This window comes from Puma concolor, chromosome E1 (genome assembly GCF_028749965.1).
Source record: "Puma concolor isolate L17-30 chromosome E1, mPumCon1.1.hap2, whole genome shotgun sequence".
NCBI lineage: Eukaryota > Metazoa > Chordata > Mammalia > Carnivora > Felidae > Puma > Puma concolor.
The window spans coordinates 9,133,008-9,195,072 of record NC_141680.1 but is presented as its reverse complement, the minus strand read 5'-3'; the positions used below and the strand labels follow the sequence as shown (position 1 = coordinate 9,195,072).

General features: G+C 45.4%; 1 protein-coding gene and 1 long non-coding RNA gene across 4 annotated transcripts; one reads left to right on the top strand and one right to left on the bottom strand.

Moving 5' to 3' along the window:
- Positions 1 to 1,368: 1,368 nt before the first annotated feature.
- LOC147574053 (uncharacterized) lies at positions 1,369 to 8,823 on the bottom strand. Its single transcript, XR_015243692.1, has 3 exons — positions 8,753 to 8,823; positions 7,506 to 7,646; positions 1,369 to 1,795 (listed from the first exon to the last, which is right to left on the bottom strand). It is a non-coding gene; the product is annotated as an uncharacterized LOC147574053 (long non-coding RNA).
- Positions 8,824 to 8,958: 135 nt separating this feature from the next.
- On the top strand, positions 8,959 to 44,588 carry TEKT3 (tektin 3). Of its 3 annotated transcripts, none has more exons than XM_086686075.1 (8): positions 8,959 to 9,041; positions 18,343 to 18,948; positions 22,064 to 22,147; positions 27,966 to 28,036; positions 32,841 to 32,984; positions 34,503 to 34,725; positions 37,265 to 37,419; positions 44,254 to 44,588. In XM_086686075.1, exons 2-8 carry the CDS (start codon positions 18,370 to 18,372, stop codon positions 44,468 to 44,470), a joined length of 1,473 nt encoding a protein of 490 aa, XP_086542201.1. In that variant the 5' UTR covers positions 8,959 to 9,041; positions 18,343 to 18,369; the 3' UTR covers positions 44,471 to 44,588. The 3 variants fall into 3 exon arrangements, with proteins under 3 accessions (XP_086542201.1, XP_025776193.2, XP_086542202.1); XM_025920408.2 differs by lacking the exon at positions 8,959 to 9,041 and adding an exon at positions 9,289 to 9,501; XM_086686076.1 differs by lacking the exon at positions 8,959 to 9,041 and adding an exon at positions 16,749 to 16,918.
- The last annotated feature ends 17,477 nt before the right edge of the window (positions 44,589 to 62,065 follow it).

Sequence of the window (62,065 nt, the reverse complement as noted above, 5' to 3'; positions counted from 1 at the left end):
TTTCTGCTGCAAGATGATGCGAGGCTTCCCTTCCTGCTACGCTGCCGTGGGAGGAGGACGCCGGGAGAAAATACCGCCGTGTGTGGCTCACAAACCTTCCACCGTCAGCCCTGTCTTGTTCTGTAAGAAGGCCCATGCGCTCTTCTGCGGGGCAAGGCGGGGGCTGTCCCTTCCCCTGTGCTCCTACTCAATTTGCCTAACAACCTGTAAAGGCAGTAGCATCATCCCCCCTTCATGGATAAGGAAATCGAGTCTCAGAGAGGTTATGACTCGGTCATTGTCTTGCACCGGTGGAGGGCAAACCCAAGACTACCAGCTCGGTCTGTCTTGTTACTGAGGCTGTGTGTCCTCACCCACGCGCCCGGGGCCACCTTAGACAGAAAACACCTCCTTAGCTGCGGCGGGTACCCCGGGTGGGGGTGTGGGAAGCTGTGTTGGCAGATGACTGTGGTCTTCAGAAACGCCTAGCAGATGTGAGCCTAGAGCGGCGCTCCCCAAGGCCGGACGCGAAAGGCCCAAAGCCGTCCCAGCCGCTGAAGTTCAGCAGCGCGCTTGCGCCCCAGGTAGAGCGTGGGGAGTGGGCGGTGGGACCCACAGCGCCCATCACACTGTTCCTGGGGGAACAGCCGCTGCGGCGGTGGGGCGTTTGCAGAATTGCAGCGATGACAGACGGAGTGTCCTCGGAACACTGGGGACTTTGAAAGGTAGGGGGGACGAGGGGGAGAGGACCCTGTTTCGTGGGCAGCTATGAGTCAGACCTCTTGTCCCTGGGGGTGGGGAGGTGGCCTGAGGTTGCCTGCAGGTGATAACACAGGTCATTGTCTTTTCTCTTTGTCTTTTAATTGACAAGCCACAGGTTGTTCTGAATGAAGTAGGAAGTAATACAGTGTGGAGTTTATGGTTTTCACTTTGGACTCAAATGATTTCTAAGGAAGGAGAGACTATATAGGTTTATGTGTATATATATACACCTATACATATACATATATATACACATACATACACACCTGTATATACAGGTGTGTATGTATGTGTATATATATGTATATGTATATGTATATATATACATAGGTGCATATGTACATATATGTACATATATGTGTATATGTATATAGGTGTATACATATACATATACATACATACAGGTATGTACATATAGGTGTATACGTATATATATGTACATATATATACACACATACGTATGTGTACTTATACACACAGAGACAGAGACAGAGAGAGATAGAGAGACAAGGGAGAACATATAGGCATATATTCCCAGCAGATACGTGTAAGCAGGCTCCAGGTATTTATGTAAATGAGAAGACATTAGAATATCTTGGGGCATGGTGAAATTTGCTTTTTTTTTTTAATGTTTATTTTTGAGAAAGAGAGAGAGAGAGACAGCATGTACGTGGGGGAGGGGCAGAGAGAGAGGGAGACACAGAACCGAAGCAGGCTCCAGGCTCCGAGCTGTCCGCACCGAGCCCGACGCGGGGCTGGAGCCCACGGACCCGCGAGATCATGACCCGAGCCGAAGTCGGACGCTTAACCGACTGAACCAGCCAGGCGCCTCTGCTTTTGTGTTTTTGTTTTTAATCTCGAAGACTCTTCCGCAGAGAAACTTGGAGCTGTGCTGGGCTCACCCAGAAGTACTGTGTGTGGAAGCAGAAATGAAGCTCCGAGGTGAATGCTCACAGGCCTCCGGGGTGTGGGGGAGTCATCGAGGGATGCTGGCGATGCGTCTCCCAGGCCCGGGGAGGGAGATACAAGAGAGATACAAAAATTCCTCCTGGTCCTAAAAACAACGACAACAACAACAACAACAAGTTAATTTAAATTCGAAATATAAGTAACTATTTTAAAAATCTCACTCACAGGCAGGAGAAAGGACACCTTGTTTATAATGTCGATTATGTCAGTTTAGAAATACCCATCGCAAGCAAAAGAAATCAGGAGGCAGAGTATCTCCTTTGCCTGTAGACGCCCCCTGATTGTATTTTACACCTGAAACTAAGATAACCCTGTATGTTCATTATACGTCAATAAAAAAAAAAATCCCTAAGATTAAAGTAAGGTATTACTGCTCAGATCCAAGTAGACTCCTTTGCAATAAAGTTTGTAGGGATTCCCAGGCCCCACCCTAGACTTACTGAATCCGATCCCCTTGGGATGAGAGCCTGAAGGCTGCCTTTTAAAAGCTCTCTGGGCAATTCTGATGTGTCATGCTCTGTACTTGGGAATGTTCTAGCAGAGCAAAGATGGCTGTGCATTGTGACTCAGATGAGCTAATTATTGGCCTATGAAGAGCACTTGGTATTTTTATGAGCATTCTAGAGAAGTGTGGGGTGGGGAGGGGGACGATGTTGATTCCCGGCAAGCTTGAATTCTGTTTGCATTTGCTCGTGTCTGTAACATTCTGGCTTTCCATTCCAACATCTCCACACCCTACCTGGCCTGATCCCTCAAAGATCACTCAACGTCCACTTGTGAACAAAGATGTCTGCTCTGTGCTCCTGTCTCTTTTTTGGGGCCGTGGTGAGCCAGGCTAGGTCAGAAGGCTCTTTTTATTTTATTTATTTATTCAAAAAAAATTTTTTTTTAACATTTATTTATTTTTGAGACAGAGAGAGACAGAGCATGAATGGGGGAGGAGCAGAGAGGGAGACACAGAATCGGAAGCAGGCTCCAGCCTATGGGCCATCAGCCCAGAGCCCGACACGGGGCTCGAACTCACGGACCGTGAGATCGTGACCTGAGCTGAAGTCGGACGCTCAACCGACTGAGCCACCCAGGCGCCCCCAGAAGGCCCTTTTTAATCTAGTTATAGAGCAAACATGGAGCAAGTCCCAGACGATGTGCCTCAGTTTCCATTCTAGTCTGGTCCTGTCATCACTGAAGGCATCCAAAGGCATCCAAAGCCCCCAGAGTCACCTCTAAGCCAAAAGGGCTCCACATTTATGGTTTATATATAGTTCCCTCCACCCTCCTGGTTGGTAGACTTTCCACTCTCTGTCTCCTCCTTAGTTTGGGAGTCTCATCTTGGTTGCTGCAAGTGACAGAGGGGCTATGGAAGTCGGAAGACGATTCCGATGCTTTTTCTACCCAAGCACGGACACTAGTCGGAGTCTTTTCAGCTTTTCAATATCTCAAACAGATTGCCTCCCATCTCCATTATTCAACTTATTTGGACACTGATTTGTCTTCCAGTCGCTCCTATTTAAAATCATCATGGCCTTCTGGATAATTCTCAGGAAACTCTCCCTGAAGGATTTGGCAATGAGTGGCCAGAACATCGGGGCCACCGATGAGGTGGTTCCCAGCTTGGGTTGTAGGCTCTTTGGGAAACAGAGATATCTAACTACCTTGAATAATGAGGGCGGCAGGAAGGAGAGGCAGGTAGAAATAAGAAATCTCACGGAAATGGGAAAATGTTTGCAAACTGGAGAGTCGCTGAGGATACGGTAGGGCCTCAATGACAGGACTGTGTTGTTCCTCCCTGGCAGTCCAAATGTATGAACCTCAGCCAGAATTTCGCAACATCAAACATGCCGACTCAAATACTCTCTGCGTGACTCAAAACCAAACTTTCCAAGAGAGAGGCTCTGCCTTGACTGGGTTTGGTGCTAGGCTACCTCAGTCTTCTGGCCAGACTACAGATGGGCTACCTTTGAGCTAGGTGCCCACTTGTGGTCCAATCAGCTGTGGCCAGGGAGAGTGCTGGATGGGAGTAGAGAGCCCATCATAGGAACCATGGCCACTGTCATAGGTTGGGTTCCGTAGAAGCCGACCCTGAGGATTAGTGTGAAAGTGACTTATTCAGAAAGTGTTCCCCTGGAAAAGTAGTAGAGAAATGAGGAAGTGAGATCTAGACATCTAGACGGGAAGTCAGGAGAGGAGGGGTACAATATCTAGCCAAGTCCCCAGGAAGGGGAGTTTGGTTCAGTGCCTCAGGGGGAGCTCTGGAGATAGGGTATGTCCCACCTCAGAGTCGTCCCAGTCAGGGCAAGGCAACTGGGACATTCATCCCCGTGAACTCATTAGTCTTGGGTAACGGTTGGCCTGAGGCACAAACTCCTAGACATTTCTAGTGTTTCTTCTGCAGGGAAGGTAGCTGCTGGCAGCCAGAAGGCAGTCCTTCTTCAGGGAGATGTAAAGCCCAGTGTTGCGAGTGACAGCACTCTGACAGGCTGTGCTCACGAAACGGTCAAAGCATCTGACGGACTGTGGACTGTAGCACTGACATCATCTGCTACAGCCAGCTGAAGAATGTGCTAGAGAGGCTCTCTTCACCAGAGTGCTGTGGTCGTGGCTGACGCCATAAGCTGACTAAAGTCTTCCCCACATTGCCTGACTGTGACGACGACCCAACGAGCCGGGAGCTTAGGTTCGGGTCATAAAACGTGCAGTCATGTGTCTAGGGCCTGTGTCTACCGTATGGCACCTGCAGAAATGGCCAACCGAGGCCAACATACATCAAAGGCCGACACACAGCAGACAAGGTCACGTTCACCAGACTCTGGCTCTTTTCAGTGTAGGAAGAAGGGAGGAACTCTTTTCAACCAAGTCAACAAAGAGAAATTAACTTCCTTATTAATCACCGAGAAATACCACTTCAAATACCTGATACAAACACAGCACGTCTGTCTATAGAGCCGGCTCCATTTTTATTTCCGCAAACTCTCCTCAGTTTGAGGAGCGGCAGTATTCTGTATCACCTAGAAGCTAAGCTTTCGGGATTCCCTGGCTGACTGTGCGTTCCCTCTTTTGGGGACTCTCTCCACACTGGAGCCCGCACCATCCGGGCTTTCCCGTGTCCCATCGGATGGTAATCTCTTTAGAGATACGAACAGGGACCCACTCACGGGGATACAAATATTCAACCGTTGGCTCTCAGGGTAAAGTGTATTCTTATACACACATACACACAACTTTATTGTATCCTTGAATGATATAAAGGATGTATAGCTCACAATTTACAAATGATAGTGATATACGATACTCTGTGTTGTAAGTTCCATAGCGCCAACTGATTTTCACAGAGTGCTTTCCACTGATTTTTCGCTAAACTCTTCTGTCTCTGGGCAGCCTACGGCTGCGGTTGATGAACGAGGAAGCTCCAACCTGAATGTCGGTCGGCATCTTCATTTATGTGAACAGGTAAGACAAACACGGGGATGTGTGTTGGAACTTCACTCAACGACAAGAGTGACGTCAAAAATGGTTCTGGGGACCACGGCTGGAAGAACATCAGCCCCGTCCCCAAAGGGCTCACAGTCTCACGGGAGAGACGATATGTAAAAGCATGTGACAAGGCGACAATGACTCTGATGGAAACACAAGGAAAGAGAGCCCTGTGGGAGCCCTGTGGGAGCCTGTCCCACTGGATCAGGAGGCCACCCCAAAATGGGACACTCGGTGCGGCATGTAGCTTCTAGAATCACAGCTCGTCACCTGCTACACAAGGGAGTAGAAGATGGTGTTTCAACTTGGCAGGGTCTATGTGTCTTCGGCTCTCCCCAGGTACTCCACTCCCCACAGGGCGTGCCCTGCAAATTTCACGCTATGACAACGTCTATTCGGTTGAAAAAGCTTAGGGTGATACACACCCCTACCTACAAATAGCTTGGTAACGTAAGCAAAACACAACAGCGGCCGCTGATATCGCCTTCCTGCGGTTGTAAACGATGAAATTCTCAAGGAATGCGTCCCACACTCACGTGGCCCGACCAGTGCCTTGTGAAGCCCTTTTCTGTAAGTGTGAGTGCTATGTTCTGCGCCTCGAGTCAACGTGGATCTCCTATCCAGTTCACAGGTTGACGGTGCACCTTCCACAAGTACCCATAGTCAGCCCAGCGCTCAAGGAAAATAAAGGCAAGCCGTTGACAGGGGCGGTGCGAGTTTGAAAAAAATGTTGCAAATCTGTGTCTCCGTCCTTCCTGAGAACGAATGGCGGGGGACGCAGGTCAAGATTTACACTGCTCTGTAATTTTAGACTGCACTTCAGGACTTACCTTATCCTAGGACTTCGGCTCTCACGTTTTTTACAACGCGATACTTCCGATTTCCCCACATAAATAGCCATTAGATGGACTAATGGAATGAAAAGAATTTAGAAAGAGCAGGCGGGTTAAAGAGACAGCCGGATATAAAGGTAATATATATTCTCTTTTATTTTCCTGAGTGCAAATGTTGTTTTTACGTTTTTCACATTTAAATTCAGGTTAGTTAACATACCGTGTAGGATGGGTTTCAGGAGTAGAACCAGGGATTTATCACTCACATGTAACACCCAGTACTCATCCAACAGGTGCCCGCCTAATGCCCATCCCCCATTTAGCCCCTCCCCCACCCAACACCCCTCCAGCGGCCCTCAGTTTGTTCTCCGTACTTAAGAGTCTCTTCCGGTTTGCCTCCTCCTGTGTTTTGATTTTTCCTTCCCTTCCCCTGCGTTCATCTGTTTTGTTTCTTAAATTCCACAAATGAGTGGAATCATATATTTGTCTATTTAATTTTCCTAAATATTCTCACTCCCACACACTCACACCCCCATACACCTCTTTCACTTCCTTACTCTCTCTCTCCCTCTCTGTGGGTCCTTCTTCCATCTTTTTTTCCATGTGCCACCCTTTGGCTTCTCTTCCCCACCCCCACCCCCCCACCCCTGCACTCCTAGACAGTATACTCAGATGGGGAACTGCCTTCAAGCCTCAACTGACTTAGAACCTTTCACTGAATACACAGATAAACCAGGTATTTTTCAACTGCTTTGGAGAAGGTCTGCAATTAGCTAGACATGGGCATGGATTTTTCTTTCTCTCACTGAAGCGTATTTTGGGGACACATTTAATGTTAAGCCAGTGTTGCCCAAACTGTGTTCCGTGGAACAGTTAGTGTTCTTGGAGATGATAACAAGCGTTCTGAGTTGACCAATCGCCTCTTTAATGGTCCGGGGAACACACTTTGGGAAACACCCATCTCATGCAGTAAGACTTTTCTTTTTTCTGTGCTAAAGGGCTGAGGAAAGGAGCCCTCAGATTCCATCCCAGCCTCCAAGGGCTGCCCCTCTGGGGACGGAAGCGGCGGTCTGTGATGGGGGTCCCTGCTTACTTTCTCACTCCCGCTCATGTTTGACAAGCTTCCCACCCCGTCTCCTGCTCTGCCCTCCAGGATGAACAGAAGCTTGTCCACGGCCCCCTCGTGATCTTCGACTTTGAAAGGGTCTCATAAAGCAGCCGTGGCCCGGCACTAGCTTTCTAAGCCTGTTCTCTTGTGGTTCCGTTGGCCTTTGTGCTGACAAGCAAGCATCTTCCGCAAAGACTCTGATCCCAGAACCTTGAGGAGGTTGTGTTTAAGCTCTCTTGGACCAGCCATTGAATCCTGATCTGTGGGCCACTCGCCCTCCCTTCTAGATGGTGTCAAAATTATTTAGACTGCCTTATTAAAGGTGTTATCCTATAAAAGATGGCTTTAAAGCCTCCGAACAGGGGACCCCGTGCCTGCCTTACCTGTTGTTACAGAAAGCGACTCCCCAGGTCTTCAGCAGGTATGGATGTGTGCTGGGCTGCAGTACCTTCCTCACAGGGGTGTGTTGATGAGTTGAAGGTCAATGTAGCATCTACCGAGTCTACGGCCTGCAGGCCAGAATTCTGAGAATTAATACAAAATGCACACTATTCGTGAGACAAGGTAATTTCAAAAAAGGTAGCTCGGGGTAAAATGTGTGTTAGGCAAGAAATAGAAAGAGTCGCTGGTAAGGAACATAGGAGGACAGGAGAGGGTTGGGGAGCCCTGGTGCCCTGGTGGGGTCTGGGGGCCCAGACTCGTCCTGTTTAGTTCTGTGGCTGGGCTGATGAGCAGCTTTTGATCATTGGATGCCGTCTGTGGTTTTCCTACTCGGGGATAATATTCTGGGTTTGTATCCATGGTCAGACCTGCTGTGTTGCCTTAGTGGAGACACTGGTGGAGGAACAGATTTTCTAGTTCAGTTCACGTGAGTTGGCCTCTAATCAACCTGGAAAACAGACTCACATCTCTGAAGGGGCAGAGCTGAGGTCCCTAACCTTTAGTCACCTCACTAAGGTCTGCCAAGGGCCAGCCTGATGATGCCTTACCCTGGCAGCAAGTCCCCTGGTGTCACCCTTTGGTGGGATGTCACTCGGGGATTCCCAGACCAACCAAGAATGTTTAACCGGGGCTTTTTTTTTTTTTTTTTTCCTGTAGCGCTAACAGTAACTCTCTGGCCTCACTGTTCACCCATTAAGACGGTTGCCTTGTAGAAAAGAGCTCCTTGAAGTCTGACAGATCTGAGTTTTAGTGGGACTTCTGCCACTTACTGTTTGGGGGGCCTTGCCTATGTCAGATAACTTCTCCAGGCCTGAAGTTTTTGTGTGTGTGTAAAACGTAAATTCCTACCGCATGGTTGTAAGGAAGTTGCACGGGTGAATAGTGATATATGGAAGACAGGTGACCCAGTGCCTGGGTGAAATAGGGCAGGCTACTGTCTACGGAAATATTTGCGAGAGAGAGAGAGAGAGAGAGAGAGAAAGAGAGAGAGGGCGCCCAAATCTTTTCCTTAGAGTGAGGAAGGAGGGGAGGATCACTAGATAACGCCACCAAGGGAGAAGGCTCTGCTAGACAGAGGACAGGTGCGAATGTGGAGTCCTGCCCGTATCCTGCAGGTAGAACGGGCCACCAAGTCCCCTGCAGCTGAAGAGTTCCGATTCAGGTGCCGCAGGAAAGGCGGGGGAATCACCTTGGCCTCTCCGTTGAGTGGCGCTTCACCCGGTCACCCCCGGGACCCAGCAGGTCTCCCAGGGAGCCGTGGTTACTAGGCGCGAGAGCGTCCATGGCAACCGCCAGCCACAGGGTTCCTCCCGCGCCCGCCGCCCGCCCCTCCTCCTACGGGCCAATCATCTCCCGAAGAGCTGGCAGGGGCGGCCGTTGAGTGGTCCGCGGGCGCTGACGTCACAGGTGGGAAAGGCGGGGCCAGGGCCGGACCGGTAGGGGTCCCAGCCCTCAAGGGCGGGACTGCGCGCCGACAGGTGAGTGGTCTCACCGGCTCCTGAGTGCCGCTGGGACGACCCCTCCAGGGTCCCCTTCCCCAGTGAGGCCCCAACGTCTGACCTCAGAATTGGGGGTGAAGTGGAAACCCTGGAATTCCCAAGGATTAAGGAGTTATTTCTAAATACGGAACCAGCAAAGGGGGCGTCCGACCCCCCCCCCCCCCCGCCCCTGTGCTCCCTCGTGTGATTTCTCAGTGCTGTGCTGTTCCACTGTCGCGCTGTGTCCTGCTTCATTAGCCGGGTTTCTAAGTGCCACCAAGGGGAGGGCCCTACAAACACTTGGCCGCTCAGAGAGGGTTCCTGAGGTTCCCATCAAGGCAGGTGTTCTCCCGCGGCCTGTGGCCATTTGTGTTCCTGCTCTGACCATGAAGCTCTTGTATTTTGACCGTTTAGACCAAGTCCCTTTATGTTTCCCCCCTGGATGCTTATAATGATGCAGGTAAGCATTTTAGAAATGGGTTAAAATTAGTTGTCTGGTCACTGTGAAAAAAGGCAAGCAAATTGTTTCACTACTAGGCAAAGTGTTTTGGGGTTTCTGATAAAATATTCTGCTGTTTCTTTTTTCTTTTTATTTATTTATGTTTAAATGTTTATTTTGAGAGAGAGCGAGCATGAGCAGGGGAGGGGCAGAGAAAGAGAGAGGGAGAGAGAGAGAGAATCCCAAGCAGGCTCTGTGCTGTCACTGCAGAGCCTGATGTGGGACTCGATCCCAAGAACAGTGAAATCATGACCTGAGCCGAAAGCAAGAGTCGGCCTCTTAACCGACCCAAACACTCAGGCGCCCCAACTCTTTTCTTTTTAAAATGAAATATTTTCCGCAGTAGAGCATTCAAGCATCCATGCATCCATCATGAGGCCTCCCTCCTATGTACCCCCTTGGGAATCGCGTCCCGTCTTTTCCTTTCCTGTCTGGTTTCCACGGCTCCCAAACGCTGAGGTCAGAGGTTGGGGCCTCACTGGGGAAGGGGACCCTGGAGGGGTCGTCCCAGCAGACTACCTACCAGAATTTAGTGTTTACTTCTACTCTGTGTATTTTTATACCTTTACTACTTATGTATTTGTCCAAAAATGAACGTATAGTGTTGTTTTTCAAGTTTATATAATGGTGTCATGCTTTACGTGCTCTAGGTCATGCATTTTAACTGCCCTGTGATAATGCTTTATGAACTTCCTACTGATGATGTGTGCATACTCCTGTTGATAGACTTTTTGACCGTTTGCTTTTAAAAATTGTTAGAAACATATTCTGGTACGTTCTAATTGCATACACACTCAACTTTCTCTAGGTATATATCAAAAAGTTGAATTGCTGAATAGGGAAGGTGCCTTTTCTTTTCTTTTTTCTTTTTGTTAAAGTATGTTTTTATTTATGTTGAGAGAGAGAGAGAGACAGGGAGTGAGTGGGGGAAGGGCAGAGAGAGAGAGAGGGAGACAGAATCCCAAGCAGGCTCCAGGCTGACAGTGCAGAGCCTGATGTGGGGCTTGAACTCACCAACTGTGAGATCATGACCTGAGCTGAAATCAAAAGTTGGACCCTTTAACTGGCTGAGCCACCCAGGCCCCAGGGGAAAGCACTTTTTCAACTTTACTAGAGACTGCCCCATAGCTCTCCAGTGTATGCTCACGTATATTTCCACTCTCGGTGACGGGAGTGCCTTATTCAACATTTTTTTTTTTTTTTTTGGAAGAAAGAGATTATTTCGCTTTTCCTGCCTTCTTGTTTAACATCTGCTTAAAAAGAAACTGCTTTAATGCTGAAATCTGATACATTTTTTAAAAATTCTGCTGCTCATTAATGTATTGGGGGCAGTGTTTTCTTTGTGTTCCAGTTTGAAAGTGGCAGTCATGAGATGGCTATGACCAAGGGGGCTAAGGGGGACTGTATGTGATTATTTCAAGCCTATCTTGGTCACTGATCTGAGGCAGAGTGTGAAGCAAGTCATGTACACCCACTCTACTTGTCATATCTTCTGCAGAAGATGATCTACAGGTTTTTATACCTTAAAATATTTATGAGTTTAAAGTCTTCCCTAAATATGCTAATAAAATATGTTTATCCAACCAAAGGTCATCTTTTGGATTGTCAGTGGAGCCTCCCAGTACTTAACAATCTTTGTGTGATTGATTGTATTTTTGGCATGTTAATATTTATAGAAGACAATTATAGCATTTTTTCCCCAGTAGGTAAATAACTATTGCCTCCACATTAAATAAATATAGTCAAACACTGTATTTGACTTCATTTCTTAAAATGTTTTTCTGTCATGCCTAAAAGTATAATAAAAAAAAAACAATCGCATAATTTAGGGTCTGAATTTTTCCACAGCTATTTTTGGTCATTTTTCCAAAGAATTTGCTCGGTTTACTTGCAAATAGGAGACATTTATAGCATCAGCTGATTATCTTAGTATGTGCTGCACGAGCCCTGTTAAGATGTGCCTGAGTTAGAATTTAGAGATTTAAATGTTGTCAAAGGCACATCATCAAAGTAAGCTATAGGCTTTTTAAAAACTGAGGTATTATTCCCTCCTTAAAAGTTTGGTAGAATCCATCAACAAATCCATCTAGGTATGAGGTTTTCTTTGAGGAAAGATTTTAAACTATAGATGGAGTTCCTTTAACTACCAGAGGGCTATTCAGGTGATCAGTTTCCTCTTTAGTCAGTTTTGGTTGTTTGTATGTTTAAAGAATTTTGTCCATTTCATATCTGTTGCCAAATTCCTTGGCATAAAGTTGTTAGTAACGTTGCTTTATTAATGGTCTAATGTGGGCAGGGTGTATGGCAATACCTCTTTTTCATTCTTGATATTGGTAAGTTTTCATCTCTTTTTATCCTGATCAGTCTGGTGAGAGGTTTATCCATTTTATTGTTAGAATTTCACTGCTTTTGTTTTTCTGTTTGTCTGTTTTCTAGTTCATTGATTGTTCTCTTCTTATTATTTCTTTCCTTCTACTTTGGCTTTACTTTGCTTCCATCCTCCCCACCCCACTATTAAGAATAAAGTGGAGAGCACTGATTTTAGCTAATTCTTATTTTCTAGAATAATCACTGAAAAATCATTAAACACTGTTTAAGCTGAATCTCACAATTTTGACGTGCTCTGTTTTTATTCTCATTCAGTTCAAAATATTTTCTAGTTCCCCATGTGATTTCTTCGCTGACCTAGAGGATAAGTAGAAGTGTGTTAATTTCCTACGATTTGAGAAATTTCCAAATATCTTTCTATTCTGGATTTCTAATTTAGTTTGATATGGTCAGAGAACATATTCTGTATCATTTCAGTATTTTATGTTTATTGAGAACTTGTTCAATGGTCAGTATATGGTCTACCTTGGCGAATATTCTGTGCAGTTGGATATAGTATGTAATCTGCTGTTTAAAGATATTTTTTCTTTCAGTTTTACTGAGCCAAATTGAAATAAATATAGCACTATATAAGTTTAAGGTATACAGCATAATGTCTTAACTTACATGTGTTGTGAAATGATTACCACAATATTTGGTTAATATCTATCATCTCATATAGAAACAAAGAATCTGCTGCTTTGAATGGTGTGTTCTATAGAGGCAAATTATGTCCAGTTAGTTATACGGTCCAAATAACTTATTTATCAACCAATTTTCTATTTTTTCTAACAATTACTAACAGTTGAGTGTTGAAATATCTGACCATAGCTGTGGATCTATTTCTCATTTTAGTTCTGCCAGTTTTTGCTTTATGTGTTTAAAATTTTATTGATGGTTGCATAGACATTGAAGATCGTTACATCTCTTTGATTAATCCTTTTCTCCTTATTTCTCTCTTTATTTGTGATAATATCTACTGTTCTGAAGTCTTCTTGGTTTGTTATTAATATAGCCACTTCAGAATTCTTTTGATTTGTGTTTACATTGCATCTTTTTCTATACTTTTATTTTTAACTTATCTGTGTTTTATATTTAAAGTGGTTTTTTTTTTTGAGAAAGCATATAGTTCAATATTGCTTGATAAAAACCAGCTTAAGAATCTGTGCCTTTTAATTTGATTGTTTAAACTATTTATTGTGAATATAATTATCAGTGTGGTGGGGTTTTTTGCTTACCATCTTGCTATTTGTTTTCTCTTTGTCTTATTTTTGTCTCTTTTCTCTTGGATTAATTATGCATCTTTTTAAGTCTTCCATTTCCCCCCATCCTATTAGCTGATTAGTTTTAACTCTGTTCTATTTCTTTCTTAGAGAGTGTTCCAGGTCAGGACCCCTTTATACTCAAATAACCTCATGGTGAGGACCTCAAAGAGCTTTAGTTTATGTGTATCGCACCTATTTATATTTACTATATTAGAAATTAAATTGAAAAGTTAAAAATATTATTTTTTAAAAAATAAGTATACAACTCATTATAGAGTAACGTAAATAATATGTTTTATTAAAAAGCTATGTTTCTGGAACAAAGATCATCTGGTGAGAAGAGTAACATTGTTTTACATTTTTGGCAAAGTTCTTTGATCTCTGTCTTAGAAGCTGGGTTCTCCTGTCTACTGTATTCGGTCTGTTGTGATATCACATATCACATCACTTCTGGAAAACTCCATTGTAAATCTTGTGAGAGAATGAGAGTGAAAAAAGAAAATAACACCTGAGTATTTACTATGAAAACAATTTTGACCTTGTCATCCCTGAGAAAGTTTCAAGCAAATCTGTGGGTTCTTGGGTCATATCTTGGGAACTGATGCTCTAAATTTTACAATCTGTATCTTAAACTTATTGAAGTACATGTTTAAAGAACATTATTCCATTTTAGTTATGACCCTTGCAATAAGACATTTCCATTTCAGCTCTCCATCATTTGTGCTATTATGACCATATAATTTGCTTCTATTTTTGTTATAAACCCCACAGTAATTTTTTGTTATTTCACTTTACACAACCATCTTTTAAAGAAATTTAAAAGTTACAAAAGGATATCTTTTATATTAGCACACATACTTACCATTTCCAATACTTTATTTCTTTGTGTAGATCCAAGTCTCTATCTGGTATCATTTCCTTTTGCCTGAGGAATTTCTTTTAACAGTTCTTTTGGTGCAGTTCTGCTGATGATCAATGCCCTTGGCTTTTGTTTTCATGGAAAAATTTTATTCCAACTTCATCTTTGAAGGGTGCTTTCACTGGATATACAGTTGTAGGCCTACACTTTCTCCCAGCCACTTAAAGATGTTGTTCGATTGTCTTCTGGCTTGCATAATTTTTGACAAGAATTTTGCACTAATGCTTACCTTTGTTCATGTCTTTGTAGTGTGTCTTTTTGCTCTGATTCGAGTTTTTCTCTTTATTGCTGATTTTCAGCAATTTGATTATGATGATCTTTGAGGTGATGGTGGGTGTGGCAATTATGATGGTAGTGTTGTGTGTGCATCTGTGTGCATGTGTATAGGGTGTGTTTACCCTCTTGGAGTGTTTAGAGCTTCTTGGACCTGGGAATTTATAGTTTTCATCAAATTTGGAAAATATACAGCCATTATTTCTTCAAATATTTTTTCTGTCTCCCCTTTCTATATGGCATTCCCAAGTACATGATTTAGTCTAACACTTGATGATATGCCTATGTTCCCGAAGATTCTCTCTCTCTCTCTCTCTCTCTTTTAAGTTAAAAAAGCCTGTATTTTGGTTTGATTAGATTTGAACTCACTAACTAGACTATGTCTAATTTGCTGGTAATCCCATCTAGTGGAATTTTTCAAGTATATACTGTATAAGAACGTATTTTATGTTTTATTCCTAAAGTTACATTTGGTTCTTTTAAAAATCCTCCAAGTCTCTCTTCATTATGTTCTTGTTTTCCTTTAACTACTTCCATGTTGTTTGCTTGTTCTACCACATCTTTCCTGTTGACTGATTTTTTTTTCCTAATCATATGTCACATTTTTCTGCTACTTGCCATGTTTGGTAATTTTGATTCAATGCTGGACATTGTTATGTTACATACATGAATGTCTTGATGTCATCAGGCAATCAATTACTTGCAGATTAATTCGATCCCTTTGAGGCCTCTTTTTAAGCTTTGCTAGAATGACTCGTCAGTACTTTCATTCCAGAGATGGGTCAGCCTCATCTCTAATGTGTGACTCCTCGGAGTCTCCATGGAATGCTCCAGATTATCATCAACAACTCTCCACTCTGATTGGTCTGAGTTCAAAATGTCTCTCCACCCTCTGTGATCTCTAGAAATTGTTCAGTAACAACCCTGGCATCCTTCTTTGCCAAAGTTTGTGGAGCGTCCCTTGATGTATGTACAGCCTGTTGCTCAGCAAAAACTCAAGCAGATGCCTACATAGACTTAGGGAGCTTGACTTATTCTGGAATCCTGCTTCACAACTTCCAGCTGTGTCAGCTTCTCAAAGTTCTGATCTCCTCCTCGACTCACACATGTTGACAGGCTCTGATCCGTTTTCATCTGTTTTTCCCATAATCTGGAAGCTGCCTCCAGGCAGAATGCCAGGACAATCAGAAGGCTTGCCTTATTTGTTTCTCTTCTCTCAGGAATCAGAGTCTCGTGCTGCTTATTGTCCAGTATCTGAAAACAGGTGTTTCATATATTTGCTCTAGTTTTTTAGATGTAAGAGCCTAAGTCTAGTCTTCATTACTCTATCATGGTTGGAGGCGAAAGTCTATTTTGAATTTTTAAATATTGCTTAGGCCATGACACTCTCAGTTTCTTTGACAAATAATGACTCGAAATAGAAGATGTTGCCATGCTGTCATCTTTTGGTTGGTCCTCCTGAATGACTTTTGAGATGGCTGACTGGAGCTAGAACTTCTGTTGTGTGACTGTATAGAACATTGTGTATCATGTAGAATATTGTGTCTCTGTGTGAAACTTACTGCCACCCACGAGGAGCTCTACATCTGTGAACATTAAACAACTGAGCTTTATGCATCAGATTCCAGATTTTTAAATTACGTCCCATCCCTAATTTAAAAATATAGCACTGGAAACTTTTGTAAACTGTATTGAATTTCTTCATCCGTACGTCTCCTCTGGGTTATGAACCGCAGCATTTCAAAAATCACCACTCAGAGTAGATGACTCATGGTTTGACAAACATGGGTTTAGATGCCTCAGGACCTCAATGTAATAGGTGCTGGGCAAACATATGTGGTAATTCTACTCTTGGAATTCCTCGGTTGAAGGACCAAGGGAGTCGCTAGCTTTTCTTGTCAAGAATTAAGAAAATCCAAGTAAGAGGGGTCCAGTGCCTGCTTGAAGCTTCTTGCTGAAGGAAAGATGACAAGATTATTTCTAGATTTGACTAGAGAAGAGTTTAGAACTGAAAGTAGCCATGGGGACCCGAAGGGCTCGAGTTGCTCTCAATTTGCTCTTCCGAAAAACAGCGTTTAGCTTTCAAATGGAGGTGAAGAGATGTGACTGATTATTAAGGTTTCTTTTTCACCATCATGCTTCTAGGTTTGGCCAGTACAAGGTGTTTGGGCACTGAGGGAGGGAAGAATTGGGAAAAAGTCAGGAAGGTAGGGTTGTGTGGGCCACCACCACTGGCAGTGGGCAGCTGTTTCACCACATGTGGAACAAGTACATTTTGATTTGACCACAATTCTACAAATAGATAATTTTGTGGTTTGGGGGCCAAAGGCCTCAAGACATAGCTATTGAAATAATCATCAAATATTTTTTTTTCCCAAGACAGGTATGGAATTGGATCTGATTTATTTTTCCTTTTTAGTAAATGGGTCCATAGACACTGACCCCCAAGTAGAATGACATTTAGATGCTGGAAAGTATGTCACAGACTACGGCATCTTGCCTTTCTGGACTAATAACGATCAAAAGTTCCAAACAATAGAATACTTTTCAAGGGGTAAGCAGGAGGAAGTGGAGCTCTATGTTCTAAGAGGGAGAGAAGTCAGAAACATATATTTTTAAACATGTGTGCTCTAAATGATACATAAAATGATTAAGGTAATTCAATATTTGTATTTAAAAAGCTGTGTTCAGCATCGGGCTCTGGGCTGATGGCTCAGAGCCTGGAACCTGCTTCCGATTCTGTGTCTCCCTCTCTCTCTGCCCCTCACCCGTTCATGCTCTGTCTGTCTCTGTCTCAAAAATAAATAAACGTTAAAAAAAATTTTGAAAAGCTCTGTTCGTATGTACAAATGGGATATAAGTAGATGCAGCTTTAAAGTAGCTTTAAAAACGATGCAGATGGTGGGGCGCCTGGGTGGCTCGGTCAGTTAAGCATCCGACTTCGGCTCAGGTCATGATCTCGCCGTCCGTGAGTTCGAGCCCCGCGTCGGGCTCTGTGCTGACAGCTCGGAGCCTGGAGCCTGCTTCTGATTCGCTGTTTCCTTCTCTCTCTCTGCCCCTCCCCTGCTCACGCGTGCGTTCTCTCTCTCTCAAAAATAAACATTAAAAGAAAATGATACATATGTTGGCATAGGAATAGGAAAAATCTGGAAAGAAACAACTATTAATGAACCATTCGATGTCCACTTGGGGGGATGGATGGATATTTATCTTTTACTTTATATACTCTTTTGTATTGGTAGGTGAAAAAGCTAACATTTATCGAACATTGAATTTGTGCCCAGAGCTGTGCTAAGCAATCCAAATACTTACCATTGTCTTGCTTGGTCTTCACAATTGCCCTAGAATGTCTATACTGGAGGTGCCTTGAGGTGGCATGTTGCCAGCAAGAGGGAGCTAGGCGCCTGCCTTGAGCTGTGTTTGCAAAGCAAGCACACGGTTGTTACCCAAACAACCAAGGATCGCTTGGTGTGGGGGATTCTGCCAGGCAACCCCTTTTTATTAACACCTCTCCTAACAGTCCAGAGAATGAAGCGCTATTATTATTCCCAATTTAGAGATGAGGAAATTGAGGCACCGAGAGTTTAAGTAACTTGCCCAGTGCCTCACAGCTAGCAAATAGCAGAGCCAAGATTTGAATCCCTGTCTGTCAAAATGCGTATTTCAGGCTCTTCATGTAGATTTGTTACGAGATAATAACAAATTTAAATCATAATTAAAACAAAAATTCAGCAACTCAGATGGCTCATCTAAAAACTGTGATGTTAGTGTATTCTAGAAACAGAGATGGGAAAAAAATCCTTTTGGAGCATATTATCGCCAGTAAAGGTGGCTGTCGAATTAGAACAGACACCTAATATGTTAGGGAGCACTGCTACTAAAACTAAGTCAAATGTGGCTTTTAATTTTTAAATTTTCACCAAAGATGAATTTATGTGACTGCCTATTTTTATGTTACCCCCCCCCCCCCTTAAACAGGAGAGATTTACAAACTGTCTGAGCATCATGGAGCCTCTAGGTTCTACGTTAACGGCAACTTACGCCCACCCTAAACCAACACCAACCAATTTTCTACCAGCCGTCGGTACTCTGGCATCCAGCTACAGGGACCGCTTCCCCCACAACAATGTGACCCATCCCTTGAGCCTTCCTTGGAGGCCAAGCACGTACTGCAAAGTAGCCTCCAACTCACCAACCTTGGGCCCGTACTGCACCAGATCTCAGAAGGTGTGCGACAATACCATGCTTCCCTTTGTTTCCAACCGAACCACTCTCTTCACAAGGTATACTCTCGATGACTGGTATAGGTCCAATCTAACCAACTATCTCGAATCCGATACTTCCCGACATAATTCCGAGAGGCTAAGGGTAGATACGTCTCGCCTGATTCAAGACAAGTATCAACACACAAGAAAAACTCAGGCAGACTCCACGCAAAATTTGGGAGAACGAGTCAATGACATAGGATTTTGGAAATCTGAGATCACTCATGAGTTGGACGCAATGATTGGAGAGACAAATGCACTCACTGATGTTAAGAAAAAATTGGAGAGGGCCTTGATGGAGACAGAAGCCCCTCTTCAGGTAAATATAAGACCTTTTGATGAAAAAACACTATGTATTTATATGATTGTAACCCACTGGTTGAATTACTGAGGTTATTACCTATTATGTTTTCCTTCACCTGTAGAAGCCAACCTCCTATCAATGCATCTGTAATTAATTTCACCATTGGTAAAACCGTTATGAGTTTCATACAGAACAGCCATTTAAATGGAAAGAATTCTGAATGCAAAGCAAAGGAGGCTAACTAGAGACATATTCTTTTTTTTTTTTTTAATTTTTGAGGGAGAGAGAGTGAACGTGAGCAGGGGAGGGGCAGACAGAGGGAGACAGAGAATCCCAAGCAGGCTCTACACCATCAGTGCAGAGCCCTACTCAAGACTCAAACTCACGAACCATGAGATCATGACCTGAGCCGAAATCAAGAGTCGGCGCGTAACCGACTGAGCCACCCAGGCACCCTGAGGGACATTCTTAAGACACACAACGTTTTATGGTGAGAATGCCATCTTCCCATCTATTAAATAAGCTGCTTGGTCATTGCTGTCCCATTATTTGAGGAAAAAAAGTACCATTCTTTCAATCTGTCTCGTGAAAGGCCTCCCGTGCGTATGCTGATTCCTTTTGAGGGTACAGTGGAAAATGTTCAAGGAGACCATCTTAGGAGATAGAATGAGTTTGACTGAATAGAGAAATGGGCCTGAGGTCAAGCCAGTTCTGGTGATCGTGGGGGCAGCATTTTAATTTGTTGCTGGCCTCTGGTTACCTCTCACCCCCGAATGTGTGATGGGGGGGCCCCTTCCAAGCTCATTCTATGCCCCCCCCCAACCATTGAAAGAAGACATTCTGTATTTGAAGATGCATAAGTTACAGAAATTATTTCTGGAGGTGTATATATACTGATGAAGCTAACATCATTTTTCTTCACGCTTGTATGACTCATTTCCCACGTGATGAGCATTTGCAGGAGGTCTTTGTTATGACATCTGTGGCAGAAGGGTTTAGAGAATTAAGGAGCCAGAAGTCTAGTGGGTTGAAGAATTTGTTGGAGACCTCTTCACATAGTTACTTCTTATCTTGCCCCCCCCTCCCCGGTACCCCCACCAAACACAAGTACGCACAAACACGCACCACCACCAGAAATCCCAAGAAAGAGTGACGGTGCACGAACGGTGTCCTTTTAAATTCACTTGTCATGAAATGTTTTTTGAAGATCGGAAGCCCTTCCATACTTTCTTCACACTCTGGCTCATTGTGAGGATTCCTGGTCTGTTCTGCATCCCACCTGACCTTCAGAGTATCCTTGAAGTGACAGCCACTTATGCTCTGAATTTCCAGAGGACATTCAGTTTCTTCCTTTCAGTAGTAATCCTTTCAGTGAGATGGGCCTAATTTGAATATTTTTTTTTATACAATTTTTGTCCGGATGTTCCTGTGTGCTAGAACGTTTACTATCAGCACAGTGTGAGAAGGTCTTGATTAAGATTAGTGTTTGCTGGGCGTCCGACTTGGGCTCACGTCATGATCTCACAGTTCGTGGGTTCGAGCCCCATGTCGGGCTCTGTGTTGACAGCTCAGAGCCTGGAGCCTGCCTCAGATTCTGGGTCTCCCTCTCTCTCTGCCCCTCCCCTGCTCGTGCTCTCTGTCCCTCTCTCAAAAATAAAAAACATTAAGAAAAATTTAAGATTAGAGTTAGTCACATGAACAGGTACATCTCAGAAGGGAAAACACAGATGATCAACTAATATGAGCAAAAAAGTTGGGGCGCCTGGGTGGCTCAGTCGGTTGGGTGTCCGACTTCGGCTCAGGTCATGATCTCACAGTCTGTGAGTTCGAGCCCTGCGTCAGGCTCTGTGCTGACAGCTCCCTAATAGACTGTGAGTTAGTAGAAACTTACGAAAAGCAGGTTAGTGATACACATTAGAGTCATCAGCATTCCTCTCAACCCCTTAATCCATCTTCTAGTAAATGTGACTTTTCCTATTAAAAAATATACATTCACTGAAAGATTTTGTTCAGTAACACTGAACAAAGTGACACTTTGTCCAGATTACAGTATACATGCTATTATATTTTATGCTTAAAAGATTAAGATTATACAGTTGTTCCATGTCAAGAAATAGTCTTTGGAAAAGAGTATTTTAACATTTACATAATGTTCTTTCATACATAATTTATTGTTAGCAATCCAAGCTGTTTTCCACTGGAGTCATTAACCTACTTTGTCTCGAAGAATATTTTATGACCGGAGCCTACCATTTAATGTCAATCCTAAAAAGCATACTCTAAAATTGTAAGGACATTATAACCTTTTTTAAAAAATTGTTTTTAAACTTTTATTCAGTTTTCAGAGACAGAGAGAGACAGACTGTGTACGGGGGAGGGGCAGAAAGAGAGGGAGACAGAATCCGAAGCAGGCTCCAGGCTCCGAGCTGTCAGCTCAGAGCCCGATGCGGGGCTTGAACTCACAAGTGATGAGATTGTGACCTGAGCCGAAGTCAGACGCTTAACTGACGAAGCCACCTAGGTGCCCCATAACCTTTCTTTTTTTAAATTAAAAACAACAAACGAAACAGTGATAGGAATATAGCTAGACCATTTTCTACTTTTCTATATTTTTTCTCTTTAATGGACAAGGCACGTTATTTTCGTAATTAGGAAACAATAAATGGAACTTGAAAAATAATCATTAAGATTTTTGGCTACACAAATATTTTGGCATCTTTAAAGGTACTAATTTGTTTCTTCCTCACCCTCCGTCGAAAATATGTGGAAATAATATCTTGAAAACTATGTTTCAGGTTGTCGAACTATTTCTGTAGAAGACTTAATGCTAAGTAGTTTTCTCAGATGCTACTTTGTGGGAATCACGTAAATGTCATGTGCTTTATTTTGTCAGCTTTCCAAATTAGAGTTTTTTTCACACTGATGTGAAGAGCTACCTCTATCTCTTAACTAGCAGTAGGGAGTTTCTTAGTTGTCATGGTGGGTCTCATACTAGATTTCCAAGAAAATGGCTTGAAAAATTGGTGTTGGGAGTATCCACTGACTTGTTTTAGAAATAGGTCCTTAGAGCTGCTGGTCACTGATTTTAGTCAGTTTGGATTAGTGCTTTCTGTTCTTCGTGTATCTGTAGGTAGCCCGAGAATGTCTATTTCATCGAGAGAAGAGAATGAGAATTGATCTGGTTCATGACGATGTGGAAACCCAGCTACTGACGGTAAATATGGGGGAAATGCACCAGTGAGGAGAAATGTGGTTGTAAACATGTCCTCAATGTATAGAAACAAACAAAAAATGATATTACATGAAGCCATTTATAAGAAGTCATGGTATCCAAATGTTTATAGCATTTACAAAAGACACCTTTTTTTCTTTGGTTATACATGTAATAGATGTTCATTATATGTTCATTAGATGTTCAACAGATGTAAGAGAGTTTGAAAGATACAGTATAGGATAAAGAAAGACAAAAAAATCATCTGAAGTTCAGCCGGACAGAAATCACCTTTAATTTTGGAGAATTTCAGTTCATCCAGAGAATTTCAGAGAATTTCTTTTTATTAGTCGTACTTAGCACCCAACTTAAGGACACACAAACAGGTCTTCAAGATTCGAATGATACTGTGTACACAATTTGAATTGTGGTGGGTTGTTTTTCTGGATAAATGCTCAATTGATGTTTATTCTTAGATATGGTTGTAGGGAAGACACCACCGTTCTTTTTAAAGACTTAATTTTTTAAGAGCAGTTTGAGGTTCACAGCAAAATTGAGGGCAAGGCATAGAGATATCTCAATTAGCTCCTGTCCCCATCCGGGCACAGCCTCCGCCCATTACTAACACCCCCCCACCAGAGTGGTACCTTTGTTACCACTGGTCCATCATTAACTGGTCCATCATTGGTCCATACACTGGTCCATCATTAACATCCAAAGTCCAGTTTTACCCTTAGGGTTCACTCTTGGTGGTGTAGATTCCGTGGGTTTGGACAAAGGTATCATAACATATCCATCATTGATGTATATGGTATTTTCACTTCCCTAAGACTCCTGTGTGCTCTGCCTAGTTATCCTTCCCTTCCCAAAGTGCTTTATTTAATTAAGAATTCTATTGGGGTCATTTTCCCATAGCATTAGATACACATGAAGGTGTGATTTTAAGGGTTGCATTGGGTTCCACAATGTCAAGGTGCTATCATTAAAAAAAAAAAAATCAATCCTCTCTTTTTGAATAGTGAAGTTGTCACCCTTTCTCACTCCCCCCCATTTTTTTGCTATTTTAATAACACTGCAGTGTACAAAAATACTATTATTGATAACTGTATTTTTTCTGATTATTTCCTTAGAACACATTTCAAGAGACGTAATCGATATGTTAAAAGGCATATGCATTTGGGAAGTTTTGATATATAGCCAAATTGCCATCTAGAAGCTGAGATATATATATATATATATACACACACACACATATATATATATATAGTCCAAACCTTATATATATATTTCAATATATATATTCATATATATAATATATATATATTCCAAACCTTATATATATATTTCAATATATGTATTCATATATACATATATATATTCCAAACCTTATATATATTTCAATATATATATTCATATATATATATTCCAAACCTTATATATATATTTCAATATATATATATATTATATATATATATATATAATATATATATATTCCAAACCGTCCACTAATTAAATGTGATTTAGTTCTGAGTTCTTCAGCCTTCACTTCCCAGACTTACCCCCAGAAGATCTCTGCTATTCCTTTAAATTTTTTTTTCCAACGTTTTTATTTATTTTTGGGACAGAGAGAGACAGAGCATGAACGGGGGAGGGGCAGAGAGAGAGGGAGACACAGAATCGGAAACAGGCTCCAGGCTCCGAGCCATCAGCCCAGAGCCTGACGCGGGGCTCGAACTCACGGACCACGAGATCGTGACCTGGCTGAAGTCGGACGCTTAACCGACTGCGCCACCCAGGCGCCCCTCTGCTATTTCTTTAGATGTCAGCCACGATGTGCCTCAAGCCCTTCCTCGTCTTTTTTTTTTTTTTTTTGGCCAGATTCTCTATTATGTCTTAGTCCTGTGTCCCTAAGTCCCAGAAATGTATTTCTGTTGGGGTTATAACCCTGTTACCCGTCCCCCACCTCTTTTTTGGTTCCTATTTATGAAGCTTAAAAGTGTACTTTTCTTCTACCCTGATGCCGCCAGCCTTTCCCTTCCTAGTTTCGGCGCCACAGTTCTCCAGGTTCTCATCACTTGACCGTCTTCACCCTTTGCAGTCAGTCTGTAGCTCCTGTAAATTATTCCTCTGATTTAATTCCCAGCCCCCTCCTTCCCATTCCGTTCTCCCTACTGGTCCTCCTTCCTAGCTGGTTTATGCAGAATCCCCAAATATCTTCCCTTCGCTTGGATCCATACTACCCATGATCACCAGAGGTTCTGTCCGCTAAAAATCTCTTCCCAGACTCCCGAATCTCTAGGACCTTCCGTTGTCTGGCTCTTACACTTTCTCCCTCTCATTTCCTACTCTGACCTGCTGAATTTCGGCCGCAGGCAATCGGTTCACTATCCCTGAACCAGCTTGGCTGGCCTTTCCGTGACTGGTCCTTGGTAAAAGATGAATCCTTGGTAAGAAGGGCAATTGGACCAGCTAACAGCCTGGCCATCAGTAACTGTATCCTCGCAAGTTATCAGGGTTCCTTTTAACATTGTATTAAATTATTTTTAGTGATCTCTTGCCATGAAGGGTCATAAGCAGAAGACTGTCCCTGGTTCTTCTGCTTTTCTTCACTGCCTGATTCTCTGAAAGAAATATGAGTGGAAATAAGAAACTCAGGGAAATTTGGCCACTACAGAGAGGCCACACAATCTACTTTGTAAAAGCCACAGACCCCAACTGCTGCACACGAGTGATCAGGAACAGAGTATCCTGAATATATAGTAGAGTCACAAGTCCCTTCCCAGTTCGAGAACGATAATGTTGTCTAGACCAGTAGCAGAGGCTGCTTTATATCCAGATAACGAAATCTGCAGCTAGAACAATGGTTCATCCGTTGAAGGGTACCTTGGTCATTGCCATTCAAGTAACGAGGGCACCCATATCTTACTCCAAGTGGCAATATTAGCATATCTTCTCTTTTTTTTGTTAAATTTTTTTTTTTTCAACGTTTATTTATTTTTGGGACAGAGAGAGACAGAGCATGAACGCGGGAGGGGCAGAGAGAGAGGGAGACACAGAATCGGAAACAGGCTCCAGGCTCCGAGCCATCAGCCCAGAGCCCGACGCGGGGCTCGAACTCACGGACCGCGAGATCGTGACCTGGCTGAAGTCGGACGCCCAACTGACTGCGCCACCCAGGCGCCCCAGCATATCTTCTCTTTTTACCAGCACGACTCTACCTTTTTAGAATAATTAAATAAGCCCTGGCAAAGACAAGAAGTAGTCTTAAAAGGCCTGCTTTTCGCGAAGGCGGGCGCCTCGACATATTTTCTCGTGAATTCTGTTGACTCTGACTCACATTCAATCAGTGACAGCCATCAAATTCTTCCAGAATGGCTTCTCTTGGGGAACCGATCAGGGTACCATCTTTTTGGTCCTCCCAGGCCAGGCTAACTCCTTGACCTAGTTAAAGCCAAATGAACCTTTGAGTACCTATTAATATATAAACTAACACTGGGGACAGTTCCAAAGGTCTTTGGTTTTAGGCATTCTCTATTCCATGAGCGCTTCTCCCTCCCCCGCCCCGGCCACCCTCTCTCTTTCTCCTTATGCCCCCCTCCCCTGCTCGTGTGCTGTCTTCTCTGTCTAAGGGAAAAAAAATGGCTGCCCGGGTGGCTCAGTCGGCTGAACGTCTGACTTTGGCTCAGGTCACAATCTCACGGTTCGTGAGTTCGAACCCCACGTCGGGCTCTGTGCTGACAGCTTGGAGCCTGGAGCCTGGAGCCTGCTTCGGATTCTGGGTCTCCCTCCCTCTCTGCCCTTCCCCTACTTGCCCTCTCTCTCTCTTTCTGTCAAAAATAAATAAACATTAAAAAAAAGAATAAGAAGACTATATAGTTTTTTTTTTTTTAATTTTTTTTTTCAACGTTTATTTATTTTTGGGACAGAGAGAGACAGAGCATGAACGGGGGAGGGGCAGAGAGAGAGGGAGACACAGAATCGGAAACAGGCTCCAGGCTCTGAGCCATCAGCCCAGAGCCCGACGCGGGGCTCGAACTCATGGACCGCGAGATCGTGACCTGGCTGAAGTCGGACGCTTAACCGACTGCGCCACCCAGGCGCCCCATGAAGACTATATAGTTGAGTAGTAACTGATATTGGAGTGAAGAAGGCCTTTATAGTCAAATTAATGAAGGCAGAGACCAAAAGGGGATATTTAATAGATTTGACATTATAGAAATCACGACTGTCTATGTATCGAAACCACTACACAAAAATACAAAGGCAAGGGACAAACTGGTTAAAAATATACATATATTTTAATACTATATGTATTTATGTATACAGTTATGACTTCTGTGATGGGAAAGGATTGCATTTTAAATATATAAATTAATAAGAAAAAAAGCCCCAGAAAAAGTGGAGACACAGGTGGTTCACAAAAGAAGAAAGCCGAACGATGAGCAAACATGAGTCAAACTATTAATTTCATCACGTTTGCTTTTTGGGGGAGGGGTCCTGTCACCCCAGGAACAATGGAGAAGATCTGGTGGTGACCGTGTAACAGGTGAGGTAATGAGGTGTACCCTCACTTGTGGTTATACAGGGGCATGGCTTCTGTGAAGGGCAGTTGGGCTGTATTTGTCAAAACCTCGACAAAAGGCATACCCTTTGGTGGTGTCCAAATATTGACTGAGGGTGTTCATCACGGTATTGTTTAATGTCATGGGGAAACGTTCAAGGTTCAAATGAAAAGGCAGGCCACAAACAAGTGCGCGTAGTGTGATCACTCTGTGCTTGAAGTAGTGGCAACAATGACCATGGGCGCTTTTGAAATGTCTTCTCTCTCTCTTCTTTTTTTTTTTTAGTGTTTTTTTTTTTTTAATTTATTTCTGAGACAGAGAGAGACAGAGCCTGAGTGGGGGAGGGGCAGAGAGAGAGAGAGAGAGAGAGAGAGAGAGACTCAGAATCCGAAGCAGGCTCCGGGCTCTGAGCCATCAGCACAGAGCCCGACGCGGGGCTTGAAGTCACAAACCGTGATACCATGACCTGAGCCGAAGTTGGGTGCTTAACAGACTGAGCCACCCAGGCGCCCCTGAAATGTCTTCTTGCTGCTGTCTTGGGTTTCTGGGTTTTCTTATGTGAACACGATCTTCAGAGGGAAGCGAGACATGTTTATTTAAAACATGTGTGATACAACACATGCTATGTAATAGTGCATGTATCCTGGCGGCATCTGAATGCCATGCGCGTGGACAAGGAGAGAGGCTACAAAGGTGTTTATAGGAGTGTGAGAGCTGAACTGCAGGGCACAGGCAGGGCCGAGGGAGGGCTGGCCTCCCGGTGTGGAGGTCAAGTTTCCATTTGGACCAAAGAGCTGGCCCTGTTGGAGGTTACATGCCCCGCCAGAGGGAAGTCCCTTATTGGCTGTTCCTCTGTCTCCCCAGTTTATCGTCTCTGAAGAATAGTTATTATAAAAGAAGCCTGCGTTAAATTCACCAGAATGTCTGTATTTACGTACCGTTTGATTGTTTTGATTAAGGACCAGAGATAAAAATAAAGAAAAATGCGACAGTTTTATCCCCGTCCCGACTAGTTCCTTCATGTAATTTTCCGGTAGCCCCAGAAAAGGGAAACTCTCATTCTCATGTTTAGATTGCAGCATCATGAGGGGATGTCGGTAATTAAGTGGATGTAAAAACTGTTCTCTTGTTTTTATTTGACGCTTTCTTTTTTTTTGTTCCCAGGAACCAAGTTGCCCTTTATTGATGTGTTCTCACATTGTTGGATGTTGTACCTGATGATGAAAAACGTTAATGTGTTTTGTTTTTTAATCACATAGGAGGTTGACACTATTCTGTGCTGTGAAGAAAGGATGAAGCTTCATTTGGATAAGGCCATCGCTCAACTTGCGTAAGTTGTAACTCTATATACAACGTAAAATCACGTCTCCAAACTGTGCTATTGTGCCTCCTGTTTAAATTTCTCTTAGCGTCTTATGTAAGGATTTGTTGTAGATGGATACACATACACACACGTGCATGCGCACCTATACATTTTTTTTAATTTTTATTTTATTTTATTTTTTAAAGTTTTTTATTTTTTTTTACATTTTTAGAAAATTTTTTTAATTTATTTTTTTTAAATTTCCATTCAAGTTAGTTAGCATCTAGTGCAACAATGATTTCAGGAATAGATTCCTTAGTGCCTCTTACCCATTGAGCCCATCCCCCCTCCCACACCCCCTCCCGTAACCCTCTGTTTGTTCTCCATATTTATGAGTCTCTTCTGTTTTGTCCCCCTCCTTGTTTTTATATTCTTTTTGTTTCCCTTCCCTTACGTTCATCTGTTTTGTCTCTTAAAGTCCTCATATGAGTGAAGTCATGTGAGTTTTGTCTTTCTCTGACTGACTAATTTCACTTAGCGTAATACCCTTCAGTTCCATCCACGTAGTTGCAAATGGCAAGATTTCATTCTTTTTGATTGCCGAGTAATACTCCATTGTATATATATACCAACCACATTCTTTACGCATTCATCCATCGATGGACATCTGGGCTCTTTCCATACTTTGGCTATTGTTGATAGTGCTGCTATAAACACGGGGGTGCATGTGTCCCTTCGAAACAGCACAGCTGTATCCCTTGGATAAATACCTAGCAGTGCAATTGCTGGGTTGTAGGGTAGTTCTAGTTTTAGTTTTTTGAGGAAACTTTATACTGTTTTCCAGAGTGGCTGCACCAGCTTACATTCCCATATACATTTTTATTTGGAAGTTGAAATGAGGTTTTTTTTTTAATTTCTACTTATTTTTGAGAGAAACAGAGAGAGAGAGAGAGAGAGAGAGAATGTGCACACCAGTGGGGGAAGGGCTTCAGACTTGGAGCTGTCAGTGCAGAGCCCTAGTCAGGGCTTGAACTCAAACTGTGAGATCATGACCTGGGCCGGAACTGACTGAGCCACCCACGCGCCCTGGAGTGCTTGCTTTAAGTTCATCGTTAAAGAAATCATTTTAAGATGCTAAAGAAAGGATTTCTGCCCTAATTTGGAGACATGGCTAAGATTTCTTTCAACTCAGGCTTTCATTCTCTGATGAGAGAGCGACTGGTATATATTCAGCCCAACAGTTGGAGAAGTAATGAATTGTGGCTCACTTTAATGGTGATTTCCATAACTCCTTAAAGACTCAGACTTCCATGATCTCGCACGGTCCCTGGCACATGCTCCCCAGTGCTCTGGTTGTGCTATTACAGCACTGACTGCTTCCCATTGCATTACAATTGTTCGCCCATCCTACTCTCTACCAGAATACAAATTCCTCTTTTCTTGGCAATAGCAGATAGGAGGTATTTACTACTTATGGTGGGGATTGGGGCAAGGGAGAATAATAATCAAAGGAAGGTCTTAAGCAATGATAAACAGCTGTCAGCATAGAAAACACATTGGTTGAGCCTCGTCCCTAACACGACTAGGAAAATTAATGTTCATCTGGTTATGGGTCATGGAAAGCAGCATCAAATATGTCATCCAAAGGAGAGGCTGCTTCTGCTTATATTAATGTTATCAAGGATAATGTGGGATAGCCTACAGGGTATACCTAAGTGTCATAGAGGTATCCGTACTGTCTGTATTGTTTGCTCACTGTGCCCATCAGGATTGATGCTCTGAAGTTTGGCGAGATTTAGATGGCTGAGATCTCTCTCTCTCTCTCTCTCTCTCTCTCTCTCTCTCTCTCTCTGATTGGAAAGGCTCTTTAGTACAGAAATACTGAGGAGAGGTAGAAGATTAGTTAAGGATGACTGACTGTACATGGTTTGGTTGACCATATGCAGTTTTCCTGAGCTGTAACCACAAGGCAGTGCAGTTCTGATATTACTTCTTGGCTTCTGTTCCCTGGGAATCCAGAACCACAGTTTAGCATGGTTCACAGAATTGTGTCTGTTCTCTCTTCTCCAGGTCCAGTTCCCAATCCTGTTTTCTTTATAACCTAAAACCTTGCAGCTCATCTTCCATGTTCTTCAAGCTTCTTGCCCAGATTGTTCTACTGTGGAACAGTCACATCTTCCTATCAGTCTCATTTATAAATTGTCTCATTCCCAGCCATTCCTGGCCCTGTTCAGGCCTTTGCAGAAAGTTGTGTCTCCACACGTGCACTTGTTTGGAACCTTTGTTAGCGATGCTTTAAAGACCGTGGCTTTCATTTCATACGCAGTGGGCAGAATGTCTACCTCATTTGCTGGGTTGGTTTCTCCAGGATTTGTGGGGTTGCCTACATGGTCTTTGGGCTTGGTCCAGGAAAGGTGATGGGAGGAGAGTTTCGTAGCTTTATTTGCTTTGGAACACACAACGAAAGCCTCAATTTGGATCTCAGTTGAAAATGGAATGTCATTAGGAAGCAATATGGCAGCCAGGATTTTTCCCATCTTGGGTTATAAGATAGGTTGATGGGATGCTGCCTCTAACACCTTCCTAAGGGAGTTTCTGAGGTCAGGTCAGAGGAAGTTCAGGGCATGTCAGACCAAGAGAGGAAGGCTATGGGGCATCTTGGTCCCAGACAACAAGTCAGAAAGGCCTTAATCTTAGAGTTTCAACAGAAGAACCTGAAGCAAGAGACTGAACACAGAAATAGCAAGGGGAGGCAACTCTCCCATCTTTCAACTTTTGCATGTGTTTTAGAGTTCCCCAAATTGTTTTAGGATTCACAAAATGCAGACTACTGGCATGTTGCTACCCTCATTTCCATTTTACGGAAAAAGAATCTGCTCTGATAGGTCAGTTGACTTACCTAAAGGTACAGGCAGCTGGGATTAGTCTAGTCAGTTCAACACAGGCTCTACCAAATGGCTTCCGTATGCCAAGACCGTTCTGTGTGCCAGGAATACCGAAATGATGAAGACCATCCAGTTGTCCTGCGTTTTCTTTTTTTTTTTTTTTATAAATTTTTTTTTCAACGTTTATTTATTTTTGGGACAGAGAGAGACAGAGCATGAACGGGGGAGGGGCAGAGAGAGGGAGACACAGAATCGGAAACAGGCTCCAGGCTCCGAGCCATCAGCCCAGAGCCTGACGCGGGGCTCGAACTCACGGACCGCGAGATCGTGACCTGGCTGAAGTCGGACGCCCAACCGACTGCGCCACCCAGGCGCCCCTGTCCTGCGTTTTCAAATACTATCTAGATGCTAATGATCCCCTGATTTTTATTTCCATCCCAGACCTCTCTCCCAAGTTCCAACAAGCTCCTTGGTAGCTCCACTTGGATGTCTAATGGACGCTTGAGCTCAATGTATTGGCTGAACTTCCGTTTTCTCCCCAGCCTACTCACCCACAGCCTCACCTATCTCTGTTGATGGAATTCTGCTATTCCAATTGCTCAATGTCACCTCTTTATTCTCCATTGATGTTTAAGCTTCTAGGAGAGATTGGCTCTCTCTTTAAAAACACTCAGAATCTGAACGCCTGTCACCTCCTTCACCACTACCCCGTTGGTCAAAGCCACTACTATCCTTCTCCTGCGTAACTTAACTGTACCCATCTGCTAATGGGTCTACCTGTCCCCTGCTGTCTGTTCTCAACCCAGCACCAAATGATCCTTTAAAATTATAAGTCAGCGGTCTCTTCTTTCACTCGGAACAAAACTTGACTCTTTCCAACATCCAGCAAGGTCCTGCCTGATCTATTTCTTCCTCCTGCAAGTCTTTGCTCAAACACTGCCTCCTTAAGGAGTCTTACTCTGACCGTCTTGTTTAAATAATCACTCACACTCTTGTTTCCTTTTCCCTGCTTTGTTTTCTGCCTTGTTCTGCTAATGAACCACACGATTTCCTTATTCCTTAGGGGTATTGCCTGTCTCCTTCTGCTAGAATGTCAGCTTCTTTAGAGAAGAGATGTTTGCCTTGTCCATGGATGCATTTGGGCTTGGAGGACAGTGCCTGACATGTATTGAATACTCAGGAATTTGTTGAATCGACTATTGCCTGAGTAAAGATGTGGCTCACCCATCACCCATGCCCACCCCATGGGCCTGTCTCTCTCGTGGTGAACTGCTGGGTCTCTTCTCTGGCAGAGCAGGAAGCACCATGCATCTGAGAGTCTCTTCCTTCCCAGAAGGGTGGCTGCTGGAGCATATAGCCTGGGGGCCACCAATTCCTGATCTGCTTTCAAGCACTCTCTCCCCTGCCCCAGAGCTTAATTTTGATGCTTGGTTTCTATCTCCTGGCAAGCTTCTTCAGCCTCCCGTGAGCACAAACTGAAGTCACTTTTAGATGGAGGGAAGCTGGCTTTTGATGTCTCAAAACTTCTCACAGAGTGGGACTCAAAGAATGGAGGGATTAGGATATAGAAGAGGGAAAAGAAGAAGGAAAGAGAGGCACAGGTGTGGACAGATTACTTTAAACCAGTATCCTTCCTGGAACAGGGCTTGTGTTAGGAAGATGGGCCCCAGCCTCAGGGCTTCAAACCTTCTGTTTGTCTACACCTCTTCTCTCCCAAGCCCCACCACACACCATGGGAGGGACAGTGTGGACAGGGTTCTAATTACTCGCATGTATGGACACCTTCAGGGAGGGCGCCTGTTAATTGGGAAGCTGGACATTGTGTGCAAGAGGAGACACCCAGATCGTAGTGGTGGGTGGGTCCCTGCACAGAAGGGCATTTAGCCTTCCTCATATCAAATTGTTGCCTAAACCTGAAGTTCCGTTTCCCCCACTCGGTGTTACAGAGCTAACAGAGCTTCCCAGCACGAGCTGGAGAAGGACCTGAGTGACAAACAGGCAGCTTACCGAATCGACGATAAATGCCACCATCTGCGCAACACGTCGGATGGTGTCAGCTACTTTCGCGGAGTGGAGAGGGTCGATGCGACGTAAGTTGGGCACGAAGCACTTCTAGGATTTTGACGTCATTTAATTCGTTCTCTCTCCCTTCAAAATGATGCAGGTTAAAAGTGGAAAACATGGGAAGAGAAGAGATCCTCCCTGCTTTGGACGGATCTTCAGTAAGCGTGCATATTCCTCCGTCAGGCCTTGACTCTAGCATCCTGTATTATTTTGTAAAAGAATATTTGTTGTTTACACTTATTGTGGTGGTGAGCACTGAGTAATGTATAGAATCATCAAATCACTGTGTTGTACACCTGAAACTATTAGGACGTTGTAATCCACTGTACTTCAAGAATACATATTTTTAAAAGCTCAAAAAAAGAATATTTGTTTATAGTTCTACCTGTGAAAATAACAGCTACTTGAAGCAGAAACTGTGGGATAAAAAAAAACAGCTTCCTGTTTTATTATCACTGCTTGTTGCTTAAAAAAAAATTTTTTTTTAACGTTTATTTATTTTGAGAGACAGAGACAGAGTGCAAGTGGGGGAAGGGTAGAGAGAGCGGGAGACACAGAATCTGAAGCAGGCTCCAGGCTCCGAGCTGTCAGCCCAGAGCCCAACTTGGGGCTTGAACCCACAAACTGTGAGGTCACGACCGGAGCCGAAGTCGGACACTTACCCAACTGAGCCACCCAGGCGCCCCATCACTGCTTGTTGCTTTAAATGTTGAACATTAAACTTGTTCCATCAGTGGTTTCCATGCCAGGCCCCTGGATGCAGTCTTGGGTTCATGGTCTTTTTCCAAACCTTCCCTTTAAAAAAAAAAAACCCCAACTTGATTGAAGTGAAATTCACCTACACTGAAATACATTTGGTGTACATTTGGGTGGGTTTTGACAAATTTCTATGCCTGTATCACCATGACCACAGTTGAAATGAAGCATATTTTCCTAGCCTTGGGGCACCTGGCTGGCTCAATTGGGTAAGCATCTGACTCTTGATTTCGATTCAGGTCATGATCTCACAGTTCGTGAGCTTGAGTCCGCATTGGGGAATCTTGCTGGGGATTCTCTGTCTGTCCCTCTCTCTCTGCCCCTCCCCCCGTGAATAAATAAACATTAAAACACGTTTAAAACATGCTCACCAGAACATTATCATTCTCTTCACTCTTTGCTATTCCAGTAAAGGGTTATTACTATATTACTGTTTTCGTTAGTACTTCCTTGATTGCTCCTGAGGTTGGATGTTTCTTCATATGTTTATTGGGCCAGCGAGACACATTTCTTATGACTCAACACGCTGATACCCTTCATCAATCCCCCCAGGCCTCCCGACTGGACTTAGTGTATGCTTTGGATTTACAGAAACATTAGCAGGAAAATAAGGAACAATTAAGAAAAGTTTTCGACAAGCTTTGCTCTGATGTTTATATTTTAGGCAATAAAACCAGGATTCATTGCTCTGGGGTTCTGTCTTTCACAAAATGAATGATTTCCTGCAGACCATCTAGGCTGATTCGTCCTTGTCACCCATGTATGATTCTCCTTTTTTTTCCCTCCAGGGTCTCAGTGCCTGAGTCCTGGGCCAAATTTACGGATGACAATGTTCTCCATTCCCAAAGTACGCGAGCGGCCTCTTCCAAGCTAAGGGACGACATTCACAACCTGTTGGTTGTGACTGCCAATGAAATGTGGAATCAGTTCAACAAAGTGAACTTGTCTTTCACCAATCGTATTGCTGAGACTGCAGATGCTAAAAATAAGATTCAGATTCACTTAGCGAAGGTAAATCAAGTGCCCGTGGTACCCCTTGGCTGACCCGGATAGATGGGGCAGGGGGCTCTGAGATCACAAATCTCTCACCGCTGCCGCCGAGATGCCGTAAGACACATGACCTCCTGGCCATCCAGACTGAGAAAAATTAAAGCCAGTACAAAGCACGCCATTTATTTTAGCCAGGTAGCCAGGTGTCAAAATGAAATCGGAATCCACTTGTGTTTGGAATACAAAGAATGCACTGTGCATGGAAAGGTTCCTAGTAGTTAATAGAAACAAAAATATTATGGTTAAAGTTTAATGGATCGCTGGATGTAACTAGGAAGCGAATGTATTGTTAGAACGTATGGCAGGGATGTTTTCTGTTCAATTATTTCAGGCTCTTTTTCTGAAACCCAAACCAGGAAACGATTAGGTGGTTCGAAGTGTTTCTGATATTGAACTTCTTAAAGTGCTCTAAGCATAAACGTTTTACGATGACAATAAAATGAAGGACTTCAGCAGAAGTCGAGTGTTTCAAGATAAACAAGGAGCTCTTTCTTTCGCGTCTCTCTTGGAGCCGTTATGATTTCTGTGGATTATGCTGCGTATGGGTTTTCATTTCTTATTGTAAGAACCTGACGCATTCAGCCATGTTGCTGGAAGGTGCTATTATCCCCCTGGGGGCACCAGGCTCTCCTTGATGGCAGCGGTTGAAGTCCCCTTCTCCTGGTGTCTTCTCTGGGCAGGAGATCTGTTGAGCCGGGCAGCGCGCTACAGAAGAGAGAAGTAGGATAGTCCGTCGTGTCCCCAGGCAGCTTGTATTTGTGAAGCTTCCCAGCGACACACGGGAAGCTCATGAACAATTAGTAACGATAGAAAGTTATAAACCGCGGTCGCCAGATACTAAATACAGAAAGTGTCGCCGGGGTCTGGGGAAGGAAGCGAACATTCAGGCGGAGTGACGTCTCCAGCCTCAGGAGGTGGCCGGTCGGAGGCGGAGGTCAGGTCTGTAAACGGATGGCGTGTGTCCTGGGAAGAGAAACTTGCCAAGGCGGGCTGGAGCCACAGGGTAGGAGACATCAGTGGGGAGGTGTCCACGGGGCAGTCCGAAGCTATTCCAAAGGCCTCTAGAAGGCTCGCGTGATCAGAGTCCCTTTGTTCAACGAACCTGTATTTACTTCTGCATCAGTTGGCTAAGGCTGTCGTAACAAAGCACGACAGACCGGGTGGCTTACACACCACAAATCGATTTTCTCACAACTCTGGAAGCTGCAAGTCCCAAGATCGAAGAGTCAGCAGGGTAGGGTTGGTCTCTTCTGAGGTCTCTCTCCTTGGCTTACAGATGGCCGTCTTCTCCCTATGTGTCCCACGCTCTTCCGTCCGTGCCTGCTCGTGTCCTAATCTCCTCTGCTTATGAGGACACCAGTCGTACTGGACTAGGACCTACCCTCATGACCTCATTTAAAAAAAAATTTTTTTTAATTATTTTTGAGAGAAAGAGAAAAGGCACATGAGCGGGGAAGGGGCGGGGGGGGGGTGGAGAGAGGATCTGACGTGAGGCTCGAACCCACAAACTGTGAGATGGTGACCTGAGCCGAAGTCAGATGCGTAACCGACTGAGCCCCAAGGCACCCCCCCCTCCCCCCAATGACCTCTTTTTAACATAATTGCCTCTCTGAGAGGCGCTTTCTTCAAATACAATCACATTCCGAGACACTGGGGTTAGGACTTGGACACAGGAACTTTTGGGGGGCTGGGGAAGAGAGTAGCATTCAGGCCCTACCAGCTGCATTCGAAGTACTATGCTGGGCACTTTGGGGGGGGGTAAACACACATGGGCAACACATTGGTCCTGCCATCTTGTATCTTAGAGAGACCCAGAGGTTGGGTGACCCTGGGATGTGTCTCCAGGCCACAGGAAGGTGGCCAAGGAAGGGGAGAGTGGTGGGCGGATGGGGAGAATCGGGAGTGCAGAGGTCAAGGTCGTGGCAGAAGGCGGAATTGTCAGGGTCTAGGAGAAGAGACCGGGGAGGGATCCAGGGTGATGCAGTTTGGGGGCAGGGGGAACCCTCTTTACGAAAAGAGAATAGAAAGTCAGGACCCCCAAACTGCCAGTGCTCCTCTCACGCAAGTGAGACACCCAGAAACTTGAACTTGATTGGCTTCAAGGCAAATCGTCCACCAGCAGGAAAACGCCTCTATGAGGCTAGTAAGAAGACAAAGAGGCAGGACGTCCTGATTGAGGAGGGAGGTAAGGGCCATTCACACCTCCCACCTTAGGCACACACGCACGCTGCTAAATATTTAACAGGCGATCTAGCGGTTGTGGGTGGGAAGGAAGCTCCAATTTGCAGTCTTTGCTCATCTCTATCGTGTAAATACTCTCCCCACCTGGCAGGTGGCACCTGGACCTGGGAAGAGATGCCCACAGTCAGCTCTCCGGAGATTCCCAAGGGACGGGGCTGGGAGGGATCAAGGAGCTCAGAGAAACCCCCTCCCCACGGGAGGGCAAGGGGCCCTCTCCTCAAATGCAAGAAGCCTCAGGCATTTGCTCCTCTCCCTACAGACCCTGCAGGAGATCTTCCAGACTGAGATGACCAAAGAATCCATCAAGAAGGCCATCAAGGACAAGTCCACCTTCCTGAAGGTGGCTCAGACGAGACTGGACGAGCGCACCAGGAGACCCAACATAGAGCTCTGCCGGGACATGGCTCAGCTACGGTGAGGCGGGAGAGCGCCCCTGGCAGGAGGGCCAGGCTGGGGGGGACGCGCCTGGGGGGCAACCCACCAGCCCGATGGTGGCTCTGTGGTCTTCATGAAGGCGCTTCTTGCTTTCACACCGGTCAGATCGCGGAGCACAGTGATGCTGATTCTGTAGGAGCCTCCTTCAAGAGCGTTCGTAATTATTCATGATGGGCACGACGTTGCAATTGAGGAGGATGAATGATAATTCTGGGGGTGGGTGGTGGTGACAGAGTCCCCACGGTTTGAAAGTATTTAATGCCACTGAACTGTATGCTTACAAACAGTTGAGATGGGGGCGCCTGGGTGGCTCAGTGGGTTCAGCATCTGACTTTGGCTCAGGTCATGATCTCCCAGTCCGTGCGTTTGAGCCCTGCATCGGGCTCTGTGCTGATGTCTCAGAGCCCGGAGCCCGCTTCGGATTCTGTGTCTCCCTCTGTCTCTGCCTCTCCCCTGCCCATGCTATGTCTCTCTCTCTCTCTCTCTCTCTGTCAAAAATAAACTTAAAAAAAATTTTATAGTAAATAAATGGTAAATTTTTTGCGTGTACAATCCACCACAAAAAAAAAAAAAGAAATGATACCAATACTATATGCAAAAAAAAAAAAAATGATAATAAACATCGAGGCCCCATTGGGGCCAGTGGGGCGTCCGGGTTCCTCTGCACTCTCCTGGGGTCTGGGGTTTCCAGAACACCTCTCTTATAAGTACCTCTCTTGTAAGTGTTGTTTCCTGTGTGTATTTCAGTGCCTGGGACTCATCAGAAAAGGGGCATGTGGTACCAGTTCCAATGACTCCTGTCTATTTGCTCTCACTCACTTGTTCTCATTGGCCTCTCTTGGCATTTAATATCTCCTCTCCTCATCAAGACCATCATCGCGGTCCCCTAGGACCCTTTTTGTTAGGCTCATTTCAGTGTATTCTGTTCTCAGTAGAAATCAAAAGCAGCTGGCCCTCGTCACGTCCTGCACATACACAGGAACAGGAAGATTCGGAGGCCGCTGAACGCTAGATGCATCTTATTAGGGTGATGATTTTAACTTCAAACATCCCTTTTTGGGATGGGTTCCTGGGGAATTGGCCAAAGCTTCCCCCCATCCCACCCCACCCCACCCCCTCCGCTCCGCCCCACGTTCTGGCTTCACATCCAATTTCCCAACACCTGCCAGTTTGCCTTTTCTTTCTGGATTTCATCATTGCCCTTCTCAGGTCAGGAAAGTCCCCGTGCGGAAGCAAATCGAACTTATAGCAAGTGGAGGCGCAAAGGGGCTGCGCTTGAACTTCCAGATTCCTTTCTGGTGCCGGTGTTGGGGGGGGTGGGGGAGGACGGCCGCCCGCTGGTCTTGTCTCCCGCCTGGTTCCCGGATGGGGTTCCCTCATCATCACAAAGGATTTATCCTAAGGCTAAAACACAAATGTGGATTCCTCGGAGGCCAAGGGAGATGGCTGTGAGGCCAACAATCCAACGATGGTGAAGATAAGAAAGAGGGCGATGGCCGGAATAGAGTGGCTGCTTGGCTCTCCTTCAGGGCCGGGGCCCCGTCCTCAGCCCTCCAGGACCTCGCCGACTCCCCGCATTTTACAAACAAGGAAACTGAGGCACAAGCGGGTTGAGCGACTTGGCGCGAAGAGACGCAGAGTGAGTCCTTGCCCACCGCACCGCAGAGCCCCATTCAACCCAATCAACCATCTCTCTCCCCGCCTCTCACGGGGGTGGTGATTGTACCATCCCCCTACGGCGGGCCCATCTCATCCGACCTCCTCAACGCCCGTGTGGAGTGAGTCGACAAAGCAGGAACTGCACCCCCGTCTCCCTCGCAGAGGATGAGACAGAGGGTCACAGAGGAGATCGTTCCTGCAGAGCACCGTCCCCGCGCAGTATGGACGTTGTGTGCGTTGGATGCTAAGAAGCGTGCTTCAGCACATAGGCCAAGGGAACGGCTGCCTTTCTCCTGGTGGGGCGGCCCTCTGGGCCATCACAGAGCAGCGCACCCAGGCTGGCACCACGCTTCCCCAAGTGGGTTCCAGGGAGCCCCTCCCCACACGCAGCCCGGGCATTATTCGGGGTGAGCTGACCTCCGCCACCCTGGAGGCCAGGCAGGTCCCCCGACGGCCAGTCTGCAGCGCCTGTTTGCTTCCCAGGACGCTGGGAGTGAGAGCAAGGCCCATCCGGCCCCTTCAGGATTTGCTCGCAGGTTGTGGCTCTCCGCAAATATTACCAGGGGACGCTGAGCGAAGTTTCCTTCTCTGAGAGTTTCTGCAGCGGCACCAGAAGGGGAGACGGGGATCCATAAATTGTTCACACTGCCATCCGACCGACACACAAGGGGCTGCTTTTTAAAAGGTTTCTGAGCAGCCGTCTAAGTCGTCTAAGCAGACAAGGAGGCATTCAGGGCTGCGTGGTTTTTACTTTCTTCCCCCTTCAGGGCTACGCAGAATTTACTCTCCCTTTCCTTCCTGTAGAACCCACAGTATGTCTGTTGCCCCCTTTCCTGACCTCAGGACAAAACTGACTTTTGTTTCCGTCCAGATTTCTCGTTAAAGTGTCGTTGCCAAAAGATACGGTCCTAGAGGAACAGCCGTGGAATTTGGGATGACGACTGAGGGAGGGGATCATTTTCCTTATTCACCCTCATCCTTTGGAGAGGAACCCTTTGGCCGTGTAGACGAAGAAACGAGAAAGACCGTGGACTCAGGGGAGTGAGTGAAAAATTGCAGTTTTCGTGTCCAGACTTTTGTTTTCATTTCAAGTTTTCCGAAGGGGTTCTTTCAAAAGCAATGCTAAAACATTTTTGGCATCTTTGGTGGGAGGCCAGACCAGGCTCTGCTTCACTTAAATAATCTTGGTACGTTAAAAAAAAAATGACGGTAGCTTTATTTGTATTTGAACGCAAAATGTTTTTTCAGTTCTGTAATTCCCCTCCCAAAATGAGTGGTTTCAGCAGAACAGCTCTCTGTGATCTGCGGAGAACAAGGAAGCCAGCGGTGAGATGTGGTCTTGAAAGATGAGTGAGAAGGGGCGTCTGGGGGGCTCAGTCGGTTGAGCGTCCGACTTCGGCTCAGGTCACGATCTCACGGTTCGTGGGTTCGAGCCCCGCGTCGGGCTCTGTGCTGACAGTGTGGAGCCTGCTTGGGATTCTCTCTCTCCCCCTGTCTCTCTGCCCCTCCCTCTCTCACTCATGCTTTCTATCTCAAATAAACAAACTGCAAATTTTTTTTTAAAATGGTTAAGGTGGTAAATTCTATGTTGCGTGTCGTCTGTTGCAATTAAAAAGCTAGTATCCTGAAAAAATTGCACATTTATCTGGAATTCAAATTTAACTGGGCATCCTGTGTATTACCTGGCAACCCTACACTGTGGGGATTACAAATAGGAATGAGACGGTCTTACCCAACGGGGTCCTGTATCCGGAAGCCAGCTTCCCGGGTCTCTGCTTCTGTGCTTTGCTTGCAGGGAACGGAGAGGGTAGGGGCAGGAAATAGGACCCAGTTCCTTATTATGGCCAGTGAGGCTCCTTATTTTCTTCTTGGTTTCCTGGATAACCGCGTGAAGCTTATAAATTCATGTGGGCCGCCTGCCTGTGGAGAGGGCAGTTCATCAGTCCCCCAGCTCAATTTCCTTGTCTGCAAAACAAGGAAGCTGGGCTTGATGACCTCTTACATTTATTTTCCAGCTGCAGGGTTCTGTGAAGCTATACAGTTGCCTGGGTATAATGATTTTCTTATGGCCTGGGTGTTTTTCTATGATGGAGAAATCCCTTTCTATCTCTAGGGACACCGTATCTTTATTCTGTTCATTGTCACTGTTCTCTTTATATTATTACTGTCTCTTTTATTTTATGTTTTTAGGGGCGCCCGGGTGGCTCAGTCGGTTAAGCGTCCGACTTCGGCTCAGGTCACGATCTCGCGGTTTGTGAGTTCGAGCCCCGTGTCGGGCTCTGTGCTGACAGCTCAGAGCCTGGAGCCTGCTTCACATTCTGTGTCTCCCTCTCTCTTTGCCCCTTCCCCGCTCATGCTCTGTCTCTCTCTGTCTCAAAAATAAAAACATTAAAAAAATTAAAAAAAAAAATAAAAGCAGCTGATGGCTAGTTCCATGCAAAACTATAAGGAGAGTTACCTAAATTCCTATGCCTTGGTTTTGTCATCTGTAAAATGGGGATAATCGTAGTATCTACTTTGTGGTGGTGTTATGGGGATTAAATTGTCTGATCATGGAAAGTACTTAGGACTGTATATACATATGCATATATACTTATATATATATATACTACATGTATAGAATGTATATAATACACATATACATGTTATATACTATATTTATATATAATAAAGTAGTTAAGAAGTGTGTTGCTATCATTATTATTGTCTGTTTTTTAATTTAAAAAAATCGTTTGAACATTTATTTATTTTTGAGAGACAGAGAGAGACAGAGCATGAGTAGGGGAAAGGGCAGAGAGAAAGGGAGACACAGAATCCGAAACTGGCTCCAGGCTCCGAGCTGTCAGCACAGAGCCTGAAGCGGGGCTCGAACTCACGAACCATGAGATCATGACCTGAGCTGAAATCAGATGCTTAACACACTGAGCCCCCCAGGCGTCCCTGGTTTTTAAATTGTATTAAGTTTATTTATTTATTTTCAGAGAGACAGAGACAGCATGAGTGGGGCCGGGGGGGGGGGGGTGGGGGCAGAGAGAGGAGGAAGAAGAGAGAGAATCCCAAGCAGGCTCTGCTCTGCCAGCACAGAGCCTGATGTGGGGCTTGAACTCATGAACCGTGAGATCATGACCTGAACTGAAATCAAGAGTCAGATGCTTAACCGCCTGAGCCACCCAGGCGCCCCTATTATTGTCTTTTTATAAACTGTTTCCTATTCTTTCTCTTAAGTGACCACGTAGTCCTCTCTCCTCAGTGTAATTGGCCAAATCCGTGGGTAAAGGAGCGCCTGCTTAACTGCTCCTCAGGAAGAGAAAGACGTTCTAAATTTTTTTTTTTTTTTAATGTTTATTTATTTTTTTGGGACAGAGAGAGACAGAGCATGAACGGGGGAGGGGCAGAGAGAGAGGGAGACACAGAATCAGAAACAGGCTCCAGGCTCTGAGCCATCAGCCCAGAGCCCGACGCGGGGCTCGAACTCACGGACCGGGAGATCGTGACCTGGCTGAAGCCGGACGCTTAACCGACTGCGCCACCCAGGTGCCCCGAGAAAGACGTTCTAAATACAAACACGGTGGAAGGAATCACCAAAAGAGAGAGAGAGAGAGAGAGAGGGAAAGATTTGGCTTACTGTAAAAAATTGAAATCATACGTATAATAAAAACATCATAACCAAAATCAAAAAGGCAAAAAACAACTTAGGGAAAACATTTGCCAGAAGGAAGGCAGACCAAAAACAAAACAAAACAAAACAAACCAGCAAAAAAAAAAAAAAAAAAAAAAAAAAAAAAATCAGCATGCCTAATACTGGAAGAGCTCTTTGCAAATGAATAAGATACAAGTAATACCCCAGTAGAAAAGAGAACAAGAGAGGCGGCTCAGAGCAGACCAGGCAGTTCACCGTTGACAAGGTCAACAGACGTTTGGCGAAGTTTCACTGATACTCCCGGAAACAACAATTAAAACAATATTGACCCATGTAACTTGAGGAGATGCTATAGGTTTTTCCATGGAATGAATTTTTTTTTTCTCTCTTTTATCTTAATGAAAAACGTGTCATGTTTCTTTTTACCGCCACAAGGTAATTGGAACTACACAGCCTGTTCCACAGTTTTATGTAGCTGATTTCAAGCACGATCAGTTTCCGGTTTATTATGTTTTCCGCCTTTACAAGTACGTTGACTCTGGGAACTTGAGGCCTTACCTGGGGACGCTGCTGGGGGGCAGGGGCATTATGATCTGAGGAATGTCCCATTAACTAACCCCTCTCACTGTCCCCCCCGCCCCCAGGCTATGTTGACAGTTTGTGCTGCATTTTAGCCACTGAGTAAAGTCCCTAACAATGAAAATAATTTCCATGATGAAATAAATATAAGAAAGCCCAGCTAAGCTTTGATTTTTCCCCCCATTTTTACTATATAAAAAAATATCACACTGTCACAGGTTTACAAGTTTTGCCTCTGTTTTAAAATATGACATTTTGGGGGCGCCTGAGTGGCTCAGTCGGTTAAGCGTCTTGACTTCAGCTGGTTCATGACCTCACGGTCCGTGAGTTCGGGCCCCGCCTCGGGCTCTGTGCCGACAGCTCCGGGCCTGGAGCCTGCTTCGGATTCTGTGTCTCCTTCTCTCTCTGACCCTCCCCCACTTGTGCTCTGTCTCTCTCTGTCTATCAAAAATAAATAAATGTAAAAAAAAAAAATTAAGAACAAAAAATAAAATATAATATTTTTTTTAAAGTAGAATCTACTCCCAGCGCGGAGCCCAGCGTGGGGCTTGAACTCCCAACCTTGAGATCAAGGCCTTGAACTGAGATCAAGAGTCAGGGGCTTAACCGACTGAGCTACCCAGGCGCCCTTAAAATATAGCAATTTAATATACGTGGGTATGAAAATTTGACGGTGTCCTTAAAATCCTTGCTTTTTGGATTCTGGGTGTAGTTAAGGGGAGTGGCCCCGGCCTGGTACCGGAACCACAAGGGAGCCCAAGCACTGGTTCCTTTTTTTCTGACGTCGGGGTGCCCTTGGGGCTGCTGGGGGCCTCAGCCCAGCAGCCACCGTCCAGTGGGAATCCAGTAACCACGCAGGCCCTTAATTCAGCACATAGCCGGTCTCGGGGGAGTGACTTCCGCCAACCTAACCGGGCGCTTCTCTGCCTCCGCAGCCTTGTCAATGAAGTATACGAGGTGGACGACACCATCCAGACCTTGCAGCAGCGTCTGAGGGAGGCAGAGGACACCTTGCAGTCGCTGGTCCACACCAAAGCCACCCTGGAGCACGACCTGGCCGTCAAAGCCAATTCCCTGTACATCGACCAGGAAAAGTGCATGAGCATGCGGAAGACTTTCCCCAACACCCTCCGGTTGGTGGGCTTCTGTTAGGGACCCCCGCCCCCCAGGAGGAGGGCAAAGAGAACCAAAGCCACAGGGCTTTGGTGGCAGCATTGAAATCAGCTGCTCCTCTATTCACTTATTAAAGGATTGCATTGATAGAAAGGTACGCGCGTCCTGTCCTGGAAAGTCTTATGTTTCCTTCCAAACCTTAATTTTCTACTATTTACTAGGCTTCTGAGCTATGGGAAGGAAATAAAGACACCCAATCTAAAGGAGAAATTTAAAAAAAACAGAGAGAGAGAGAGAGAAAGGATTATTTGTATTATCCTCGTTATTCTCTGTGTAACACGAATGGGTTGGGAAGTAGAAATGTATCTCCTCTGAGGGTGGTGGGGGCCGGAATCACAGATAGGGTGGATTTTCAGCTCTGCCTCGAAGGAACCAGAAAAGGAGAAAGACCCTTGGGTACGCGGGGTACCTTGGGGGTAGTCTGAGCCAAAACACGGGTGGAAAAATACACAGTGTGTTGGGAGCCATAGTTAAGGAGACCAGGCTGTAATTGATGATGGCGGGGCACGTGAGGTGGGGAGGCCTTCAACTGCAGGTCAAGGAGTTGGGGGAGGTCCGAGCGGTGGAAATGGCCCGATGAAATCACGACTGAGCAATGAACTCAGAGAGGTGGCCGTAGAGGCAAAGACGGGAGAAATGCAAAGCATATTCTAACCCATCGACGGGACTTGGGGAACTCTTTCCAAGGGAACTGAGCATCAAGGGGTGTGGAATGACAGAGGCGTTGACCCTGGATGAGCTGCAAAATGGGGCATTGCTTGCATTCCAGGAGGTCCTGTGGTATCTCAGGAGTTGTTTTGCTTAAGTAACTTTTTCTTTACTGTAAATGAAAAACATTTGCATGCCGTATTTTGGAAACTAGAGAACACAGGCACACACAGACTCCTAAAACACACCCCTTATCATAACACCCAGCAGTGATCACGGAGGTTTGTCAACATCTTACTGCCTGTGCTTTTTTTTTTTTTTTAAATTTTTTTAATGTTTATTTATTTTTGACAGAGAGAGAGAGAGAGAGAGAGAGACAGAGTATGAGTGGGAGAGGGGCACAGAGGAGACACAGAATCCGAAGCAGGCTCTGGGCTCCGAGCTGTCAGCACAGAGCCCGACGCGGGGCTCGAACTCACAGAGTACGAGACCGTGACCTGAGCCCAAGTCGGATGCTCAACCGACTGAGCCACCCAGGCACCCCTTACTGCCTCCTGAACTTGCATTTAACCATCTGGAATTCAACCTCACAGGATGTCGACAGCGTTTGAATCCTTTGATGCAGAAGCCCCGACACGGAAGGTGGGGTTACCGGAGGGAACGGTTTTCTCTCTGGGTCTCCTGCTTCTCGCTTAGGGTAGCCCCGTGTCTCCTATTAGCTAGCATCTCCGTGTGTTCTCTCTGCTCTCATCCAACCGCTGATTAACCCCAAACCCCATCTCTCTCTGTTTCCTAAAACTTTCTCAGACCTGGATCAGTCGACTTCACGAAACGTCTCAAAAGGCTAGTAGAGTTGACGTAAGCACGATAAGCTCGGACCAGGGTTCTTTTTGTGGTCTCAGTATAGCATTTTAGAAATCAGACTGTAGGCTTTGCAGCCTCTCCCTTCGCCTCTAATGGAAACAAAGATGTCTAAGTGCCACTCGAACACTTAGGCAATTCGAGCGATGAGGTGTGGATGGTCATCAGTTTTAGACGATAGTGACCATAAATTCCGCATGTCTTTTATTTGTTACATGCTTCGGGGAAAATCTTGCTGACATTTTCCATGAATTGCTCCCTTTTTTAAGGAATATATGCTTGCGGAGTTTTTTTCTTTTTTCTAACTTAAACATAATGTTCCCGGAATTGCAAGAATGTGATGGGAAGACGACGTAGTTCCGACACAGAAAAAGGCTGGTTTTCTTGTTAATTTTGGTAAACCGTGGGCAAGGCTAAATTCTACAAATAAACATTCGGTTTCTCGTCTTAAATGTCACGGCCACTTCGCGAGGGTAAATATTCGAACGCTGAAATCCACGAACAGCCAAGAATCGCCAAGTGTGATCCTGTTGAAGAATCACCAGCCTGCAAATATCGACACGTGATGCGGCTTGATATATTTGGGCCCCTAAGTGTCTTTCATAGTATGTGGCTTTAAGAAGGGCTTCTGGAATGCCACAGGCTTCCACCTCCCCAGGCATCGTTCAGATTTAGAAATACGTGTAACTGCCCCTAAATAGCCAAGTCCACTGTAATTTTAGCAATTTCCATTTGTGCCCCCGGGGAAGTGTTGTCATAAACGCCTCACCTGGCACTTCTTGGAGTCCTGAGTTCAGGCTGTAAATAGCCGAGGTGGGGTCTAGTTGGGGGTTATAATTTTTGTTTCGCTCCAAAAGCAAGGACGGAGCCCTTCCCTTCGTAGGCAGGGCTGACCCAAGGCACCCGGGCGGAGGCAGAGTGGCCGCTCAAGGTCGCGTCCCCAGGCTCCCCCTCAGTCTCCACTCTGCTGGCCCTGACTCCTCCACTGTTCCCAGCAGCACTGGGTTCACGGTTGGCATCATTGCCAAGACCCGCCTTCTACGCAGAGTGCGCTGATGGTCTTTCTGGAACCCTGTATATTCATGCATCCGTGGGGAAGAGAGACAATACTTAATCTCCTCACCAGAGATGGACAATCTGTTTCACCTTGCAGACCAGCTCTAGATCAGAGTAGTGTGCACTTATGGAGTGTTAAGGAGGCTTCTGAAGCCCCGTGGGAGCCTGGACAGGTAAGCGTCTAGAGGTGCCATAGGCCAGTGTCATCGGCAAGAGTTATCTGCACAAACACTGTCAGCCCTGCTCTCAACGATCTGAATTCTCAGCTCAAATCTTTCTCTGTCGGCATCACAAAGGTTCCGTCTCGTGATCTCTGGCTCATTCCCTCTGCAACCTGCTGTTTGCTAATTTTGCTGGGGGCTCATAGGAGACCCTTTCTGTGGCCAACTTCTTCCCTCTAGCCAAAGGACCTTCTAAAAGAGCTGGCCGAGACTGAAAATGAACTCCGGTGGCCTCATGGTACAGGGAAGAGGGAGCTTGTTGGGGACCCGGAGGCTTCAACTACGGCTCTAAATGGTGCCTCATTGTGTACGGAAGGATAGGGCCTTGGAAACCGCACAAATTATGGGTATTTCTCCATTACTATGTTTTTGTCCCCTCCCTGTAAGGTGAGTTGATATCTTTGGACGAAGTTTCAAGACTCTAGTCTTGGGTATGTCAGCCCCGCAGTCACTCAGACATAAGGACGCTTTTCCTATCCCCCAGCCCCCCACCCAATGGTGCTCTGCTTGCCTGAGATCCTGCTGTTTCTGGACACCCATGTGTTTACTGATAGCGAAACTCATTTTATATATTGGGAGGGGGTGAGGGAGTGTCCGTTTATTTGCAACAAGCTGGTCGGTTTCACCTTTCAACCCCAGGCCCTTTGATGTAGGTAACATCTCTTTGAGAGAGATGAGGCCAGGCAACCTGAGAGGAAAAAAATAAGCCAGAGCCACAGCCAAGAATTAAGAGCACCACCCACACCACAGTATGAGAGACTGAAGCATTGATGCTTTATTTATTTATCTATTTATTTATTTATGAGAACAGAGGAGAGAGGAAGAGGGAGAGAGAGAATCTTTAATTGTTTTAAAAATTACATTTATTTATTTTTTGAGAGAGTGAAACAGGGCACGAGCAGGGTAGGGGCAGAGAAAGAGGGAGATGCAGAATCCAAAGCAGGCTCCAAGCTCCAAGCTGTCCACACAGAGCCCGACGCGGGGCTCAAACCCGCGAACTGTGAGATCACGACATGAGCCGAAGTCGGACGCTTAACCGACTGAGCCACCCAGGCGCCCCTAGGGAGAGAGACAATCTTATGCAGGCTCCCCACTCGGCACACAGAGGCTGATGCGGGGCTTGATCTCAAGACTGTGAGATCATGACCTGAGCAGAAATCGAGAGTCAGACGCTGAAGTGACTTAGCCACGGAGGCTAGTTATAGTTATTATGTGACTATATACATAGATATATATGGTTATATATGTAGTTATAAGCATGGTTATATATAGTTTTAATATCAATATATATTGTTACATATAGTTTAAATGTTAAAAATAAACAGCTGCCTTGGGGCGCCTGGGTGGCTCAGTCGGTTGAGCGTCCGACTTCGGTTCAGGTCATGATCGCACAGTCCGTGAGTTTGAGCCCCGCGTCGGGCTCCGTGCCGAGAGCTCGGAGCCCGGAGCCCGCTTCAGGTTCTGTGTCTCCCTCTCTCTCTGCCCATCCCCCGCCCATGCTCTGTCTCTCTCTGTCTCAAAAAGAAATAAAAACGTTAAAAAAATTTTTTTAAAAACTGAAAAAAATAAACAGCCGCCTTGATTACATCAGTCACATAAGTGACTTTATCTAGCTTTTCGTCACTGGATTGATTTTGTCGACCTGTTTCATTTCTGTAGTCATGCAAAAATATTTGCCACCGGGTCCTTCAAAGTGACCAGTTTGGAACTTGTACAAAGTCCTTCAACTACGTGCAACCCACACGAAGCTCTCCGTCTAGTTTCCCTGTTGCCATCTCAAACTTAACATTAGAGAATGCCAAGCTCCTTTTAGTTTTCATAAATGGAGTCAAACTACGTTATCGTGCTGTTTGTGCAGCGTATTTGTGTATTGTACTCTGAGTTAGGTCATCTCTCTTGATTGGTAGCTATGTATTTTTAAAGTTATTTTCTGGGTCTTAGTTCCCCTAAATGGTCTTCAATCCAAGCTCCTATTTTTCTTCTCTCTCTCTTTTTTAAAGTTTATTTATTGTGAGAGAGGGAGAGAGAGAGAGAGAACGAGCAGGGGAGGGGCAGAGAGAGGAGAGAGAGAGAATCCCAAGCAGAATCCACGCTGTCGGCACAGAGCCCGATGTGGGGCTCGAACCCACGAACTGTGAGATCATGACCTGAACCAGAGAGTCAGACGCTTAACCCACTGAGCCACCCAGGTGCCCCTACATGCATTTTTCTGACGGTATCTTCCACCTATGATGCGCTTATCGGGATGCAACCACAGCGTAAGTCAGGGAAGATCTGGATCCCTTTCTGTCTAATGTAGTTAGAAGAGATTGTTCTCTCAGGAAACCGCCCCATACAGTCATTATCTCGCCCCTGATGGGTCTTTCTGTCTCATCCCTGAGCCTCTGAGCCTTCTCCACCTCAAGAGGTGAATAAACATCGTCCTTCTCTTCTTGAAGGATGAACAATAAACACAGCTCAAAACTATGAAGGTGTTTACTCATCGACTCTTTCTCTCTATATTTCGTACTTAGACTCCTTCCTACATTCCCTATCGCGGTCACAACACAATGCTTAGTGTTCGTTTTGTTAAGGTGTCCCGGTGTCTCCTGAGCTCCCCATGAGCAAAGAAATATGTTGTGAACTAAGGGTCTCAAAATCCACACGATGAGATAGAGAGAATCCAAATCGAGGTAACAATGGGGGAGACTGAGTTCTGAATTCTCTTTTCCCTCCAGAGGAAGTCAGGGAGCTGTTTGCGGGAAAGAACCTATTTTAGTGGACTAGCACCAAAATGCTGGTGTATGTGGTCGGTAAACACAATCATTTCCTACCTGGGACTGAAGGCTCTTTGGGAAAAATATGCTTCCGAAGACCCAGGGGTTATCTACAGGTGTCGTTTATGGCCAGGACTGGCTTCGTGGGCAGGAGACCTGTCAGCCACTCAGGGCCCTGGGCTCAGAAAGGCTCGTACCTAGTGAATGCTCTCCTGTCACAATCTTGAAATTCTTAACCATTTTTGAACAGGGAGCCCTGAAGTTTCATTGTTTACCGTGTCCCCTAAAGTCTGTAGCCAGTCCCGACTGTGGGAGTTTGAGCTTGATTTCACTTGCGATATGCAGGCACGGGAAGGTCTTAAGCAAGGAGGGACATACCTCAGTTTCTGGCAGACCACTCTGGTTTTGATGTGAAGAATGGAACTGGACGCTGATTGTCCTTTGGGAACTTAGAGTACGGCTAGCAAAACCAAATATGGCCGAAGGGTATTACTAACATAATCCATTATAGGGGCACCCGGGTGGCTCAGTTGGATGAGTGTCCGACTCTTGGTTTCGGCTCAGGTCATGATCTCATGGTTCAAGCCCCACTGCAGGGAGGTGGAATTCTCTGTCTCCCTCTTTCTCTGCCCCTCCCTCGCTTGTGCGCGCGCGCTCTCTCTCTCAAAATAAATAAATAAACGTTGAAAAATAAAAGCAATACATTATGAAAATATACTGAAAAGGATCCTGGACAATTGAGGGAGGGTCATCTAAAACAGTCTCATGGTTGGGAAAAGCTGTAACCTCCTCCATGGCTTCCCCCCCGCCAATCTTCTCTTCTCTGAGCTAAATCCCACCCAGCACTTTTTCCCCTCTGCAACTCAAGTCTCAGTTTCTTAAGTCAATGAAGAAGCTCAAAGGCCTGAAAATCGCCATTTCCCACTTGGAGCTTCACAATGTCTTTTGGGATTGCCTCATTTCTTCAGCTTAATGCTAGAGGCTTCTATATACGATGGGGCTACTTTCCTCCCTTCCTCTTTATCGTTCGGTGAGTCCAGATAACTCCCAGAGGATTATGATGAGGTCTCTCGGTTGTTTATCTGAATCTCCACTAATCTAATTCCTCAGATACACAGGCAGCACATTCCAGAGTCACTCGGCTCTCTCCTTCACTTAATGCAGCTACGCTTCTGTTGCTGGTGAAGCTCCCGTTCCGGGCATTTCCGATAAGTACTATTTTATGACATTATTGCCAGCCACGCCATCCTTGTGACGTGTTATCTATCAGCCCGGTCCAACAGCACTTTGTGCAGTGATAGAAATGTTCCATAGCTTCTCGATCCAACATGGTAGCAACGAACCACGCGTGGCTAATGAACGCTGACCAGAGTTCCACGTGAAAATGTAGGGCACCAAAGCTCGGGAGTGCTAGTTTGGTTGTTCCATGTCATGGAGCCAGCATAGGGCAACTCCAGAAATCAACCTGGGTCTTCTGACTCTGGGTGATCTTTTCCCTAGACCATGATGGGTGGTCTCAACAAGCATTTATTTGCAAAGTTTTATAGAGTGTCTATTAGGCACCTTAGGTATTTTGGGGATGCCAAGAAATAAGATAGCTTCATTGGGTCGAAAAGGGGTTAGCAAAAAGGGCAGAGGATCACTCTGTTGACCTCTAAAAGCAAAGAAAAAGAAGGACAGTCGCTGTATTCACCTTCAAGAGTCCAGAGGTGTTACTACGGCTGTTGCCCAAGACGGATCGAGTCCTGCCTCTGTGCTCGGCAGACAAGTCTCTTTGATCCCTGGAGGTTCTTTGGGGCTTGACACACACAAGCTACATGCGGTCAGTCTCCTCTGCTGTGACACTCCAAGGTCTTTGGGTTTGGTGACAGTGAGGCTAAGTAACTCGTCCAAGCCCACACAGCTACCAAGAGTCTGAGTCTGAATTGAAATCCGGATCCTTTGGACCCCAGTATTAATTACGGTAGCGGTGGGTACAGATGCCGTAAACATAGTCTGTACACGGACTCGGGTGGTCTCGAGTGCCAGGCTAAGAAATTCGGATCGATCCACTGGCAACAGTCAGCCAGAGAAGCTTTTAATGAACTTCTCGGTGGAAGCTACGGAAGAAGCGGGAGGTAAGAAGAATGGGTCAGTAGTGGTGTTGGAGTGGAGAGATAGGAGGGCTTCAACAAGAACCACGTATCAAGGTTTTGTGACTTAGGGGGGCCTTTCTCTCATACCCAGAAGATGTCTTAGAGGCACTGGGGACAGTGGTGGCATTGGAACGTCAAAGCCAAGCTCTGTTCTAGGAGTCCGCCAGAAAGTCAGCAGCTCATTTTTAGGTCCGGAGGACCTTAACGGGCTGTGGACCAAGCTGCACAAAGTTCCCGCTGGCGCCTGATGAACACAGAGCAAACCACGCCAGCCATGTTCTTTGGAATCGAGGGAGAGTCAAAGTTAAGTAACCCGTTCAAGGCCACCAGCCAGCCAATTTTGGAAGAGAAGTGTGTACAGAAAGTCCAGGAAGAACGAAGAGGCAGGGAGGTTGCCCTCAAAAAAGTCAGTGGGGTTCCAGAGCGGGGCGGTGGCGAGAGAGAAGCGAGGTGAGTCCGGGCGGTGTAGTGACTGCTGTGACATTGTGCAAGGGGTCGCGGGAGGTTGAAGATCAGAAATAGACGTGAAGGACATAAGGGAGGTGCTGATAACTTTTAATAGTTCTCTTTGGGGAGCACAGCGTGGCCAGATAACACAGGAATTTAAGGGAAAGAGGACTATGCTCCATGGGTCGCAGGGGCAGACCGGCAGTGAAAGGAAGGGCAGAAAAGCAATAACCAGAAAAACACAAGGAGGTCAGCACAAGTCTCTTCAAGACAGAAAAAAAACATGTTCACGTTTGTAAGCAAAGGGACAGAAGCCAGCGGACAGAGTGACAAATTTCACAGACTAGAGGAAGCACACTCTACAGTCTTTAAAAAAAAAAAAAAACAACAAACACTCTCTCTCAGGGCACCCGGGTGGTTCGGTCGGTTAAGCGTCCGACTTCCCCTCAGGTCATGATCTCGAGGTTCATGAGTTCGAGCCCCGCGTCGGGCTCTGTGCTGACAGCTGGGAGCCTGGAGCCCGCTTCAGATTCTGTGTCTCCCTCTCTCTCTGCCCCCCCCCCTCGCTCGCACGTGCTCGCTCTCTCACTCAAAAATAAACATTAAAAAAAATTAAAAACAATACTCGTTCAACCCTTCTTACTTGTTTATTATTCCTGAAGCAGTATTTTTAAGCTGTAGTAATTGAAAGTGGGATAGGCAGACAGATCAATGAATCAGGAAGCCCAAAAACAGTCCCACAAATATATGTGGATCTGATAAAATCAAGGCATCATAACAGCGGGAGAAAAAAATGGATTATTCAGTAACTGGCTATTTGCAAAAAAATTAGGTTATAATTTCATGTGATACACTAACATAAATTGTAGCTGGTTACAGAGGTTTGTTTTTTTTTTTTTTTAATGTTCATTTATTTTTGAGAGACACAGACAGAGAGAGAGGGAGACAGACGATCCCAAGCAGGCTCTGTGCTGACAGCACAGAGCCTGACGTGGGGCTCAAACCCACAAACTGCGAGATCATGACCTGAGCGGAAGTCAGACACTTAACCGACTGAGCCACCCAGGTGCCCCATGGAGTCTTAAAAGCCGTGAAAGTACTCAAAGAAAACGTAGGTAAATTTAATATTAATCTAAGCATATCAAAAGCATAAAACTTTTTTTAAGTTTATTTATTTTGAGATGGAGAGAGAGAGCGGGGGAGGGGCAGAGAGAGAGAGAGAGAGAGAGAGAGAGAGAGAATCTCAAGCAGGCTCCGACTGTCAGTGCAGAACTTGATGCATGGTTCGAACTCACAAACGGTGAGGTCATGACCTCAGCCAAAATCAAGAGTCAGACGTTTAATTGAGCTACCTAGGAATCCCTCAAAAGCATAAAATTCTAACTCATAGCTCTAGGCCAACGAAACTAGAAGCAAATTCTAGGTGGTTCTGTTAGAAAACATTTGATGTAGAGCTAATGGAGAAAATCATCAAATATTGAGGAGTCAAATGGTTTGCAATTGAGTTATTTGCATCGAGCGTCCAACTCTTTAAGAATCCTCATTGGGGCGCCTGGGTGGCTCAGTCGGTTAAGCGGCTGACTTCGGCTCAGGTCACGATCTTGCGGTCCGTGAGTTCGAGCCCCGCGTCGGGCTCTGTGCTGACAGCTCAGAGCCTAGAGCCTGTTTCAGATTCTGTGTCTCCCTCTCTCTGACCCTCCCCGTTCATCCTCTGTCTCTCTCTGTCTCAAAAATAAATAAACGTTAAAAAAAAAATTAAAAAAAAAAAGAATCCTCATAAATTGCCAAGTATACAGGTAAGGTATGCCACTGGCCACATGGACAAGTCATTTGACATCACTGAAGGAATTGATCAATTAAGGAATTGATTGATATTAGAAAGGCCATGAAGTAATTCTTTAAAACACACACACACACACACACACACACACATATACACACACAGAGCTCACTTGTAATTTCAAACACTCGTTTGAGTGCCTTTATTCCAATACAGTCTGTGTAGAAAATCAAGTCTTTGTTTTTCAATGTTTATTCATGTTTTGAGAGAGAAAGCGTGAGTGGGGGAGGGGCAGAGAGAGAGGGGGACAGAGGATCCGAAGCGGGCCCTGTGCGGACAGCGGAGATCCCGACTCAGGGCTCGAACTCACGAACCGTGAGATCACGGCCTGAGTTGAAGTCGGGCTGAGCCCTCCAGGCGCCCCCGAAGTAAAGTCTTGTACTTCCTGCCACTACTGTCACACCACGTACTGAAGAAACATTTCAAATGGGCCCCACTGGATTTTAATTTCCAGTTTGAGTGCATTTCCTGTGTTATTGCGGGGTGTTCAGTGAGCGCAATACTGAGAAGACTGCCCTTTCGGAGCAACTTCTTTTATTTTTAGGGCAACTCCCTTCCTCGATGCCTCCTTCGCTAGTGTTCCGTGTACCTGACTCCAACACGCATTTTCCAGTCCCCACCATGACTCACAAAATAATTGTCAACTAAAATAAACACGTCTTCTCCGGCACCGTAGTTTCCAACAGAATGGCGTCACCAGCCTCTTCTTCCTTGAATACACGTCTCTTATCTTCCAAGAGTGAGTTCAAACGTTGGCGCATCGGTGGTTGAACCCAACCACAAGCCAAAAACAAACACGAGCCTTGCTGCCACCCCCCCCCCCACCCCGTGACGTTGTGTTTCCATGCCATGTGCTGTTATTACTCTGCTTCGTTCAACTTGTGGCCGCTGATTAAAGAATTCCATGACTACGTATTGCTCAAGACGGGCTAAGTTACGCTGCGGTAACAAAGGATCCCCACATCTCATCGGGCGAATTGCAAGTCTGGCTCACGTCACTTGAAGGCTCGTGGATTCAGGCTGGTGGAAGGGCCGCTACTGGAACGTGGACGAGGTGTCATGGACGTAGGGGGAGAGAGAACATGGCCGCCGGCTTTTGAAGTCGTGTTCCCACTCCCCTTTCTCTGACTAACGCAGGGCCCACGGCCATGCCTCGCTTCAAAGGCAGCACAGAGATGCGGGGCTGTTGGACACACAGAGGTGAAAAATGGGAAATAGGTAACGACCAGCACTAATGACTTCCACATGCTTATTGGACTTCCTCGCCAAGCCCGAATGTGTCAAAAGCTATGAAGCTGGTTTTCCAAACCTCGGGAAAATATTTTGAGTCGAGCCTGTTTATGCTTTGGAGACGGCTTCGAATGTTGGCTTTGAAGTTTCAGGCTCCTTACATTAAAAAAAAATATTCAATTTACAACCGGGAAGCAAGATCTTGTGCTTGTTCCAGAAAAAACTCATTCCCAGGAGGTTTACGAGAAAGGTCACTGCTGGAAAATGATGCAAAATCTCCGTCCCCTATCTAACAAAATTTCTAAACAGACAAATCACGGCAGAGTAGAACAAATAAGTCCCTTGGTCCAGTGAAATCCAACTTTAATTTATTGTTTTTTATGTTTCTGAATAATCTCACACCCAACGTGGGGCTTGAGCTCATGAACCCGACATTGAGAGTCACATGCTCTACTGACTGAGCCAGCCAGGGGCCCCCAGTGAAACCCAGTTTTAAAACTTGTCAGACTTCCCCTTCAGGTCTTCAGTTGGGGTTGTTTGTAAGAGATCTCCTTGCCTATCACTTCTCGCACATGCACATTCATGGTCTATATTTGAATTAGACTGGAATCCTCTTTCCTATTTATATTTATAATTTTATTTTGAGCTATAGTGTTTCTATTACTATTTTCATTGCACTCTTATTTAACAAACCGCTTTGGAGTCATTGATTCTTTTTTTGTGAACTGAGGATTTAAAACAGAAGAGCAACGATAACAACAACAACAACAACAACAACAGATGAAAACACAAAGCATAATGTGTAAAGAAGATAAAACAAAGGACTTAAATGAATTAGGTAGACCTCATTGTACAGGATGGACATAGTCAATACAGGTTGACTTTAAAGTACATCTTGGGGTGCCCGGGTAGCTCCGTCTGCCGGGCGTCCGACTTCAGCTCAAGTCACGATCTCATGTTTCGTGAGTTTGAGCCCTGCGTCGGGCTCTGTGCTGACCCCTTGGAGCCTGGAGCCTGCTTCGGATTCTGTGTCGCTCTCTCTGCCCCTCCCCTGCTCATGCTCTGTCTCCGTGTCTTTCCCTCAAAAGTAGATAAAACATTAAAAAGAATTTAAAGTATATCTTAATTTCTACAATCTTCAACAAGAAGTGTTTTCCCACTGGGTGTGTGGGTCCAGAAGCTAATTTATCAAGAAATGAAATTTAGAATATTTCTGAGTATTTAGGTGAACAGTACCTCATGTGCCCTGGAGAACCTATATTTGGATGATTCGTGAAAACGATATAAGCAGAACTCTGTATCTCCAGAGACAGGTAAAGTGGAAAACCGTATGTCTTTGATTTCCAAAAAATGGTAAGCAATCTGAAAAGTTCAAAGCTCGTGATCTCAGAGAAGGTGATTCCTTTTCTCCATTCTATCAGACAATGTCCTTCTAAAAGTTTTTTTTAATTAACGTTTATTTATTTTTGAGACAGAGAGACAGAGCATGAGTGGGGGAGGGGCAGAGAGAAAGGGAGACACAGAATCCGAAACAGGCTCCAGGCTCTGAGCTGTCAACACAGAGCCCGACGCGGGGCTCGAACTCACGGACCGCGAGATCGTGACCTGAGCCAAAGTCGGATGCTCAACCGACTGAGCCACCCAGGCGCCCCGACAATGTCCTTCTAAATACCCCCAACTGGTTTGGGGGTGGGGGGAGTTGGCTTTCATTGCAAGAAACACCCCAATTATTTAATTGATCTCATTTTAACTTTATAACTCATAACATGGTGAATCACGATGAGTCCACGATCACCACTCCTCACGGAGGAAGGACCCTGGAAGGGGCAGAGAAAGGCCAGCCACGTTCTCTTCAACACTCTTCCACGAGGAGGAGAGAGCAGTCCATCCTCTGTGAACCAAAATAAGAAAAGATAGAGAAGAACGGTCTTTCTGTCGGGCACTAGTGACGATTTATAGCACAGCCGAGAGAGGACATTTAAAGTAAAATTTGGGGGACAGCAAGGGGGGACCAAACGCACGAACTAAGACACAACGAGGCGATCGAGCTGGCGAGAAATGGTTTGCTTTTTAAGACCCTGGCAGCCCGTCCCATTCATCCAAGGATCCGTCCAGGGATTGATGCTTTTGGATCCTGTTGATCAGAAGGGAAGCCCCTCACCGCCCAGCTCCATCATTTTGTCACGGAGCCACGCGTCCCCATGTGCTGAAAGACGGGTTAAGTCTCGGGCCACAGACGGCCCGCGGCTGGAGTGTGCGGCCGAAAAAAGAGCGACAGAATCCAGCAATAAACCAGTCTGGACATCCTGGGAATCTGTAGGGCCGCAGCGTCCCCATGCACTTGCCGGGAGGGCTGCACAACGAACGAGGTGTTTATAAGCCTCGATGAAAACTGAATGTTCCCACACCCCCCGCGAGCCTGCCGGGGAGTCCAGTGACACCGGCAGCTGCTGTCCCCGCACGTAGAGAGTGGGGCTGGTGATTCCCTCCGACTCGAGAGAGAAACGTTATAGGAACATTCCCTGGCAAAGACGAAGTCCTCTAGAGTGCTCCAGGAAAATAGTTTTGAGCACAGAACTTGCCAGGTCTGGATAAACATAGTTCCGTCCCTCAGATGTTTTGAGCATGACTGAATGTTCTCACCGAACAGCCTTTCATCAGATGCCTTCAAATAGTTCACAGAAAAGCCTGACCCTGTTCCAAGCCGTGGCTGGTCGAGAGTTCCCGTGCCCACCGTTCTGGGGACCCAACACTGGCAAGGGTTCATGCTTTTGAGATAAAGTGAACCAGGGAGCAAGTGAAAGCTTTATGTTTTTATTTAAAAAAATTTTTTTAATGTTTATTTATTTTTCAGAGAGAGAGAGAGAGAGAGAGAGAGAGAATGCAAGGGGGGGGGGGTGGTGGGCAGAGAAAGAGAAAGGGAGACATAGACTCCGAAGCAGGCTCCAAGCTCTGAGCTGACAGCACAGAGCCCGACGCGGGGCTCGAACCCACGATCTGTGAGATCGTGACCTGAGCCGAAGTCGGACGCTTAACGGACTGAGCCACCTGGGCGACCCCCCGAATGAAAGCTTTAGAGAAAGCTAGTGGCAGGCATTACGCTCTCACAGGAAGGTCTGATTCTGGTCTTCCGGCTAATGGACTCGGGAAACGTGTTTACACCCTGAACCTCTTTTTCCTCATGTTTAAAATGGGAATAAGAATAATAATAACAGTGAGTCTTTACATGCATGGCTCCTAAGTGTTTAATCAGACTGAAAAGCAGAAAGGGTTCGACCTTGTCATAGAAAGGCTCTCAAAGTCCCGGCACGCGCTAGGTGTTCAGGAAGCAGCATAGAGGATGGGAGGAGGATAATAATGTCCTGATGGCCCTTATCCCTGTGGCTGTCATGACACTAGGCCTTCTTGAGACATCCTATGATTCTACCCTACTACTTTCTTGTTTTTTGTTTTTGTTTTAATGTTTATTTTTGAGAGAGAGACAGAGGCAGAGCGTGAGCAGGGAAGGGGCAGAGAGAAAGAGGGAGACACAGAATCCGCAGCAGGCTCCGGGCTCCGAGCTGTCAGCACAGTGCCCGACGCAGGGCTTGAACCCACAAACCATGAGATCGTGACCTGAGCCGAAGTCCGACACTTACCCGACTGAGCCACCCAGGTGCCCCTTTTGTTTTGTTTTGTTTTGTTTTGTTTTGTTTTGTTTTGTTTTTGAAACCAGTCTTCAAGTCGAAGTGACAGAATGGATGGACACAAGGTGCACCATTAGGTTGGAAATATTAGATGTTTCAAAGCGATGTAAATAAGTAAGTTGGAAAAGAGCTCAAAGCAATGCTCAGCAGCCAAAGGGTGGTGCATATAAACATCAGGTCGCCACAGGGCAGGCATTCTAGAAATACATGGAGGTTTGGAGATTCGTGCGTCTTTCTAACTATGCTCTCATTCATTCATTCAACAAATATCAGTGAAGTGCTTATTTGATGCCAGGGACTATAATTAGGCACAGTAATCGGGAAACGCAAGAGAAGTCTCAGTTTTCCAAGCCTTCTAGATTAAGGGAGGAGTACAGTAAAGAAATAACGTGAAGAAATAAAAACGTAATCGAGTGTAATCAGATTCTTCTTTTTTATGTGTGTTTTTTTTAAAAATATACTTTTGAGAGAGAAAGAGATGGAGAGAAAGCGGGGAAGGGGCAGAGAGAGGGGGGGAGGGAGAGAATCCCAAGCAGGATCCCTGCTGTCAGTGCAGAGCCCGACGCAAGGTTCAAATCTCGCAAACCGTGAGATCACGACCTGAGCCGAAACCAAAAGCTGGACGCTTAGCCGACCGAGCCACCCAGGCGCCCCAAGTATAATTAGATTCTTAACAACTGGATTTGGTATTCATAGTGTCAACAGCCTGTGAGTAGTCACACAGTCACACACGATTTTTACAAGACTTCATTTTTTTTTTTTTTTAGAGAAGTTGCAGTTTGACAGAAAAATGGAGAAGGTACAGAGATTTCTCGTAGAGCTCTACCCACACACACAGACCGCCTCTGCCAATGTCAACATCATAGTATACAGAGTAATTTCACTGCCCTAAAAATCTTTTTAGCCCTGCCTGTTCATCCCTCACATCTCCCCAAGCCCCTGGCAATCGTTGATCCGTTTAGTGTCTCCATAATTTTGCCTTCTTCAGAATGGCATACGGTCAGATTGGCTTCTTTCGCTTGGGTGATAGGCAGTTGAGTTTCCTCTATGTCATTTCGTGGCTCAAGAGCTCATTTCCTTCTTGTACTGAATAATCTTCCATTGTCTAGATGGACCACAGCTTACTTAGACACGCAATGATTTCAATTTTGCTGCGGGCGCTGTGTGACATGTATGGGCAGGAACCAGTCACCAAATTAGTGAGGAGACCAGCCGATCACACATCAGTCAAGTTCCAGAGAGGCTGGGTTCTCTATGGGGGGGGGGGGGGGGGGGGAGGAGGGGCCCCGGCACAATTATCTTCGCAGTGTAATAAAATCCTATCTCAGTACCGTCATGGAAAACAATCTTGAGACAAAAGGCCGGTTGCTAATGACAATGATGGAAACCAGAAGGCAAAGATCCCTAAGGAAGCAATTGTTCTCATCCAGAAAACTGCATTTAGGAAAAACAGGTATGCTGTGTTGGGGGACCCCACTGTGGGAACTCATGAGGTGCTTGGAATGTATTCTTGCGAATAGAAAAACTCTATTCTCTACGAAGGGTATGGGGCCGGGGGGAAATGTCAGGAGAAGCTTCATGAAGGAGGTGATCTGGGAGCAGATTCTTGGCGGATGAGTCATGTACGGACCAGCGATAAGGACACTTGGCTGTTTGGAAAATACTGATCAAAAAGTAAACAGAGGGACTTTAACGTGTGGCCAAGAAGGCATGCTAGGAACTGGACTTACCCTCTGGCCAGAAACACCCTTCTCTCAAAAAAAAAAAAAAAAAAAAAAAACCCAGACAAAATACGTGTAAACTGGACCCTGGACATCAAGCAACAAAGAACATTGATCTCAGAAACCCACTGTATATGTAAGGACGTAACTAGCGTAGAAGGAAAAGAAGGGGAAAAGATATGATATACTAAGACCAATTTTTAAAAAGCCAGGGAGGGGCGCCTGGGTGGCTCAGTCGGTTAAGCAGCCGACTTCAGCTCAGGTCACGATCTCGCGGTCCGTGAGTTCGAGCCCCGCGTCGGGCTCTGTGCTGACAGCTCAGAGCCTGGAGCCTGTTTCAGATTCTGTGTCTCCCTCTCTCTGACCCTCCCCCCATTCATGCTCTGTCTCTCTCTGTCTCAAAAATAAATGTTAAAAATAAATAAATAAATAAATAAATAAATAAATAAATAAAAAGCCAGGGTGATTAAGTTAACATCAGACAGTTACTATCAGACTTCAGGGCAGAGATACATTTTATGATAATAAAAGCATCGATCCATCAAGAGGACACAACAATCATAAACGTGTATGCACATAAAAGAAGCCCAAAATAAAGGGAGCAAAAACAGAAACGCCACGTCCACCATTAGCATTAGATGTTACAACCCCCTTTCCTTAATATTTGATAGCAAAAAAAATAGACAGAAAATCAGAAAGGATACAGAAGGCTTGAACCACACTATCAACAAATGGATCTGGGTAACATTTATAATTAACATTTCCCTGCCCAGAAACTGCAAAATATATAAACTTTTTATTTTATTTATTTATTCAAAAAAATGTTTTTTAATGTCTATGCACTTTTGAAAGACAGAGAGAGACAGAGCACAAGCAGGGGTAGGGCGGAGAGAGACGGGGACACAGAATCCGAAGCAGGCTCCAGGCTCTGAGCTGTCAGCAAAGAGCCCGACGCGGGCCTTGAACTCACGAA

What these genes read in the sequence shown, in the direction of transcription:
- TEKT3 (XM_025920408.2), top strand. Translation starts at nt 9,469, where the DNA reads ATGTTTCCCCCCTGGATGCTTATAATGATGCAG. An exon ending in GGATGCTTATAATGATGCAG is followed by an intron (nt 9,502 to 18,342) that starts GTAAGCATTTTA and finishes CCCCTTAAACAG; the next exon opens with GAGAGATTTACAAACTGTCT. An exon ending in GTGGAGAGGGTCGATGCGAC is followed by an intron (nt 32,985 to 34,502) that starts GTAAGTTGGGCA and finishes TTTTCCCTCCAG; the next exon opens with GGTCTCAGTGCCTGAGTCCT.